Genomic DNA, 72,089 nt, shown 5'->3' on the forward strand with positions numbered 1-72,089 from the left:
TTACCAAAGGATCGTTGTCTTACCTTACAAGACCCTCTTGCAATGTACAACAATAATATAAGCTCTAAACAATAGTCTTATACAGTACAATACAATATTCAGCTATAGAAAGAAAAAGCGAAAGGTTGGTAGTATTCCACTGATTGTCCAGCTCCTTCCTTAAGAGCCTCTATTTTACTATTTTCAAATCAGTTTCCCAAAGACTAACTTTAATGTGCTTGCCAAAATCACGTGTGCTTCCCAAAAGCAAAGCAGTTTACAATTAACCTCCCTACAATTGTGCACATCCGTTTACTCTTCAGTGACCAGCATGGATGAAGAACCGTTCTTGCCAGACCAACCTATTAACATTCTATGAGGAGGTAAACTGTAATTTGTATAGAGGAAGGCCTGTGGAAGTAGTGTATCTATTTTACGCTAAAGCATTTAATGCAGTATCCCATAAACTTAATTTACAAATTTAAGTCTTTTGACATTGATGATATTGTATGTACCTGGACAGAAAATTGGTTGCAGGAGTATGTCCAGAAGGTGGTGGTAATGGCATATGGAATGGTCTGGAATTGTGAGTGGGGTACCCCAGGGCTCTATCCTGGAACTAATTCTGTTTAACTTGGTAATAAATGATATAGAGTTTGGAATAAATAGTTTAATCTCAGTGTTTGCTGATAATACAAAACTAAGCAGTGCAATAAATTCACAACAGGATACAGCAAGGTTACAAGAAGACCTCAGTAAAATAGAGATGTGGGCATCTATGTGGTAGATGGGGTTTAACCCCTTCCCGCCAATCGTACGCAGATGTGCGTACTCGGCTTCCGGGGGTTATACCGGGATGATGCCCGCACCTGCAGGCATCATCCCGGTACCGTTTTTTCCAGCGGGCGATTGGCTATCCAGCCATAACAACCGAAGCAGCTAAAAGGCACTCGGCTGTTATGCCGGAGGAGCGGGAGGGGACGTCCCCCCCTCCCGCCGCCTCCCGCCGCTGTTACCGGTGCTCCCGCTCGATCGGGAGCACCGATTCCACATCCGATGCCTCCGGCTGCTGGGGAGGAACTGGAAAGAAGCCGTAATCGGCTTCGTTCCAATATCCTAATAGTAAACACGGAAGCGATGTCATGACGTCACTTCCCGTTTACTCGGCTGTCAATGGCGCCGGTTTTAAAAAAAATATACGGTATTCAGAATCGCCGTTTTCGGCAATCTGAATACTTTGAAGTGTAAAGGAGGGATGGGGGGTCTTTTAGACCCCCGATTCCTCCATAAAGAGTACCTGTCACCACCTATTACTGTCACAAGGGATGTTTACATTCCTTGTGACAGCAATAAAAGTGATTTTAAAATAAATACAATTTATAAAAAAAAAATAATAATCTTAAAGCGCCTGCCGTTCCCGCGAGCTCTCCACGAGTGCGTGCAATTATAAAGTGTGACATGTTTGGTATCTATTTACTCAGCGTAACATTATCTTTCACATTATGCAAAAAAAATTGGGCTAATTTTACTGTTTCGTTTTTTTTTTAATTCATGAAAGTGTCCCTTTTCCCAAAAAGTTGCAGTCTCTGCTAAAAAAATATATATAATGTTTGGGGGTTCCAAGTAATTTTCTAGCAAAAAATATGTATTTTAACTTGTAAACACCAAATGCCAAAAATAGGCTTAGTCATGAAAGGGTTAATATAGAAAAATGTAAAGTAATGTTTAATAATGGGAGTTAAAAATCTGTTTAAAAGTTACACACTAGGTGGAGAACTTCTAGGGGACCTGAAGATGGAAAAGGATTTGGGGGTCCTTGTAGATTACAGACTCCAAGGTGGATCAATCTTCTGTTTTGCAGTTTCATGCGGCTGGAGCAAATCCTACATTCACAAATTCATCTACAACAGCTCAACACTGCAGGCGGGAGTGATTGACTGTACGGATGAACTGCATTTCTGCTACTGGCTCATAATTATTTGGAGTCCACAGAAGCAGAACATTGTCACAGACATGCTTCATTTCCTGTTACAGTCCCAAACATTTATGGAACATTTCATCCAGGCAAGTACATCCAAAATGGAAATCATTCATATTTCTTAGTGAACATTATATTTTACTAAAAGCTTTCATTTTCTTCAGAAAAATGCCAAAAAAAATCCATTCAGTATATCTATATTATTTTTTAAATGTATTTCTTTGATTTTATTACTCATGCTCAGTATTAAAAAATATATTAAGTGTATTTTAATCAGGTAAATCTTCAATCTGACATATAATAAGTAAATATTTCATATCTACCAGTTGCAATTAGCAGGTTTTGGGCTTCAAGCAAACAAGCTGCTACCTGCAAATTCACAACCCTGATATTGTTAGACCTAAATAGATTTCTCATTTATCTGGGAGAGACTGCCTCTTTCTCCTAACAAAGGTCACAATGGGGCTGATTTACAAAGCATTTGCGCCATGAGTTGCGGTGCACATCGTCCGGTTTCGGATTCACAAAGCATTTGCGCCTGTAACAGCGCAATTCCCCATTTACCATTATTATGCCAGCGCACGGGCGGCCACGATCTGTGCACCGCGATAGACCTGGCACACGGCATCTTCAGCTCAGAATTAAAAGAAGCTGAAAGTGCCAATATTATGGGGGGTGATGTGGGGTGATGTGAGGAAGTATAGATATGACTGTCCAAGTAACAAATATGCCCAAAATAGAATGGAAAAGTAACTCTGAGCCAGCTTGCTGCACCTGTAAATACGCTTGGTGCTGCGCTATGTCAATTTATGCACTGCACATGCGCAAGTGGCATTTGCGCCTGTTCAAGTGCTCTAGTTCACTACGCAAAATCTTAGTAAATATCAGGCCACAAAAGTACCCCTACCATTTCACCAAAAAAGTGATAAAAGTGTTAAAAATGACAGTTTTTGACAGTTCCTTTATTAAAGTCTTCTTTCATCTTCTTTCTTCTGGTCTTCTTCCTTCTTCCTTTCTTCATCCTTCGGTTTCTTCCTCCATCTTCTTCCTCCGATCCGCTTCTTTTTGCTCTGGTGTTCTTGTCCGGCATCTTTCTCCAGAATGAAGAAGAGACGCCGTGGAGGAAGATACCGGACGAGAACACCGGAGCAAGAAGAAGCGGATCGGAGGAAGAAGATGGAGGAAGAAACCGAAGGATGAAAAAAGGAAGAAGGAAGAAGACCAGAAGAAAGAAGATGAAAGAAGACTTTAATAAAGAAATAGTTAAAAATGGTCTCTTGTAATTTTTAACACTGTTGTCACTTTTTTGGTGAAATGGTAGGGGTACCCCCTTACCATTTCACATGGGGGGAGGCCGGGATCTGGGGGTCCCCTTGTTAAAGGGGGCTTCCAGATTCTGATAAGCCCCCCACCCGCAGACCCCCACAACCACCAGCCAGGGTTGTGGGGATGAGGCCCTTGTCCTAATCAACATGGGGACAAGGTGCTTTGGGGAGACCCCAAAGCATCCTCACAATGTTGAGGGCATGTGGCCTGGTACGGTTCAGGAGGGGGGGCTCTCTCGTCCCTCCCTTTTTTCCTGCGGCCTGCCAGGTTGCGTGCTCGGATAAGGGTCTGGTATGGATTTTGAGGGGGACCCCCATGCCGGCGTGGGGTTCCCCTTAAAATCCATGCCAGACCTGAAGGGCCTGGTATGCTCTTGGAGGGGAACTCATACTGTTTTTTTAAAATTAAAGTCGCCCCAAGTCGCGCTGTGATTCACACTCAAGTCGTGTCCAATTTGCCTCCCAAAGTCACACCCTGTGTGAATGGACTGTTAATGATACGGCTATTATCATTTGTGCCGGCATATTATGTGTTGCACTTATACGTGCGCCGGTTCATACGCTCACTTGATAATTTATCTGGCGCACAAATGGAGGTATGAACCGGCGCAGCGCATTCATCTTACAAAATCAGCCCCAATGTCTAACCAACCAATCTGCCCATAGACGGATCGCAATGGTCCCTGCTGAACCAGACGAATCTCGATCCATCTATGGCCGCCTTTAGACAATTAAACATTGGGCTGTCAAAAAGCATGCAGTTGGTGCCTGATTTGAAAACCCAGCTTGCTTTGCAATATGTGACAAATACACCCTATTTTATAAAATAATTAGAAACATAAAAGTTAAAAACATAAAAGCATTATAAAAAGATTAACCAGAACCCCCTATATTTTTCCATTAAATGTACTGATCATGTTGATATCACACTCTTCAGGGTAAAGCAACCATACAGCATGCAGGACATTGACAGAATAAAGGAATGGCTATTTTGAAGACACTTGTCATATTGAAATATATATAAATATTCAGTAGCTCACACGAGTGAGTACACCCCTCACATTTTTATAAATATTTTATTATATCTTTTCATGTGACAACACTGAAGAAATTACACTTTGCTACAATGTAAAGCAGTGAGTGTACAGCTTGTATAACAGTGTAAATTTGCTGCCCCCTCAAAATAACTCAACAAGCAGCCATTAATGTCTAAATCGCTGGCAACAAAAATGAGTACACCCCTAAGTGAAAATGTCCAAATTGGGCCCAATTAGCCATCGCTGCTGGAAGGAGACACCGCTGGAGAGGACAACACACAGCAAGGTAAGTAACGGGGGTGTGGGAGGGGGGTTTGATGTGACACAGGCTGCTTTATTTGGTGGGGACTAGGGATGAGCTTCGTGTTCGAGTCGAACATACGTTCGACTCGAACATCGGCTGTTCGTCCATTCGGGGATGTCCGAACATTTTGGTCCGTTCGCGCCAAATTCGTGTGGCGCTCACGCCCCACAATGCACTGCGATGGCGCAGTGCATTGCTGGCTCATGATTGGCCAAGCATGCACTGTGACCCCGCATGCTTGGCCAATCACAGTGCCGGCAGCGAGGAGAGCCATGATTGGCCAGAGGCAGGATGCCTGTGGCCAATCATAGATCAGGCTGTGTAGTGCACGCCCCACACTATATAAGGCCGCCAGCGCGACGGCCTTGTGTAGTGTGTTGGCGTCGGAAGCAGTGGGTGTTCTGTGTACCTTCAACACAGTACACACCGATCGTTCTCGGCCGATTTTCGATCTTGCTGTTGTGTAGTGGTTATTGTCTGCGTGCCCTGACCGCAGTATACACCGCTATATTCACCTCACCTATATAGCTAGTGATCTATCTTTTATAATAGAGCTTGCAGTCAGTAGTGTTAGGAGATAGTGCGTGCTGTCTGCGTGCTCTGTACCCAGTACATACCGCTATATCCACCTACATAGCTCTTCTCTATTTGAGCCCACTTGCCATCTGCAGGAGTTATTGGAAGTTGTGTGTGCCTCCAGCACAGCACAGTATACATCTGTATATACCCCTTTATCTCTGGTGTTCTATAATAAAAGCATCTGCAGGAGTTAGTGGGTGTTGTGTGCCTCTAGCACAATATACACTACCCAACTGCTTTTTTACCCAACTCCCTTCAGGCCATTACCATGTCTGGAAGGCCAGCAAGGAGAGGCAGACAGGCGCGAACCAATAAAAGAGGGCAAGCAGGCTCTGTGTCTAGAGACAACAGTGCTGGTCGTGGACGCGGTGCATTGTCATCAGCACGTGGCCATGGGACACGCTTGTCCTTCTTTTCGGCAGCTGGACATGTTGAGCCGCAACATGCCAACGACTTGGTAGAGTGGATGACCAAGCCCTCTTCATCCTCCTCATCCTCTCTCACCCAGGCTCACGGTACTAGCAAAGCAGCTGCCAACGCATCGTCTTCCCTCCTCTCAATGTCATCATCAGTGACTCCTTCCCTAGACCCACCACGTCCTCCTGAGGAGTCTCCTGAACTCTTTGAGCACAGTGTTGGGTACATGCTCCAGGAGGATGCCCAGTGTTTTGTGGGCTCTGATGATGACACTCAGCTAGAGGAAGGCAGTAGCGTGAGCGCAGAGAGAGGGGATGCTCAAGAAGGACAGCAATCTGGCAGTCATGTTCCACAAGCTGCAGCATACTGCCAGGTTTGCTACAGCGATGAAGAGGGAGGGGATGATGAGGGCACTGACTCCACGTGGGTGCCTGGAAGGAGAGAGGAGGAGGAGGAGGAGGAGGCGGCACATGTCCAATGAGGCAGGATGCCCTCCGGGGGCCAGCTTAGGGGCAGCACACCGACTGAATCACACCGCAGAGCTCCGCCTGTGCAGAGCGCGGCCTCTGCGCGTTATTCTAAAAGTTCTTTGGTGTTGGCCTTTTTTGAGACGAGTGCATCAGATCGCACCGCTGCTATTTGCAACATATGTCTCAAGCATATCTCACGTGGCCAAAACATCAGCCGCTTGGGCACCACATGCTTGACCAGACATATGTTGACCTGCCATGCAGCTCGTTGGCAAGCGTACCTCAAAGACCCACACCAAAGAACAAAGCAGACTTCTCCTTGCTCATCAGCTGGCATCTCCAACCCCACTAGACCTTCAGTCCTCTCTGAAACCTGCTCTGAGAGGAATGAAGGTGTAGAATTAGGTGTGTCACAGCCAAGTGCTTCCGGGAACTCTGCTAGCGGTACACCCACGTCCGATTATAGCAGGCAAATGTCCCTGCCCCAGCTGCTGGACCGGCAAAAGAAGTTCACTCCCAGCCGTCCACATGCCCAGCGGTTGAATGCTAGCTTGGCTAAATTGCTAGCACTTCAACTGCTGCCTTTTCAGTTGGTAGACTCGGCCCCCTTCCGTGAGTTTGTACAATGTGCGGTTCCTCAGTGGCAGGTCCCCAAACGCCACTTTTTCTCACGGAAGGCGATTCCGGCTCTCTACCGGCATGTGGAAGGCAATGTCCTTGCCTCGCTGGACAGGGCGGTCAGCGGTAAGGTGCATATTACCGCTGACTCATGGTCCAGCAGGCATGGACAGGGACGTTACCTGTCTTTCACGGCCCATTGGGTCACTCTTCTGGCAGCTGGGAAGGATGCAGGACAAGGTGCAGTAGTGTTGGAGGTTGTTCCGCCACCACGCCTCCAAAATGCTACTATTGGTTGTGACACATCTCTCTCCTCCACCCCCTCCTCTTCTTCTTCCTCCATGGCCTCTTCCAGTGCTCTGTCCTCAGAACCAGCGGTGATCCGTAGGCGTTCCAGGGGCTACGCAAGTACGCAGGCAAAACGATGCCATGCCGTGCTTGCGCTGGTTTGTTTGGGGGACAGGAGCCACACTGGGGCGGATGTTTTGTCAGCTCTGCAGGGGCAGGCTGAGAAGTGGTTGACGTCACGCCAGCTTAAGCCAGGAATGGTGGTTTGCGACAATGGCACAAACCTCCTCTCCGCCCTCCGACAGGGACAACTGACCCCGGCTTACAGAATGTCCTGAAGCAGGCCAGGAAAGTCTGTGTGCATTTCCGCCGATCATTTAATGCCTGTGCTCGGCTGGCTGAGCTCCAAAAGGAGTTGAACCTGCCCAAGAACCGCCTTATATGTGACATGCCCACCAGATGGAACTCAACATTGGCCATGCTGCAGCGGCTGCACACGCAGCAGAGGGCCATCAATGAGTACCTGTGCGACTACGGCACCAGGACAGGGTCAGGGGAGCTTGGTTTTTTCTCACCACGCCAGTGGGGCATGATCAGGGATGCATGCACTGTCCTGTCACCGTTTGAGGAGGCCACAAGGATGGTGAGCAGTGACAGTGCATGCATCAGTGACACTGTACCTCTTGTCCACCTCTTGGAGCATACGCTGCGTGGAATAATGGACAGGGCACTTGAGGCAGAACAGAGGCAGGAAGAGGAGGACTTCCTTGCCTCTCAAGGCCCCCTTTATCCAGACAGTGTCCCTGCTGTGCCACCCATCACACAGGAAGAGGATGAGGAGGAGGGAGAGGAGGAGGAGGATGATTGTGTCAGCATGAAGGTGGAGGCTGGCACTCAGCATCAGCAGCAGCAGTCTTGTAGGGATGATTTACAGTCCCAAGAAACACGTGGACTTGTACGTGGCTGGGAGGAGGTAGCTGCGGATCATGTTGTCCTTAGTGACCCAGAGGACTCCGGACCGAATGCCTCAGCTAACCTACGCTGCATGGCCTCCCTGATCCTGCAAAGCCTGCGGAAGGATCCTCGTATTCTTTGGATCAAGGAGAGGGACCATTACTGGCTGGCCACTCTCCTTGATCCACGGTACAAGGGTAAGGTTTCCGACCTTATCTTGCCATCGCAGAGGGAGCAGAGGATGAGACATCTCCGGGAGGCCTTGCAGAAAGGTCTGTGCAACGCGTTCCCAGAGACTGGGAGGTTACAAACTCCTGGTCCTGGACAACGTGTTGCTGAGGCATCGGTCAGAAGGAGCGGTGGAGAAGGTGGCCGTCTGACTGATGCTTTCAGACAATTTTTTAGTCCGCAGCCCCAAGGTATGATTGGTTCCAGCACTCATCGCCAGCGTCTGATTTACATGGTGCAGGAATACCTAGGGGCAAGGTCAGACTTGGACACCTTTCCCACCGAAAATCCTCTGGCTTACTGGGTCTTGAGGATGGATCACTGGCCAGAGCTTGCACAGTATGCAATTGAGCTACTGGCCTGTCCTGCATCCAGCGTTCTTTCGGAACGCACCTTCAGTGCTGCTGGTGGCTTTGTTACCGATCACAGGGTGCGCCTGTCCACCGAATCAGTTGATCGACTGACCTTCATCAAGATGAATCAGTCTTGGATCACCCACAGCTACCAAGCACCTGAAGCTGATGTAACAGAATAATTTTTTTTGAAATATCACATCCCTTCAAGACTGCCTATGCTGATGCTGAGTGACTGTCCTGTTATGTTGATTGTCTATCCTCTTCCTCCTCCGCTGATATGTTGGAAGAACATTTCTGGTTCTGGTTGATGCCATCAGCCCAATTTTTCTGCCCCTGTTTAACAGGGGCGTTTAAGTACAATTTTTGATGCAATGCTTTGCAGCAGGGCTAATTCCTGCAATCAAACAAGAGTATATGGGAGAGGTTGCAGTGTGGTGGCACCAGCACCAGTGCCTAAGGCCCAATTTTTCTGCCCCTGTTTAACAGGGGCGTTTAATTACAATTTTTGATGCAATGCTTTGCAGCAGGGCTAATTCCTGCAATAAAACTAGAGTATATGGCAGAGGTTGCAGTGTGGTGGCACCAGCACCAGTGCCTAAGGCCCAATTTTTCTGCCCCTGTTTAACAGGGGCGTTTAATTACAATTTTTGATGCAATGCTTTGCAGCAGGGCTAATTCCTGCAATAAAACTAGAGTATATGGCAGAGGTTGCAGTGTGGTGGCATCAGCACCAGTGCCTAAGGCCCAATTTTTCTGCCCCTGTTTAACAGGGACATGTAATTACAATTCTTGATATAATATTTCACAGGAGGGCCCCTTCCTGTGCCCACCCAGAGTAACGGTGAGGACTTATAGTGTTGTGGCACCAGCACCACAACCACCAAAGGTCAATTTTTCTACCACTGTTCAACAATGGCATGTAATTACAATTCTTGATATAATCGTTCACAGCAGGGCGCTCCAGCGCCCACCAAGAGTCACTTTGAGGGCTTACAATGTTGTGGCAAAACCAACACCTTGTTCCGCCATTTCTGCAGAGCATATAGGGCAGGCCCCTACTTTCAAACATCCAATTTACAAACATCTCCTACTTGCAAACGGAAGGAGACAACAGCAAGTGAGATGAAAAAAGATGGACGACAAAACAAATTATACAGGGGTGATAACCCTTCCCTATGTTTTCCAAAAAGCTTAAAAATTGTTTTTTTGACTGGAGCTACACTTTAAAAATGTACCAGTTGAAAATTACAAACAGATTCAACTTAACACAACAAACCTACACAGTCCCTGTCTTGTTTGCACCGCCTGTATACTGCTGTTCTTAGTATATAGTGCCTGGGGCCACACGCATTTCCTTTTTTTAATATGGGTACAGAATTCCCCTTAATATGCGTACAAGACCTAAAGGGGCTGGTAATGGGCAGGGAGGGCTACCCATGTCATTTTTCTCAATGATTTTCAACCATATTGCAGGAACCAGATATAACATTAAAACCGCAAGCAGTTTTAAATGGTGTTATTTCCGTTTAATGTCATTTTGTGCAGGGACTGTTCTAAACACGGGAAACACGTGGCACTTCACAGGCATACTATAGACACCCCCCAGGCACCATATTTAAAGGAATATTTCACTTTTTTTTTTTTAAATCATCTTTATTATTTTCTTGAGAAATGATTCTACAAACAATTACATTCAATCCTAAGACATTGAGGTTTTAAACACATCCCCCAATGTCTTCACATTTACTAGCATCCTTTCCATTACATATCTATGACATTGTTGGGTGGTGGCCCGAGAGAAGGGGGTACTTGGTGGAGAGTTAACCTGTGAGAAACAAAAACAAACAAAAAAAAAAAGGATGTGGGCAAATTTAAGTTTCTCCCCTGTGTTGTTGCCCTTCTTAATGTGTTTTTACTGTGCCCTTGTGTTTCCTTTTATTAAAAAAAAAAAAATAAATAAATAAAAAAAAAAGAAAAACCCCAATGCCCTTGCTCATTTTTTCATTATTGCGTGCTTTTATTCCATCTGTGACCCCTTGGTGTATTGTTTATGTTTTGTGCTTAGGGAAGTCCTCAGCCTTCCTATATATTTCCTAAAAATTGTGTTGTTAATTTTTATGTCTCCACCATTGGTTATCTCTCCTCCTGCCCCCCTCCCTCAAGCCCCTCCTCTAATTACATTTCCAACATTTATTCACTTCCCATATACCTTCAAACATACTACATACAACAAAATTTAAAGTTTGTGGTTCGGATTCATATTTCCACTTTACCCTTTCTACGGTGTACTTTTGGAGGACACGAGTCTGCGTAACAGTTTCTTTATTTTCCTTTTCCCTTTCCTTTCTTTTCCTCTTTGTTCCCTTTTCCTTCCCTTTTCTTTCCCTTTTTTTTTTTCTTCCCTTTTTTTTTTTTCTCTCCCTTCCTTCCTCCCTCTCCCTATCAGGGATCTCTGGGAGGCTCGGGAAGGAATCGGAATTTTTAATCCAGGTAAGACTTACTCTCTCTCTATTTCTCTGGAGTGGTGCTTCCAGCCTGTCCACATGTTTTTATGTTTTCCTTGTTGTTCTTTTATATTATATATCCATTTTTCAGCTTCCATTGTTTTATCCACCTCTCTCTTCCATTCCAGAAGGGTGGGGCATGCTTTCTGCTTCCAATATCTAGGTATTAATATTTTGGCCGCATTCAGCAGATGTGGTATAACTCCTTTTTTATAAGATTTAATGGATCCTTCTGTCCCATGAAACAGGTACTGTAGGGGTGTCATTTCTATTGATTTTGCTGTTGTCCTCCCTATCCATTTAGCCACTCCCTCCCAAAAAATCCTAATTTTTGAGCAGTCCCACCATAAATGAAGGTATGTCCCCTTTTCCCTACATCCTCTCCAGCAATGCCCATCCGCTGTTGGATATATCTCTGATATTCTGGCTGGGGTTCGGTACCATCTGGCTATAAACTTATATGACATTTCTTGTATTGCTGCGCTTTTTGATGTCGCGTGCGTCATTTCCATACGTTTTTTTATTTGTGTTGGTCTAAATGTGCATCTTAGTTCTTTCTCCCACTCTCTTATAAAATAAGGGGTTGTACTGTTTTGTTCGCTATGAACTAATTTATATATCTGGGATAGTAAATTACTTGGTTTTTCTATTTTCATACACATCTTCTCATATATCGTAAGGGAGCTCAGTGGTCTTACTTGGGGTTCTAATTTATTAAAGAAATCTCTCATTTGATTGTATCTCCATCCCGACATGTGTATATCTCCTTGTAATGCTATTAATTCTGTCAGCGGGAGTAAACTTCCCAATGGGGCATATCTTAAACACCTTGTATCCCCCCCTGCGCCCCAGGAGCCTAATACTCCCTTTTCTTCCCCCGGTGGAAACCATGGATATCCTCCTAGTGGGGCCAGTGGTGATGTACGTGGGGCATATTTTTCGTTTTTGGTTCAATCTGTCCCATACTTCTAACGTATTCCGTGTTAGTGGTGATGTCCACTTTGATAGAGCTCTATTTGTGGCCTGTATCCACGGGGCCCCCGCTAAATTTCTGCCCGCCATACTTTCTTCTACCGAAACCCATGCCTTATTTGAGGAGTCATGGCACCAGTTTAGTATTCGTACCATAGACATTGCTTTATAATACATAAAGACATCTGGGAGCCCTATTCCTCCTTCCTTCTTATTTCTACGCAGGATATCATATGCTATTCTAGGGTTTTTATCATTCCATATAAAAGATATAAACATTTTACGTATTCTTTTAAAAAAGACCTGAGGCACTGCTATAGGTACAGTATTTAAGATATATATTATTCTGGGTAATATATTCATTTTCAAGGTGTTTATCCTTCCAAACCATGTCAAAGAGTAACCCTTCCACCTATTTAGATCTTTAATTATTTCTGTTATTAGTGTCTCATAATTAAGTTCATATAGGGATTTAGCCTCCGCCGTAATATGTACTCCTAGATAGTATAATGATTTTTTTTTCCCATTTGAAGGGAAGGTTATTCTTCATTGCCATTGACATCAATGGGGGTACGTGACAGGGTAATATTATGGATTTTTCCATGTTTATTTTAAAGTTGGACACTTTCCCATATCTCTGAACCTCCTCCATTAGTGCCATTATTGATCCCTGTGGTTCTGACAAATAGAATAATAGGTCATCAGCATATGCTGATACCTTATGCTCTTCCGATCCTATTCTTATCCCTTTTATACCTTTATTTTCTCTCACCCTGCACAGAAATGGTTCCAGAGTCAAGGCAAACAGTATTGGAGACAGGGGACACCCCTGTCTTGTGCCATTTCGTATTTCAAAGCAGCCTGATAAAGTACCGTTTACCTTCACTCTAGCTCTAGGTTTTGCATATAGAGCTATTATCCAACCCATCATTCGATCTCCCATGCCTACTGCTTTCAGCACTTCCTTCATAAATTCCCAGTCCACTCTATCAAATGCCTTTTCGGCGTCCATTGATAGCAGTGTTCTGGGAGCTTCTTCTGGGCCATTTTGCATCCAATAGAGTATATTTAAGGCTCGTATGGTGTTATCTTTAGTTTCTCTACCTTTCATGAAGCCCGTTTGGTCACGATGGACCAATTGTGTTACCTCTACTTGTATTCTGGTAGCTATTATTTTTGCTATTAATTTGGTGTCCGTATTGAGCAATGATATGGGTCTGTAGTTAGCACATTCCTGTGGGTCCTTCCCTGATTTTGGTAAGACTGTTATATATGCTAACAGTGCTTCTGAGGACATTGGGTTAGAGGCAGTTATATTATTAAAATATCTACATAAGGGTGTTTCTAGTATTTGGGCAAACTTCTTATAGTATAAATTAGTTAACCCGTCGGGTCCTGGGCTTTTCCCCCTCGGTAGATTCTCTATTGCTTTTCTTATTTCCTCTTTAGTTATTGGTTCTTCTAATTTTTCTATTATCCTAGGTGGGAGCATTGGTATTGTAGAGCTGCTAATATAATCTCTCATCTCTTCTATCCTCCCCCTATCTTCCCCTTGCCTCAGAATGGGTTGGATATCATATAGATTCTTATAGAATTGTTGGAATTCCGTGGCTATTATTTTCGTATCCTTTATTTGTTTATTATTCACTCTTATCTCGTGTACATGGGATAGTTCTCTCTTTTTTTTTAGTTGTCTAGCCAATAATCGGCCGCATTTATTCCCATGTTCATAGAATCTATGTGCTAAGAATCTATATTTATCCCTAACCCTTCTATCCAGACATCTGGAAAGCTCCTCCCTCAATATCCCCAGCCGCCTAGCATCTCCTGGTTCACAAGTGCTCTTATGTTTTTTCTCCAATTCCTTTATTTTTTCCATCTGATCTTCTATCTCTTTTCTTTTCTCCCTTTTAACTCGTGTTCCATGTGCTATTAATTCGCCTCTAACTACCGCTTTGTGAGCTTCCCATACTATTTGCTCCGATATTTCCTCTGATGTATTTAAGTCAAAATATTCCACCAATTTACGTTGGAGATCCTCTAGTATTTTTTTATCATCCAATAATGATTCGTTTAGTCTCCACATTCGTTCCCTTTGGCCCGCGTGTGTAAGGAAGATCACCGCCACCACCGGGGCATGATCTGATATCGTTATTGGTTCAATGCTTACTGTTTTTACATTTTCTAAATAGTATTGGTCTACCATGATCCAATCCAGCCTGGAGTAGGCATTATGGCTCTTTGAATAATAACTATAGTTTTTCCTTTCTCCGTTTAATGCCCTCCAGCTATCTACCAAGTGTGAAGCTTGAAATAATTTTTTTACCTGTTTAAGTGCTCTAAATGATAATGGTGTTTTCCCTGTTGTTGTATCTAATTTAGTGTCCACAATAATATTAAAATCCCCTCCCAAAATCAAAAACCCTTCCCTAAATTTTTCTAGCTCTCTTAATGCTTTTCCCAAAAATTCAACCGTGTGTGTATTTGGGGCGTATATTGACGCAAATGTGTACCCTTGTCCCTGCAGTGTTCCTTTAATGAAAAGGAATCTCCCTTCTGGGTCTATATTCACCTCTATGGATGTCAGGGGGCACGTGTTCCCAAAGGCTATCAATACTCCTCTGGCTCTCGCAATGGGCGATACGGCATGATACCACTTGTTATATGGGAATAACGGTAGCCTTGGTACAGATCCTGACGTAAAATGTGTTTCTTGTAAAAAGGCTATATCCACAGCATGATGGTTTAGTTCCTGCCATAAGCGGCCTCTTTTTTGGGGTGAGCATAGTCCCCTTACATTATAAGTCATTATTTTTAATGTTTTAACCATTTCTTTATTCTAGGTATTTATATACCATTCTTGATCTGTTACCCCGTATCTCGTGTTCCCCACCTCCATGTACACCAAGAAAACCATAACCACAACCTAACACTTTACTTAGTAAAATGTACCAACTATCGGTAGGGTGAGCCCGCTTGGTTGCTCCTTGCTCCTCCCGAGCCCTCCCCCCCTTCTGCATATTGCAGTTTAAACAATCCCTTTCCACGGGACCCACCTAATTGAGAGCAAACACAACAAAAAAAAAGGAAAAAAAACAAGCAAAGAGACCAGCAAAAAAAAAAAAGGGAATAAAAAAAAAAACAAAAAAAAAAACCAACAAAAAAAAAAAAAAAGAAAAAAAAAAAAAAACAACCAAACAAAAAAAAAAAGGAATAAAAAAAAAAAATAACCAACAAAAAAAAACAAAAAAAAAACACTAAATTAAATAGCGAGTTTGAGAGCTGACCCCCTCCTCCCCCCCCCCTCCCTCCTGGCTTCACTTGTTTCTTTTTCTTCCTGAGTCTCTCTCTTTTTCCCTAATTCGAGCCTCTTATACAAAAGTGTACTAGGATCTTTCCTTAGCCTTTTCCTCCCACTTGGGGCCAGGGCTCCGGTCGATGGATTAGTGTCTTAATGTTAGCTATTCTCCAATCTTGGAAATCTATAAATGGAAGTTCTAATATTTCCAGGAACTCTTTTAGATCGTCTCTGGTACGGAGTACTGCTGTTTTTCCATTCCTTGATGCTATTAGGCGAAATGGGTACCCCCATCGGTACCTAATGTCTGCTGCCTGTAAGGCTTCCAACAGTGGTTTGACCATTCTACGCTGCATTAATGTTCGGCGAGCTATATCGGGGAACAGAAGGATGTGAGCACCTTCATATTCAATTGTGGGGATGTCCCGTGCAATCTTAATTATTGTTTCCTTTATTGTATACTTATGTAGTTTGCATATCACATCCCTTGGTTTGTCTTTGTTTTGAGTTCCAAAAGAAGTAACACGATGAACCCTGTCTATTTCGATAAATTCAGGCGCTGCTGTTCCCATAATCTGACAAAATAGCTTTTGCACCACCATTGGCAGATCGCTGCTATGATATTTTTCAGGTAAGCCTCTTATTCGTATGTTCTGTCGTCGATCCCTGTTCTCATATTCATCCATTTGATCTCTATAATTATTCATTGCTTCCTCATGATATTTAATAGTGTCCTGAACCTCCGCTACTGCTTGTGCCATCTCTTCTTGGGCATTTTCAATTCCTTCCATTCGATTACCTACTACCTCCACCTCCTCCCTTAATTCCTCCACTGCTTGCTTACATGATTTCTCTACTGTAGCTATTAGCTGTTGGATATCCGCCTTCGTAGGTAGGGCTTTTATATGCTCTCTAAGGTCCCATTCTATGTTTATACTTTCTGTCTCTACCCCCTCAAGACCTCCTTTATTTTGTTCTGTCCTTATGGGGTTTTCCAGTCTCTCTTTTGCCATTTCTTTCCTAAGTATATCAACGGGAGGTCCCATGGGGTCCTGGCCTTTCCCCCTTCTTTCCATTTGCTCTTCCTCAGGTGGATTACCCCCATTATCTACTATATCTCTAGTTTCCTCATCTTCGCTTGCTGCTGCTGTTTCCTTAGCCTGGGGTCCTTGTGGTTCCTTATCCTGTTCTGTTGGGGTGCCTTCCAGTATTGAGAGTCTCTTTTTGTCCCCTCTCACTCCACCATTCCTCCAATCCTCTTTCATGCCTCCTGGGGTTTGTATTCCTTCTCTCTGCCTCCCCTCCAGATGATTTCCACTTATTCTCCGCTCCTCCCTGCCTGATGTTTGTAGTCCACGGCCGTACCCCATGGGTTCACTATGATTCGATGCTGCAGCACCTCGTCCCACCTTCGTGTGCCCACCTGCCAATTCCAGGCTCCCCCGTCTCCCTTCTTGGTTCCGGGTTGCCCATCGATCTCCCTTTTGCGGCGTCAAGTAAGCACGCAGTGCATTTGCCGAATTCCTACTTCCTCCTGCTGCTGGTTGTAATGCTGCACGTCTGCGTGTTGTCATCCCTGCTACTTATTCTCCGCCGCTTTCTTTATTTTTTAGAGTAATTATCTCTTAATTTCTTTATGTTAAGGCTCTTTCTTTTTTTGCTACGCCAGGCTGTGTATCCGTGCTTCTATCGGGTCCTAGGGGGGGGGTGCCTGACCAGGCTATCTCTGTAGCAAAACAAACTCCAGCATGTGAGTGCGTCTGAGGGTATGTGCATAAGCTCTCCCGCTACCCAATCCCTGTTTGTCACTCCGCTAGTGTCCATGCGCCTGTATGTACATGTTTCTACTGTCCCATATGCGCATTCAGGGTGGATCCAGTTATTCCTCAAATTTACAGTCTTAGAAAGAATGTGTTAATAAAGATTGCTCTCACCCTCTTTTCTGATGATCTCCGGGTTGCTCTCTGGGGGGGGGTCGCCTCCACCCCTGTCACTCCAGGCAGGCAGGGGGCACACAGGCTCGTTCCACCTTCAGGGCTGGATTCCTCTCTGGGGTCCGGCTCCACTTCTGCCGCTTCTCAGCAGCGCCGTCTGCTCTCCCCTTCGTGTCTCCACACCAGGGAACACCCAGAAGCCTCCCGATGTCTCACGAGATCCTCACTTCCTCCCCTTCGGCTTCACCGCTCCGGTGCTTCGTCCCCTGCCCTGCCGCACCTGCCAATCCACTCCGGTCCCGGCATCCGGCGCACCGCGCCAACGGCTAAGCAGACGGGAGAGAGTCAGCGGGGGTAGCCGGCGTCGAAGAGGAAGAGGAGGTAGGGTAATCTCAGCTTTTACGGCGGACGTCCATTAGCTCGAGGAAGGGATAGCGGGTTAAGGCATACTTCTCAGAGAGACTGCTTCACAGCATACGCGAGAGCGGAGGGGGAGACGGCGTCAATCGCTCACTCACTCACTCGCTCCTCTCCACCGGAAGTCCATCCTCCCCGACACCCTTCACTTTTTTTTTTTTCACTTTAATCGTCATTAAAATCAGTGCTCCCGCCAAAACGGCCATTTAAAAAAAAAACATTTTAGGCAGGGGGGGCAGGAGCCAGGTCCCCAAACCCTTTTTAGGACAGTATCTTGCATATTAGCCGTTAAAATTAGCACTTTTCATTTCGAACGTTCGAGTCCCATAGATTTCAATGGGGTTCTAAAGTTCGTTCGAATTTGGGGTCCGTTCGAAAGTTCTGGTGCGAACCGAACCGGGGGGTGTTCGGCTCATCCCTAGTGGGGACACAGGCTGCTTTATTTGGTGGGGACACAGGCTGCTGCATATGGTGGTGACACAGGCTGCTTTATTTGGCGGTGACACAGGCTGCTTTATTTGGCGGTGACACAGGCTGCTTTATTTGGCGGTGACACAGGCTGCTGCATTTGGCGGTGACACAGGCTGCTGCATTTGGCGGTGACACAGGCTGCTGCATTTGGCGGTGACACAGGCTGCTGCATTTGGCGGTGACACAGGCTGCTGCATTTGGCGGGACACAGGCTGCTGCATTTGGCAGGACACAGGCTGCTGCATTTGGCGGGACACAGGCTGCTGCATCTGGTGGGACACAGGCTGCTGCATTTGGTGGTGACATAGGCTGCTGCATTTGGTGGTAACACAGGCTGCTGCATTTGGTGGGACACAGGCTGCTGCATTTGGTGGGACACAGGCTGCTGCATTTGGTGGGACACAGGCAGGCTGTATTTTGTGTGACACAGGCAGACTGTATTTTGTGTGACACAGGCTGCATGTAAGGAGGGACTCGGCTGGGGGCACCTGAAGTAAGGGGGACACCTGATGACATCTGGTGGCATCTGGTCTGGTGGCAGGAGACGTGGCTAGTGACAAGCTCAGGGCCCCCACTGATTCTGCATTATGGTGAGTTGAATGATTTCATTTTATATTACAATAATAGAAATAATGCGCTTCAGTCATCCTGACACCATAACAACCATGGTTCCGGGATGATTGAAGTGCTAACACCAGGTGTTTGGAAAAACTTTATCTGCTGTTTGTTAAACTTCATAGAATACACATATTTCTATTGTTGTGTAGGATCTGGGCCTGCTGTCCCTCCATCCCTTGTTCATCTCAGATGCTAACCACACCACCTTAGAGCCGCGCCCGCTATTTTGCTGTAGCCACGCCCATTTTCACCAAGTGGGAGGGGTCAAAGAGGAAGGGCAGGGTCTGGCGCCCCCCCCAAACGAAAACTTCACCAGCCGCCACTGCGCCACACACTGCATCAAATTGGTCTGCATGGCTGTCATCCCAGAAAGAAGCCTCTTCTACAGATGATGCACAAGAAAAGCCAGAAACAGTTTGCTGAAGACAAACAGACTAAGGACATGGATTACAGTTTTCACTAACTCGCAGACCTACCTACACTCGCAGACCACTTGCAGACCTATGTGCACCTGCAGAACACTCGCAGACCTATGTGCACCCGCAGACCTAGGTGCACCCGCAGACCACTTGCAGACCTACGTGCACTCGCAGACCACTCACAGGCCTATGTGCACTCGCAGACCAACGTGCACTAGCAGACCACTCCCAGACCTACGTGCACTCGCAGACCTATGTACACTCGCAGACCACTCACAGACCAACGTGCACCTGCAGACCACTCACAGACCTACGTGCACTCGCAGACCAACGTGCACTCGCAGACTACTCGTAGACCTACGTGCACTCGCAGACCTACGTGCACTCGCAGACCACTCGCAGACCTACGTGCACTCACAATACACAAATACACAATACATAAATACTAACAATCCACACACACTACTCAGACAACACTCAGGTACTCACACTACACATGTACTATGGCCCATGTTATAACCTCCTGTTTTAAACTCTGTTTTTTAACTCACCACTTTGACCAGTTCCACTAACTCTGGTTTTTACTCACCACTTTGACCAGTTACCCTTGGACAGAGTTCCAGCAGACTCAAAGATGAGCAGGCTCACAATGAGTTCTGCACAAGGTTATATAGGCCTCAAGCACCTGTGACCAATTAACCACTCCCCTAATTAGTGGGCTGAAGGCCAAAGAAAAAGAAACCTGTTTAAAAAGTGTCAGAAAGGGTGTTAAAAAGCTACAAGGAAAAGCCCCAAAAAGAACCTAAAAATGCAACCCAGCAGTCAGCACCAGTCAAAAAGCAAGACTTGTTCACTGTCCACTCAAGGTTCCCACATGAAGAGGGGCAAATCTTCCGGAGGTCAAGTGATTATTGTGGATTTTCCCTTCATAGTTCTCCCACACACAGAACCTTTGAAGATTGCCAGCAATATTGTTTAGCATCCACCCCATGTTAGAGGTGTGATGTCATGCATGTGGCTGGCTACAGGGGGCGCTACATTTTAACATAAATATGGTGCTAAGGACATGCACGGGAAGGCTCTCTTATTTGCTTTTTCCTGACGCCAACATGGCAGCATGCATATATATATAGCTCCGCCCCTAGATCCACCCACAGGACTTGTTTAGCTCTATAAAAGTTTGACTGAGAGCTACCTCCCCCATTCTCCTTTTTATTCCTCAATGATCAACATTTACAAACCGTTACACTCAGGATAAGCTCTTACCTGCTGACTATGTTGGAGTCTGTCTGGGTTCAAGCCTCTCCCAGCACGCAGTTTCACATCCTAGGCTGCTAAACACACCAAGGTGGGGAACCCTTTCTGGTGGTCTTTTGGGGTTGAGGTGTTCTCTAATCAGAGACAACAATCCTGCTTTGGAGTCCGGATCCAGTAGCTGGGACTGCATGATGTCTTCTCTCCTATGGAACTCTTTCCAGGTCTGTCAATGTCTATAAAAGTTTTTTTTTTCTTGCTCTCATGGCTCTATAAAGATCCCATAAACACTGTGTAGCTTTTTTTGTATGATTTACTTAGATTTGCTGGTACCATGTAGTGCGGGAGCCTGCCTGATTGCATACAAATTGAGACTCTTAAGGTTTGACATTGTATTGTGTGGTTTTGATAAATCCGAGGAAAAATCTGCAGAGGATTGTATGAAGTGTAGCCAAGGTGTCCTTTTGTGTGGATGGGCATTGGTTTACCTCATAATTGTACTAGCCCTTTGTTGATTGTATTATTGTATTATTAGTATTAAGCCCCATACACACTATGAGATTATCTGCTGAGTTTTTCCTTCAGATTTACCAAAACTATATAATATGAGGACAAACCTTAGGAGTTTCAATGTGTATGCAATCAGGCAGGCCCTTCTACTACATTGTTTTGGTAAATCTGAAGGAAAATCTCAGCAGATAATCTGTGTATGGGGCTTTATAGTATTGTTACTATTATAGTATTGTATTATTCTTCCCTTATTTCTCTCTGTTGCCATGCAGTCCCCCTTGCACCTTTCGGTTCTTCCTCCAGCATGAACCTAACACCACCGCAATACTAGGCAAGGGCCAACTTTGGGTAAGTAAGAAGATGCAGGAAAAAATAGTGCATTGTGCCTGGACGAGCATGCCTTCTTGTCTATTTCAGCTGCTCACACCCCTGCTCTAGGAGGCCCAGAGGCCCTCTGGATCATCAGGATTTTTCCAGGGCAGAAAGTGACTCCTCCAGTCCTGACAGACCCCAGTACAAAGGGCACAAATGTACACTTAAGAGAAAGCACACAGGTTCTCCTCTGAGGGCTTAGCGCCCGAAAAGCAAATGTTAGTAATGTTGTAGTAAATGTTGTAAATGTTGGTCATGTGCAGATGACCCTATGCCAGGAAAGCAACTTTGCAGCAACTGTTTCAGGAAGCTTGCCACAGAGCAGGGGTACTAGAGCCAGCAGGTGTCAACCTTGCTCAAGAAAGTAGTCAATGACTTCCTGGCAGAATTTTCCGGTCGTCTCAGAAAACCAGGGACAGAAGCGGATGAACAGAGCTTGGGCCCTGCACCAGGTCTAAGCCAAGCCATTCAACCCTCTCTAACTAGAGGGGTACCAGGCACTTCAGGGGTGACTCCAGCCCAGCAGATTAAGCAGCCAGTATTACAGTCAACCTTCCAGGCAGAGAGAGAAGATACGGCCTCCTCCTTGACAGAGGATCCTGAAGGTTCAGACTGATTTTGTGATGATACCACCATTTTTAATGCAGTAAAATCTGCAATGGAATGGGAGGATCCGGAACCTGCTCCAAAGAAGGAAAAAACGTATTATCAAACTCCATACAATCTGATTTTATATTGTGTGGCAGTCGCTGCACAACATGCATTAGGTGCCTTTATCCTTTCAGGGCACCCCAAATGTGATGCGATTCTGCTGTGATTGTCACGTGGGAGAATGTGCCTTTAAAAACATTGTGCAGCGCTTGTCACCCCTAAATAAGAGCAGACAAAAAAAAAAGGTCTGGTGTCACCCGCAAACCACCTCCATCCCAATATATGCAACAATAAAACAGGAAATCGCCACGGGACTTTAAATGGGGTGAATGTGGTTAGCCAAAAATTGACAGAGCAAATGTAGTCTTAAAATGTATTAAAATTGTCTTGCAAACATAAACAGCATGAATCATAGTCAAGCCACTGAAATGATACATACAGTAAAAAAATTTCATTAAACATATCATGGTATAAAATGTAAATTGCATTACACAGGCATGAAAAGTATCCCAATGTGTTTCGTAAGACCATGCTTGCTTCATCGGGGGTAGATGCGTGTGTAGTACATCTGTAGGAGGTATAATGAACCAAATAAGTATCAACACAGAGATGGTATCATGACAATTAGTCAAGAGGGTCCAAAACGCATGGCCCTATACTCACCAGAGGCTGGATCAGACTACCAAATGCTGAATACCCATGGGCAGCAGTAATGATTATCCGGCTTGGGAGCTGAGGAGGCAGATGAAAAACCAACCCAAGGTCCGGGTTATACAAAAAGGTTCAGTTTGTGATAAATATGGCTGTGATAAACCGGTTTCTGCTTTCTTTTTTTTTTTTTTTTTTTTTCTAACGATCTGCCGTTGTTTAAACTTGGAAGAGATTTGTCTGTACTTATGTTTATTCTCTTGTATTTGATTAAACTTCAATTAAATTTTCTTTGAAAAAAAAAAAAACCAACCCAAGAGAGCACAAACAAGGGGCAGAGGTGGCCGGGGTGGGGGTGTTTGTCACCAAAGATCTCCCAGTATCCATTAATAATGTCAACTGAAACATAAATGCATATGTATCAATAGATGCTGTCATAACAGCATAGAAGTAAAGTTGTATATGATATAAGTATGTACCGCATATGCATGAACCAGTCTGATTCAATAATGGTATGGGTTTCGAATCTAGGGGACAACAGAGAAAAAAAAAAAAATAATAATAATAAATAAAATGTGTAAATTAAAAAAATTACAAACACAGTGTGAGAGTGTGCGTCCCTCATAGCATGTCCATTGTATATGTATATCCATTGGTACTATACCAACAGAGTAACCATGAACTATACAATGCAATGAAAAAAATATATATACATATGAACCAATGTTGTTCAAAGACTTGAAGACAGTGAAATGAGATGAACGTGTAATAGTGTGTGAATGAATGAACCATGAGAGTGAAAACAATAGAGTGTGAGACGATATATATTGCAGACCATGCTGAAGTTAAGTGCTCAAATGTGAAGGGAGTGAATGGATGATTAGCATCCATCAAAGTGTGGGCTCACCTTGAATGAAGTGAAACTGCTGCGTGTGAGTGAAACAGGAAATAGGAAGTGACAAACAGATCCCAGCCGCGAACGTGAAAGACCCTCGCCGCCAAATGGGGGAGCGCCCACGCAGACGCCCCCAGTCACATGTGCTGACAAGCCACGCAATAGCGAGCTGATGCCGCATCCACGGACGTGACCCGATAGGCTTGGTTGCATGACACTGATGTGTAGGTGGCCCCGTCCGTCCTTACAGGGCAGGGGGGGGACAGCAGGAGGTACACACAGCTTCTCCTCTGAGGGCTCAGCGCCAAAAGGCAAATGTTGGTAATGTGGAAATGACCCAGGAAAGCTACTTTGCAGAAACTGCTTCAGGCAGCTTGCCAGTGACCAGGAGTATGAGAGTCAGCAGGTGTCAACTTTGCTGAAGACAGTAGTCCATGACTCCATGGCAGAATTTTCCAGTCGTCTTGAACAACCAGGGACAAAAGGGGACGAACAGAGTGTGGGCCCTGCACCAGGTCTAAAAGAATCCATCAAGCCCTCTCTAACTAGAGGGGTACCAGGCACTTCAGGGGTGACTCCAACCCATAGGCGGGTCGATTCCCCAGACCCAGTATTACAGCCAACCCTCCAGGCAGAGGGAGAAGATACTGCTTCCTCCTCGGCAGAGGATCCTGAAGGTTCAGGCTGGTCGGAGGCTGGTCAAACGACCGCCTCCAGAATGACCTGAAGAGGCTGAATCAATTTATCCAGATAGAGAGACTCAAGATGGAGCCTCTCCATACCATAATCCAGGTTATTCAACCAGGAGACTGGAGGATTTCAGTGGACTTGCAGGATGCCTACAAGCAGATCCTCAAGTCACATCAGCAGTTCCTCAGATATGCATTGGGGGACAGGCATTATCAGAGCCAGCTAGAGCCTACACAGAATATGGTCTACCTAGGGGCCCAATTCAATACCCAGACGGCCACAATTTTTTTGCCACCTCAGAAACTCCCCAAGATCAGGAAGAAGTTCCAACAGGCATTGCCTGCACCAGTGATGCCAGCATCCCACTGAATGAGTCTTCTTGGGACAATGGCACCACCTGCGAATAACTCAAGATCCAGGGCAGAGGGGAATTTCCCACTCAGGGCCTAATTTCTAATATTCCGGAACTTCGAACAGCATTCATGGCATTTGGTAACCTCGCTGCCTCACATACAGGGTCACCCAGTCCTGCTTTATCTGGACAACATGGCAGCAGTGTCCTATATACAGCAACAAGGCGGGACACACAGCCAATCCCTCTTGAGAGAGGTGGAACCGACCATGACATGGCACAACAATATCTCCCAGATTTGAGGGCCATATCTCTTCCAGGCTGTCAGAACTTGGAAGCGGATCGCCTATCCAGACAATTCAAGGATCTCAACGAATGGTCCCTTCACCCTAAAGTGTTCAAACAGATCATCCACGAGTGGGGGTGTCCGCAACTGGATCTTTTTGCCTCATCAACCAACTGCAGGGGAAGCCGGTTTCTCTCACGCCACCCTCATCCATTAGCGGAGGGGATGGATGCCTTGACCCATCCTTGGGTTGCGCAACTGGCCTATGCCTTCCCTCCAATTTCTTTAAGCCTGAAATTCCTGAGGAGATTGTTGACAGGGAATTTGACAGTTACACAGTATTAACTCACTGGCTTCGCAGCCCATGGTTGTCTCTGGCAATGGATCTCAGTGTGTGCCCACCGATCACTCTGCTGGTGACTCCTCATCTCCAAGGATCACAACTGGCCTTAGCAGTAGGGATGAGCTTTATGTTCGGGTCGAACATGAGTTCGACTTGAACATTGGCTGTTCAAGCGTTCGTCAAAATACGAACATTATGGGGCGTTCACACCAAATTTGCGGCGTCACACCCCATAATGCACTGCGACATCGCAGTGCATTGCTGTCTTATGATTGGCCAAGCATGCACTATGACCCGCATGCTTTGCCAATCACAGTGCTGTCAGCAAAGAGAGCTGCCTGAACCTGTACCTGATCCTGTATCTGATTCCCATCCCGAGCCTGTCCTGATCCTTTCCCTCCTGTGTTCCAGTCCTCTTCCATCCTTGCCTTGTGCCCTGATTCCCATTTACCTTTCCCCAGCTGCTGGGGGCTCTCGGGCCGTTATTTGACTCCCAAGATGGTATGGTACCCGGGCCTCGTCAGCCGAAGAAACGAGGTTTGGCCTGTAAGTCCTCTCCTGTTGGAAGACTGGGCTCTGGGAAAACCAGACTTGGTGTACTGTTTACACAGAGCACACGAAAGTTTCTGGCAGAGTCTTTTACATGGTCCAGGTAGGAGGCTCTTCTGAGAAAGAGCCCCAGATAAACCTGAAGGTTGGCTAACACTGCCCGCTGTGATGGGTGAAGGCTGGAATTTGTCTTGTTTCAGCAATTCCTGCGGCGAGGACAGGTAAGGGAAGTTAATCCTATATATAATTATATGATGGATTTCTTCATTTTGAGTAGTTGTATGTCTTACCTGGTTTCCACCACTAGAGGGAGTAAGAGCAGCCGGATGCATACTTACATGCCTTTCAGTACACACGCTCAGTGAAGCCTGGTTCTCCAGAGGTCTCATGTCTCCACTGCAGTCCCTGCCACAACAAGGTAATACAGGGGTCCCTCGTAGTCTGGGGGGTCCACGCAGCTCTAATGAGACTCCTTTTCCCCCCTGGATTCCGGCGGTCCTCGCGCGCGCTCTCCGGGCTAATGGAGGAGGGGGAAGTGTGGTTGTGAGCCGTGCACGTTGGTGTGCACGGCGCTGTACTGCGCAGGTGCCAGGCGGCAGGTTTAAAAGCCCAGAGCATCACGGTACTGTAAGTGAGAGACACAGGAGCTGTGGGCAGTAAGCATCCCAAGGGATTGGATCCAGGCAAACCTTAGACACCTACTCAGCATCAGGTTGTGCAGTATTAAGCATATATATGTTATTGTGAGACTTTTAGCACAACAGTGATTGCACTTTGTACTAGTACCTCTGCTTTGTAGCTTAGGACTATGTCTCCTCGTAAGAGGGTCTCAGGGGGAGGTATAAAAGGCACTGGTAAATCACCGCCTAGGTCCAGGGGTTCTAAAAATGCCTGTAAGTTACCATCCCCCCCCTGCAAGACTGGAGCCAGCCTCACAGGACGAGTCAGTGCCCCTGTCAGGTTTTGCATCCTCTCCTAATTTCCCAGCCCCAGTATATGTCACTGAGGACTCCCTTAGGCCTACATTGGAGGGTTTTGAAGGGAGAATCATGGATTTTAGTTCTGCTTCCTTGAAAGATAGCAGGAAAAGGGGTAGATCCCCTCCCTCTGCTGAGATTCCTCTTAGGTGATTCTTCTGACAATGAGGAGAGATCCCTATCTTGGGACAGGGATCTTGAGCAGTCGGAGGAATCAGAGGAAGAGGAGAGAGTCCCCTCCTCCCAGGCGCTCAGAAAACAGGTGCAGTATTATACTGAATTGGTGCGTACCACATTCAGAATGCCTGCTGCTGAAGTCGCTACGTCCTCTGTTTCTTCCCTAGGAGTCAGGAAAACCCCACAGACTGCTTTTTCCTTCCCAATTCATCCCTTAATGGTTAAATTGATGTATGAGGATTGGGGACATCCCGATAAACTGTTTATTCCTCCTAAAAGGTTTTCTATGCTTTATCCTCTGGAGGAAAGTTTCACCAAGAAATGGGGGGTCCCATCTGTCGATGCGGCTGTTTCTTGTGTGAATAAAAACCTGACCTGTCCGTTGGATAATGCTCAGGTATTTAAAGATCCAACTGATAAGAGGTTGGAAACATTATTAAAAGCCTCCTTTTCCATGACTGGCGCTGTAGTGCAACCTACAGTCACAGCCGTGGGGTTGTGTTAGTTCCTCAAGGAAAAGGTTAAGCGGATGCTTGGCCTCCTTCCCAGTGAGGAAGTGGAGAATTATGCAGAAATACCTCAAATTCTGTGTTTCATGATTGATGCGATTTTGGATTCTGTCCAACAAGCATCTCGTTTATCTCTCCTGTTGGTACACATGCGAAGGGCCCTATGGCTAAAAAATTGGGCAGCTGAGCTATCGTGTAAGAAGCATTTGATTGGGTTCCCGTTTAAAGGGGAACGTCTATTTTGGGAAGAATTAGACAAATTCGTCCAAAAAATTTCAGGGGGTAAATCTAGTCAAAAAGAGCAAACGTCCATCATTTAGGCGTTCTCTCTCTCCCGGGACATCAAGCTCTAAGCAGTGGCGACGGCCTTCTCAACCCTCCTCTACAGGAAAGGCTCAGGGCCGGGCCCAAGGGCAGAAAAAGACTTGGGGGCGGAAGCCCGCCAAGCAAAGCCCGAAAGCTTCCTTGTGAAGGGGCGCCCCCGCTCGGTCGAGTGGGGGGAAGGCTTCGGCAGTTTGCGGAAGCCTGGCGGGAAGAGATCCGGGACAAGTGGGTGATCTCTTCGGTGTCTCTGGGCTACAAGCTAGAGTTTCAGGAGATTCCACCTTCTCGCTTTCTAAGGTCAAGGATCCTCAGGGATCCAGTAAAGCAAAAACCACTATTTCTGGTCTTGGATCACTTACTATCCCAAGGGGTGATAGTAGAAGTGGACCCAAAAGAACAGGGTTCAGGGTTTTACTCGAATCTCTTTAACGTTCCGAAGCCAAATGGAAGTGTCAGACCTATCCTGGATCTGAAGGATCTGAAGCAGTTTTTTACGTATCCGGTCCTTCCGAATGCAGTCAATTCGCACTGTGGTCTCCTCCCTGCAAGGGGGAGAGTTTATGGCATCAATAGACATCAAGGATGCATATCTCCATGTGCCAATTTTTCCCGCACACCAAAGGTATCTAAGGTTCGCGGTAGAGCGGCACCATTTTCAATTTGTGGCTTTGCCGTTCGGGCTCGCTACGGCCCCTCAAGTCTTCACAGAGATTCTAGACCCTCTCTTGGCAAACCTAAGAGCTCAGGGTATAGCCGTCATGGCTTATCTAGACGACTTGCTTCTCATGGAGAAAACAGTAGCGTCCCTGAACCACAGTGTTTCCAGAACACTAGAACACCTGGAACGTCTAGGTTGGATTATAAACCTAGAAAAGTCGTTCCTACAGCCTGCTACCAGGTTGGAATTCCTGGGTATGTTTATCGACACCGCTCAGGGCAAGGTGTTTCTTCCAAGGCCAAAAGCCTTGGCCATCGGGGATCTGGTGCACCTCATTCTGGGCAAGAGATCTTCCCCCATTCGATTATGCATGAGACTGTTAGGGAAAATGGTCGCCTCCTTCGAGGCCGTTCCATTTGCCCAGTTCCACTCAAGGCTTCTGCAAAGATGCATCCTTGCGGCCTGGAACAGGAAGCCCCAATCCTTGGATCTTCCTATGCGTCTATCTCCAGGGACACACAGGAGTCTCGTCTGGTGGTTACAAACCGAGAATTTGCTGAAAGGCAAAACCTTTCTTCCTCTTCCATGGAAGGTTATTACGACAGATGCCAGCCTGACAGGCTGGGGAGCAGTGTTGGAGGAGACATGCTCGCAGGGGAAATGGTCTGCGATCGAGAGGCTATTGCCCATAAATGTCTTGGAGATCCGGGCAGTTTGAATGACTCTGATAAGGTGGTCTTCCAGACTACGCGTCTCCCTGTTCGGGTTCAGTCCGACAATGCCACAGCAGTGGCCTATATCAATCACCAGGGTAGCGCAAAAAGAGGTGAATCGCATACTTGTCTGGGCAGAAAAGCATGTTCCATGCCTTTCTGCAGTCTTCATTCCAGGAGTGGAAAATTGGCAGGCGGACCGGTGGTGGCGCACCGGGGAGGAGTGTTTTTTCCTCTATATTGCCTTCCTTGCACTAGTCACTTTATTCTACCACCATCCCTTGAAATACTGCAATATGCGATTTTTCAGCAACTTCTGAAAGCGATTTGAAAAAATCTTTTCTTACATTGAAGGACGCTTTTTGGGACTAATTTTTTGCACAATTTTTTGCACAAATTTCTTGCATTTTTGCACAGGTTGTTGCACGATTTTTCATAGGACTGTTGATTTGCACTTTTATATAGCAATTTTGCATAATTGCAATTTTTTGTTCATTTGGAATTTTTTATGTACGTGATATCTATAATATTAATATATATGCAGCACTGTACAGTACGGCAGCACCAGCACTTTATATAGATATAGATAAGTAATATTTTGTTAACACAGTTATATCCAAAGCACATATTTGTATGCACAGAGTTGCACAAACACAGGGTTTTAGCGCCACAGCTTATTTTTAATTCTCTATCTTTCACCTCCTCCTTTATTTAAGGGTGGAGGATCTAGGCATAGGCAGCTTCAACCCTTCAAGAATTTTCTTAATAATTTGTCCCCTCTTTAAGCATTCATTTTACTTTTAAGAAACTAGTCCGTAGCGCAACTTTATTTATCAATTTGGATTTTCTGAGCCGCCAGCAGTTGTCGCCTAGGAGACTGGGCTCTGCACCCCGACGTGTTTTTGGACATATGTCGCAGGTGGGGTACTCCAGACGTAGATCTGTTTGCGTCCAGGTTCAACAGAAAACTGGACAAATTTGTGTCAAGAACAAGAGATACACTTGCTCAGGGGTCAGATGCTCTGACAGTCCCCTGGGATCAGTACAATCTGATTTATGCTTTCCCCCCCATGCCCGCTTCTGTTGCGGTTCCTGGGAAGAGTCAAGAGGGAAACGAAGTCGGTCCTTTTGGTAGCCCCGGCTTGGCCCAGGCGACCGTGGTACGCAGAGATCATGAAGTTGGCCGAAGGCAGGCCATGGATCCTCCCTCTCCGGCCAGATCTGCTCTCACAGGGTCCAATCTACCATCCTGCTTTACACAGTCTGAATTTGACGGTTTGGCTGCTGAGACCCACATTCTGAGAGACCGTGGGCTTTCGGGCCAGTCCTTTCTACTCTGGTTAATGCCAGAAAGCCGGCCTCCAGGCTTATTTACTACAAAATCTGGAGGGCATATGTTTCCTGGTGTGAACTCAGGGGATGGCATCCTAGAAAGTGTGTCATTAGCAGGATCTTGGCCTTTCTCCAGTCAGGCCTAGAAATGAATTTGGCCGTAAGCACTATCAAGGTGCAGATTTCGGCCTTGTCAGTATTTTTTCAGAAGCCACTTGCATTGCATTCCCTGGTGCGTGCTTTCATCCGCGGGGCTATGCGGATAAGGCCGCCAGTCACACCTCCGGTATGCCCATGCGATCTAAATTTGGTTCTCTCGGCTTTGCAGGGGCAACCTTTTGAACCTTTGCATCTGGCTTCATTAGTTCTTTTGACCAAAAAATTGGTTTTCTTGGTAGCCATTTCCACGGCTAGAAGAGTGTCAGAACTAGCAGCTCTCTCCAGCAAAGAGCCGTATCTAATTGTTCATAAGGACTGGGTGGTCATGCGCCCCAACAGGTCCTTTCTACCTAAGGTGGTTTCGGGATTCCATTTGAATCAAGATGTAATGCTACCATCCTTTTTTTCGGACCCACAGTCCGCAGAAGAAGAATCCTTGCACATTTTGGATGTGGTTAGGGCAATCAGTATCTATCTTCAAGCAACGGCTCAGATAAGGAAAACTGATTGCTTATTTATTTTTGCCGGAAGGCCCTAGGAAGGGCCAGGCGGCATCAAAATCCACTCTCTCAAGGTGGATCAGACAGATTATTTCTCAGGCCTATAGTGTTAGAGGGAAAATCCCTCCTTTTCAATTGAAAGCGCACTCTACTAGGGCTGTAAGTGCTTCTTGGGCAGTGCATCACCAGGCCTCCCTGGCTCAGATCTGTAAGGCTGCAACTTGGTCATCAGTCCACACATTCACCAGATTCTATCAGGTGGATGTCAGAGGGCAAGAGGATATCGCCTTTGGGCGCAGTGTACTGCAGGCTGCAGTTTAGGTCCTCCGGCCCATGGCGGTCTATAATTATGATCTGTGTCTCCCTCCCCTCAATCTGAGCATTGCTTTGGGACATCTCACTATGTAATGAGCTCCTGTGTCCCGTGATGTATGATCAAGAAAATAGGATTTTTATATACAGCTTACCTGTAAAATCCTTTTCTTGAGAGTACATCACGGGACACAGGGCTCCCGCCCCTCTTGGGTTTTACGTGGTTTCCTATTGCTTTGCTACAAAACTGAGGTGCCTCCCATATGGAAGGGGTTATATAGGGGAGGAATTCTCCTTAATTGGGGTTAACCAGTGTCCAAAAACCAGAGGTGACTATATAACCCACTATGTAATGAGCTCCTGTGTCCCGTGATGTACTCTCAAGAAAATGATTTTACAGGTAAGCTGTATATAAAAATCCTATTTTATTTATATATATATATATATATATATATATATATATATATATATATATATATATATATATATATTATCCACTGCATTCTAGTCTAGCCAAGCCTATATCTGACTGCAGGCCATTCCTGGTGTACTTTTTCAAATACACTTTCAGGCAGCGGGCAGGCAGGTGGTTCAGTCATCTGCAGTGCATTAAATATATATACATATATATATATATATATATATATGAGACTGTAGAGCAAAGTTGGTTTGCTTAGGGGACAGGAGCCACACTGGGGCAGAGATTCTATCAGCTCTGCAGGGGCAGACTCAGAGGTGGTTGACGCCATGCCAGCTTCAGCCAGGAATTGGTGGTTTGCAACAATGGCACCAACCTCCTGTCTGCCCTCCAACAGGGACACTTGACCCATGTTCCCTGTCTGGCTTACGTCCTTAATTTGGTGGTGCAGCGGTTCTTGTGGAGGTACCCGGGCTTACAGCATCTCCTGAAGCAGGCCAGGAAAGTCTGTGGGCATTTCTGCTGATCATATAATGCCAGTGCTCAGCTGGCTGACCTTCAAAAGGAATGCAACCTGCCCAAGAACTGCCTCATTCGTGACATGCCTACCAGATGGAACTCAATGTTGGCAATGGCAATGCTACAGCGGCTGAACACATAGCAGAGGGCCATCAATGAGTACCTGTGTGAGTATGGCACCAGGACAGGGTCAGGGGAGCTTGGCTCTTTTTCGCCACGCCAGTGGTTACTGATCAAGGATGTATGCACTGTCCTGTCACCATTTGAGGAGGCCAGGAGGATGGTGATCAGTGACTGTGCATGCATCAGTAATACTGTTCCTCTTATATTCCTGTTGGGAGCACACACTTTGTGAAATAATGGACAGGGCACTGATGCAGAACAGAGGGAGGAAAAGGCGGACTTCCTTACCGCTCAAAGCCCCCTTTATCCAGACAGTATTCCTGCAAGCCCGCCAATCACAAAGGAAGAGGAGGAGGAGGATTGTGTCAGCATGGAGGTGGAGCCTAGCACTCAGCATCAGCAGCAGTCTTCAAGGGATCGTTTTCAGTCCCCAGAAACCCATGGACTTGTACGTGGCTGGGAGGAGGTGGCTGTGGATCATGTCATCCTTAGTGACCCAGAGGACTCTGCATCGAATGCCCCCAAAAATCCACTGGGTTACTGGGTCTTGAGGATGGATCACTGGCCAGAGTTTGCACAATATGCAATTGAGCTACTGGCCTGTCCTGCATCCAGCGTTTTCTTTCTGAGCGCACATCCAGTGCTGCTGCAGGCTTTGTAACCAATCAGAGTGCACCTGTCCATAGACTCCGTTGATCGGCTCACCTTCATGAAATTGAATCAGTCTTGGATCACCAGCTACCAAGCACCTGATGCTAATGTAACTGATTAATTTTTTTATGAATGTGAGATCCCTTGAAGACTGCCTATGCTGAGTGACTATCCTATTCCTTCTCAATGTTCATGTTGATAGCTTCCAAGAACATTTTTGTTTCAGGGCACTGGTGGTGGTGCAGTGCCTAAGGCCCAATTTTTCTGCCCCTGTTTAACAGGGGCGTATAATTATAATTTCTGCTGTAATATTTTGCAGCAGGGCTCATTCTTGCGCTCAACTAGAGTATCTGTGAGGGGTTGCAGTGTTGTGGCACCACCACCAGTGCTTAAAGCCCAATTTTTCTGCCCCTGTTTAACAGGGGCATGTAGTTACAATATTTGCTCTAATCTTTCACAGCAGGGCTCATTCCTGCGCTGAACAACAGAATCTGTGAGGGGTTACAGTGTTGAGGCAGCACCACCTCTGCCTAAGACCTAATTTTTCTGTGTAACAGAAGCATGTAATTATAGTTCTTGATATCCCCTACTTTAAAACATCTGACTTACAAATGACTCCTACTTACAAACAGAGGGAGACAACAGGAAGTGAGAGGAAATCTACCCTTAGGAAGAGAAATTCTCTCCTGTAAGAGTTAAGATGGGAAAAAGGTGTCTCCACTGATGCTTTATCACCATTGCTTGTTTCCCTAATAACCCCAAATTTTCAAAATCCAATTGTCATTGGGACAGAAAGTGAGGTGAAATCTTCTGAACAGGGGCACAGACAGCAAAACAAATGTTACAGGGGTGATAACCCTTCCCTGTGTTATCCAAAAAGCTTAAAAATAGTTTTTTTGGCTGGAGCTACACTTACAAAATGTACCTATTCCAAATTACAAACAGATTCAACTTAAGAACAAACCTAAAGTCCCTGTCTTGTTTGGAACGCCGGTATACTGCTGTTCAGAGTATATAGGGCCTGGGGGCCCCATGCCTTTTCTTTTTTTAATTTGAGTGTGGGGTTCCCCTTAATAGCCATAAAAGACCCAAAGGGCCTTGTAATGAGCTGGGGGGGGGGGGGGGGGCTACCCATGCCGTTTTTATCAATAATTTTCATCCATATTGTTGTGATCCGACATTACATTACAGCCGCAAGCAGTTTTAAATTACTTTTATTCCTTTAGAATTTTCATTTTGTGCAAGGACTGTTCTAAACACGGGAAACACGCGCCACTTTGCAGGCATAATATATTCACCCCCCAGGTATGATATTTAAAGGAATATTTCACTTTTATTTTTTTAGTTTTAAGTGTTATTAAAATCACTGTTCACGAAAAAACTGCCATTTTTAAAACTTTTTTTTGCATTGATACATGTGCCCTGGGGCAGGACCCCAGTCCCCAGTTTCATGTTCGGGTCCCTTAGACTTTAACAGTGTGAATGTTCGCATGTTCTGCCATGAACCAAATCAGGGGGTGTTTGGCTCATCCCTACTTAGCAGCCTGGAGATTGAAAGGCAGGGGTTAGTCTGCTCTCCAGAGGTTATTGGAACTTTAGAGTGTCAGGAAAGGGAAATTACGGTAAGTATTTGATACAATTTTCAATTTTTCTAACGTGCTGAGTATTATTAGTCTAGGACAGCAAGTGTATTATATGTGTGTATCACAGGTGAAAAAAAAAGCCTGAAATAAAGAAAACGAATGCATTCAAAACATCTAAGGCTTGGTAAGCTGCAGTATGTTATCCTTTTGTTCTTCGGTGTAGCTAGACTTTAATGTTTGATATCTCTTGTTACTTCTGTGTCACATGTTTTTTAATGTAACAGTAAACTGTGTGTTGGATTACATGTCCTCCATGTGTATAGCTAATCATGTGGTAGAGGAGCACATAGTCCCTTTAACCTATTCCTGCCCAGACATGGGCTAAGGGTCTCCAAACTTTCTAAACACAGGGCCAGTTTACTGTCATTCAGACTTTAGAGGCTGGATTGTGGCCACGGGGGCTAGAAAATGTCCCAGATTCAGTGGAAATAAACAATGCCTCTGGCTTGGTGAACAGTGGGAGTAAATAAATTACATAGCCCATGCGGTCAGTAGAAGGAGGAATAGTGCCCTATCATTAGTGTCAATGAAAGGAATATAACCTCACCGTTGGTGTCAGTGGGAGGACTAGTGCCTCATCATTGGTGTCGGTGGAAGGAATAGTGCCCCATCATTGGTGTCAGTAGAAGGAATAATGCCCCATTGTTGGTATCGGTAGTGTCCCATCATTGGTTTCAGTGGGAGGAATAGTGCCCCATCATTGGTGTCAGTGGGAGGAATAGTGCCCCATCATTGGTTTCAGTGGGAGGAATAGTGCCCCATCATTGGTGTCAGTGGGAGGAATAGTGCCCCATCATTGGTTTCAGTAGGAGGAATAGTGCCCCATCGTTGGTGTCAGTGGGAGGAATAGTGCCCCGTCATTGGTGTCACTTTGAGGAATAGTGCCCCATCATTGTCCTCAGTGGTAGGGATAGTGTCCCATTGTTGGTGTCAGTGGGAGGAATATTGCCCCATCGGTGGTGTCAGTGGGAGGAATAGTGTCCCAAGGGCCAGACAAGGGCTAGCAAAGGGCCAAATATGTGGGCCACAGTTTGGAGAGCATTGCTCTAAACTCAATAGGGTGTTATGGGCACAGGAAGTCCAATTATACCCACTTAATCCTGCCATTCTATGAGCATGCCCTGAGACTCAGGCCTAAACAGACATGGTCTAACAAGTCTCCTTAAAGTGGATGGAAACCCAATTTTTTTTTTTTTTTTGTTATGTCACAATGTAAAGAATAAGATTTCCTATCATCTGTGCCCAGTATTGCCACACAGAGTTAATCCAGCTCTGAGCAATCCTCTTTTATTGTTCAGTGAGATAAATGTTGACAAACAGAGAACTTTTGTCAAATCCTCCCCCTTGTTTTGAGTGACAGGTTATTTACATATCTCATGCACTAGCCTGAGACAGGCACATCCTGTGTAAAAAGCTCACAATTCACATCCCCCTCCTCTCCCCTCCAGGTCTCCCAGGATTGGCTGCCTTTATTTTTAATTTTTTTATCAGCCCTGTTGGGGGCTTTGGTGACATGTTAGGGGTCTAAACAGAGACCCTGGACATCTCCAATTTGAGACAGAGAAAGGGACAGAGGACACAGATTCCCCAGTTACTTTCTCTGCATTGAAAATGAATGGAGGGGAGACAGTGCTCTGTGTCCCATTCAGAAAAGAAAGGGGCTGGTAATTGACATACCAGACCCCCTTTCTCCTCTCTCCATCCTGACAGATCCCCCCCCGCAGCCCGCGGGGGACAAGGGGGGGCTGAGGAGGAAGACAAAGTGGGGGGGGGATGTGGACACATGGAGAGGGACAAGGGGGGCAAAGGAGGACACGGCACTGGAGGAAGACACTGAGGACAGTCGGAGCTGATCGGTGCGACGTAGACAGCTGGGAGCATCGATTCCCCCCCCCCCCCCGCGCATGGCTTTTCAGGTGAAAGCCGCGGGAGGGAGAGAAGCAGATAATGTAAAGCCAGGCAAGGGGGAGATCGGTGCTCACAGCTGTCCCATCGCAACCGATCATCCCCCACTGTCACTGCACATTGATGTGTGTATGAACTTGTGACAGGGGGCCGTGAGTGCACTCCGATTTTATCCAGAATGCACTCTGCCTCTCCTGCATGCTCTGGCCACAGGGAGTGTAGAGGTGTGTGGGGAGTCTGCTGACATTATGACTCCGCCCACCAAGCACCGATAACAGACCCGCCCGCTGAATCTGCTGTTTTTGGGGGCTTCAAACTGCTAAACGGGACACATTTGACAGGTAAGGATACATGCAGGAGGCATGTATATCCTTATAGTTCAGCACTATGGCAGTACTTTATAATTGATGAGAGTGGGTTTACATCCACTAGTCTGTCCCATGCCTACTTCAGGTCTTCCAGTAATGGACCCAAATAGCGGCCTCACCCAGCACCATCCAGTTCCAGAGGACATCTGCATCTTGAGGTTAGGAGGAGAAAGGGTCCAAACAATGAACAAGGCCATTGACTACACTGCCTACTCATTCCAAGTACCCAAACCTCTCATAGTTAGCTATGGTGAAAACTTGTTGCCAAACTAGGGAACTACACCAGGCAGTTTCTTACCCTACACTGGGGAACACAGCTGGTTCAAGGAAATACATCTTGGGCCGGGCACAAATTGGTTAAAGAGCAGTTGCACTCCCCTTCTACACAACACTTACCATAATAAATAGGAGTCCAGGAGCCCATCGTATAGCAGTGGCACAAACGAGGAAAGCCCAGTCTGAAGGCAGAAACTTAAAATAGAGAGTCGAAGCCCTGTTACATATGCAGCAAAATAGCGGCAGAGCAGGAAATAGTCTTGCATTTTTACGCACCTAGAGGACTAGCATAATGACTTTGAAAAACAGAAGAAGTGTTGTGGCTGGGGTTCCCCACGTGCATACATCCCTCTCCTCATGAGCCTATTGCCCCAACTGTTGTTTACTAATGTTCCAGCAGACTACTGAACAGAAGGACCCGTGGAACTTAAACCTTACAAACACAGATGGATATCTCCAAATGGTGATGAGTGCAGACCCTTTGGCCCCTTTCACACCGAGGCGGTTTTCAGGCGCTACAGTGCTAAAAATAGCGCCTGAAAAAACCCGGCCCCATTCACTCCAGTGTGAAAGCCAGAGGGCTTTTACACTGGAGCGGTGCGCTGGCAGGACCGAGAAAAAAGTCCTGCTAGCCGCATATTTGGAGCGGTGAAGGAACGGTGTATTCATCGCTCCTATCCATTGAAATCAATGGGGCAGCGCGGCTATACCGTCGGCAAAGTGCCACTGCAGCAGCGCTTTGCGGGCAGTTTTAAGATTTTTTTGACATATCGCCGCTAAAACAACGGTAAAGCGGCTCTAAAAATATCGCCGCTTTACCACCAACGCCCGCACCGCCCCAGTGTGAAAGAGGCCTTTGAGATAGTACACCAACTTCTCTTGCCATGTCCAGTTTTTATTACTGCGAGATTTAATAATCGATTCTCAGCTCCTGACAAAAACAAAGTTGGTTGTTGCCCTCAAATTCACTTAGGCCGCGTACACACGCGGGGACTGTTCGCTCAACTTTGTCCGCTGAACAGTGTTTCGGCGGACAGTCCGCTCGTGTGTGGGCTTCAGCGGACAGTTTCAGCGGACAGTCTGACGAACAAAGTTTTTCGGAAATTCCGAAAAACTGTCCGCTGAAACTTGGTTTGAGCAGACAGTCCGCCCGTGTGTAGGCTTGTTCGTCAAACTAAGTCTCGCGCATGCTCAGAAAGAATTTACACGCCGAAGGTTGCATTGCAGTGTATAGGACGTCGTTTTCTAGTCCCGTCGTACGTGCCGTTCACGTCATCGCGCACGGTTTCAGCGGACTGTTCGTTCGTCGTGTGTGGGCAAGTCCGTCCATGCTAATTTTGAGCGGACTGTCCGCTGAAACTGTTTGACGAACAAAGTTGAGCGAACAGTCCCCGCGTGTGTACGCGGCCTTAGGGTTGCAGTCTGCTGATGTGAGACAGGTATCTTTTACACCATATTCAACTATATGTAGATGTAAAACCTGTCTGTGTGACATTTAATTTGCTAAAAAACTGTGTATCAGAAACAACTGCCATTTTTAAATACATTACTTGCTTTTCATCCTTTGTTGCTTCTCAGTGCTTCAGATCTTCCTGTCTACAAAGAGTGACAAAGGACCTTCTGGGTAGGTGCCGCGAAGAAAACACTCAGAGTCCAGGTGCAGAGAAACAGAAATATATTATTTTTACTTTAGTCTATTGATTGTGTGTGTCTCACATGAAGTTGCAGCAGTTTATCATTTTACTAATATCACTTTTGTAATCATCACTGAGTGGTTTACAGATAGTGCAGTAATACATTTTTGACAGATGGCTGGGTCTGTCGGATACTGGGCCATGAAGTCAAGTCCCTCCATCAAGACTGTCATGCAAAATGGGGGTGGTACATAATAAGCCAGTAGCAAAAACTGTTCACCATATACCTTAACATGTAGGAAAACATAGTGACCCTTTGGGTCTGAGCTCAGATCACACAACTAAAAATGCAGAGACTTTGCTATGATCAAGGACACGCCTTTTGCGTGTGTTGTATAAATTGAGTGATATGCCCACCCAATCCATGGGCATTTAAGAGCGAGCTGTAAGCGCCCATCTATGTGTGTCTCTACGAGGACTATAATGTCTGCCTTCTGCTTTTTAATACACGATAGAACAGCTGAACATTTGATTTTGTCTCGTAAACCTCTAACATTCCATGTTAGGAGCTTAGGAGAAGTCATGGTAAAGTATGGTGTAGATAATATAGGAGTTTGATCATGTAGTGCCCTGGTATCACACAAGAGAGGGTCCTTACCCTACACATGTCAGTAATCTCTCTCGCTAGTAGGTCATGCAGAACTATACTGAATATTGTATTCTGTAACTGGTAACATTCGTATTTGTTGCATTGTACTCCTATTATAACAATCCCCCCTCCCCCCCACCCGGCCCAACACCGACCCCAACTGGTGTAGGCATATACCCATAACAAAACCCGAACTAGTGTGTGAGGTGGATCAAGCACCTCACTCAAGTTAAACAGTGACATAAACAAAACTTGAATCAGGGTCCTGAGTGACAAAGGCTGGTATGGGAATATTTCCCTGGAATCAAACTTCCCAGGACATGTTGTAAGGCTTGTGTGGCATAATGGAATGAATTTCAGGCTGAATCTATGCCCATAAGCCAGGTCACTCTGGCAGTGCAAGGGGGGGTGAAACTTCACTGAGTTAGTCTCGCATATGGTAGGACTTGTGTCTCTGAGTAGTAGTTCTCTGTATGGGAATGTTAATGTTGTATGCGGCTGTAGCCTGGGCAGTTTGTGCATCTCGGCCATAACATTCAAGGTACAAGCACGTGTACACGGGTTAGGTAGCACCGGTCTAGATAGACTGTGGTGATTGGGTGGGCTGGGTGCCATATTGGGTGTGCTAGGCGCAATTGATGTGCACAAGAAAGATAGAGAATTGCCATTTCAGGGGAGATATGTAGATGCAGGTTCAATAAGGGATGTAGAGTACCTGAGATACGTTGGCCAATGTCTCTCATGTTGTAAGGAAAGAGGCCTATGGTCCCTTGGTGCAGTACACGGCCTTGTGCTGTATATTGTGGGTTAATCATTCTCTTTCCTGTTGTTATCTTGAGGTAATGGTGTCCATAGGGGTTTCAAAAAAACGGCACGGCCATCATCATCCATGCGAAGGCGTGCGTGAAATAACATTGAGTATTTAAGATTTTTGATATGCAGGCATCTCTTGGCTTCTGTGAAGTTTTGTCTGCGCTTCTGTACTTCAGTTGAAGTCACGGAAGATGGCTACCATGGCGTTGCCAATGGGTATATTACCTTTCAACCGTGCCATGCGCAGCGTTTTGTCACGCTCTTTATAATTCAACAATTTAGCGATAAATGTGCATGGGGGGGTACCTTGTGCTGGCGGCCTAGCGGGCATGCAGTGCACTCTTTCGACCACAAATGTGGTTATTTGAGATTTTTAGTGATTTTGTGCTGAATGCTGAAGTTGGCTTTTAGAGAACAAATAATTGATGTAAAAGAGCCAATAGAAACACTGTTTGTGTGAAAGACCTTACATTTCACAGCAAATGAGGTGACTTTGTATAAGCCTTCTCAACTGGCATCTATCTTTGGGGGTGTATTGGCTAATCTGTTTAATACAGCCTCTCAGTTACTGTATATAATATTTTTAAAGCCTGTGTAAAATAAAAGTAATGGTAAAACAGTACATATGGGTTTAACTAATCAATATTGCCTATTAATTATTTCTGGTCTATTTAACTGTGGGCAGAGCAAAGATTCCTGTACCTGCACAATCTGTGTTACACCCTGTCCCAATTTATTTTCTCAAAAAGTTGGAAGGTATGCAAATACACTTGGTTTAGTTACTCAACATGGGTCCATTTTTAATAAATCTCTTCATAAGCCTGAATAATGTAAAGAAATGGTATCAAGTATAAAACTTGTGAATTTTCAAGAACACAGGATTGCATTAAAACATATGCAGCCATGTAAGCTCTTGTTACACTCATGCTTGAAATTTATAGATATTTTAGTATTATGCATTGAACTAAGTCAACACTTTTTTCTGATGTGTTAAAAGAAAGAAGTGATGAGCAGTTAAAGCTATGTTAAATGAAATTGGTACTCCTTAAGATGAAAGCCTTACTGGATTAGGTTTAGCTTTGGTCTTCTAACCCTAAGGTCAAAGGGATTAGACAGATCGAAGGATTCTAAGAAATTTGAGTACAGAGGCGCTGTGTAACTGGGAAAAGATCCACAATGTCTCCATGGGTGAGGGCAATGGGAGAGACTGTTTTAATATCATCAGCACATGACAGTAGATGACATACTCACATCTGCTCCATTTACATTATTAACAAAGACTTCATGCGTAGGTGCAAGTGTCAAGAGGCAGACGTCAAAGGGCTCCAGGCACAGAGGTCACAAGCTTGTAACCTTATAGTCAACCCTACACACAACTGGAAGCATAAGCTTAAAAGAAGAGGAACCTGTAGACAGAAATAGGTTATTGATTTCATGACTGAACAAAGTGGACACAACAACCAACGTGACAGCCTCACTTCTACAGACACTTGAATAAGCGAGTCTGACGTATTAGGTATAATTACCCACTAAAGGGCATTTCCACTTTAAACAGTTTTGTTGTCAAGCTTTATAAATGTGCCATGGCCACTTTGTAATTTATGTGTTGTTCAATTAAAGGAGAAGTATAGTTAAAGCTATTTTGGCTGTACTTCTTCTATAGATCACTCATTCTAGACTCCTGTGACCCATTTTCAGGCTACGGCGGACTGAAGCCCACTGTTAGCTGACATCAACCATATGGTAGGTATCTGCCAAGAAGCCTGCTCAGTGCTCCAATGAGCACCGGGGGTTAAAGCAGAGAGTAAGACCACCAATCTCTGCTCCCAGAATGCTGGGAACTGAGTGATCAGTGGTGTTTGATCACTCAGTTCTCAGTCTTAGAGCTGGCAAGGAACAGATACAGCATCGGATCGATGCTACATCCACATAGCTATGTATATATTTTTTTCAAAATCCAAAACTTCTGTTTTGAACCATAAGAAGATGTAATCTGGGCAGAAGGAATTTGTTTTTGATAGTCTAAAGATGCCCATAAATGGACATTAGATAAGAGTCTTCTGATCTGGTTGGCTGATCATAGTTACATAGTCAGGTTTAGGGATGATCAGAACACCCCCTGGTTCGGTTCACAGCAGAACATGCAAACAGGCAAAAAATTTGTTCGAGAGGGCGAACAACGTTAAAGTCTATGGGACACGAACATGAAAAATCAAAAGTGATAATTTTAAAGGCTTATGTGCAAGTTATTGTCATAAAAAGTGTTTGGGGACCTGGATCCTGCCTCAGGGGACATGTAGCAATGCAAAAAAAGTTTTAAAAATGGCCATTTTTTCAGGAGCAGTGATTTTAATAATGCTTAAAGTGAAACAATAAAAGTGAAATATTCCTTTAAATTTCGTACCTGGGGGGTGTATATAGGGAAACCCTCTGCCAAAATTAAAAAAAAAAGGCATGGGGGTCCCCCTCATAATCCATATCAGACCCTTATCCAAGCATGCAACCTGGCAGGCCGCAGGAAAAGAGCAGGAGTCGAGAGAGTGGCCCCCCTCCTGAACCATACCAGGCCACATGCCCTTAACATGGGGAGGGTGCTTTGGGGGTAGCGGCCCCCCCAAAGCAGCTTGTCCTCATGTTGATAGGGACAAGGGCCTCATCAACAACCAATGGGCAAGGGTTGTGGGGGTCTGCATAACTGAGTGACCGCCCCCTCTGACACTGTGGGAAAGCCATAGGGATGTCCCTGTGCATCAGAGGTGGGTCACCCGGCAACATCATTGTGTGGCCCCGCCCTCAGTTATAAAAGAGCCGTCACCTGAGAGACGGTCATTACGGCGGGTGCCTCCCATGGAGGCAGATCGGTGGCAGCGGTGAAGGCTCCCCATGTTGAGGACATGTGGCCTGTGATGGTCCAGGAGGGGGGAGCGCTCTCTTGTCCCCCCTCTTTTCCTGCGGCCTGCCAGGTTGCGTGCTCGGATAAGGGTCTAGTATGGATTTTTGGGGGGAACCCACGCCAATTTTATTTTTACTTTTGGCGTGGGGATCCACTTAAAATCCATACCAGACCTGAAGAGTCTGGTATGGATTTTGAGGGGGACGCCCTCGCCATTTTTGTTTTAATTTTGGCACAGGGTTCCCCTTAATATCCATACCAGACCTGAAGGGCCTGGTATGGAATTTGGGGGACCCCCATGCATTTCTTTTAATTAGAATTTTGGTTTGGGGTTCCCCTATGTGGGAATCCCATGCTGTTTTTTCCAGTGACTTTTATGAGTATTGTTGGGACCGACAATTCATTATAGCCACGAGTACTTTTAAATTACTTTTTTTCCTTCAGAAATGTAATTTTGCTCTCGGAATGTTCTAAACATGAGAAACATGCGCCACTTTACAGGCATACTATATACACCCCCCAGGTACAAAATTTAAAGGAATATTTCACTTTTATTGTTTAACTTTAAGCATTATTAAAATCACTGCTCCCGAAAAAAATGTTTTTTTTTGCATTGATACACGTCCCCTGGGGCAGGACCCAGGTCCCCAAACACTTTTTATGACAATACCATGCATATAAGCCTTTACAATTGGCACTTTTGATTTCTCCCATAGACTTTTAAAGGGTCTTCCGTGGCTCTCGAATTTGCTGCGAACACCCCAAATTGTAAGAAATTCGGCGAACAGGGGAACACCCGATGTTCGAGTCGAACTTACGTTCGACTCAAATATCGGCTCATCCCTAGTCAGGTTGAAAAAAGAAACAAGTCCATCTAGTTCAACCAGTAGAAAAAATAAATGAATATTAAACAGTCATATACACACTCCCATACCTACAGTTGATCCAGAGGAAAGCAAAAAACCCCTATGAAGCATTGTCCAATTTGCTTCAGGAGGGGGATTTTTTTTTCCTCTGATGCATAGTGCCGCTACTCATTCACAAAAAAAAAAAAGGAAATACTAGCTAAAGACACCCAGTTTTTGAGAAATCTTATATTTAAAAAGATAGATAGTAAGTAGATTACCTTTGGAGGAATTTTACACAAGTGGTGTGGTGAAGGGGATCGTTTGGAACAATAATCTGCAAGGATTTTTTTCTTTCCGTTCTTCAAGTGGACAATCTTTAATTCACATTTGGCTTTTTTTCACTGTTATAGTGGACTGTGTATCAACCTTAAGAATATTTTGATTATTTAGCGCTATTTATGTTTAAGTAATTTTTATTTCAAAACATATTTCTGATACTATATGATAGCTTTCTTTCTTGATCATACATCACGGGACACAGGAGCTTCATTACATAGTGGGTTATATAGGCACCTCTGGTGATTGGACACTGGTTAACTCCCAATTAAGGAGAATTCCTCCCCTATATAACCCATCCCATATGGGAGGCACCTCAGTTTTTTCGCCAGTGTCTATGGTGGTTGGTCACGTAAAACATGTGCTCTGAAGAAAGCTCTGTGCAGGTCCCTGCGGGGGCCTAAGGGCTACAACAAACCGGATCCATATCTCAAGCCGATATTTTGACTCCCAAGATGGTATGGTACCCGGGCCTCATCATCCGAAGAAACTAGGTTTTGCCTGTAAGTCCTCTCCTATTGGAAGACTGGGCTCTGGGAAAACCAGACTTGGTGTACTATTTACATAGTGGCACGAAAGTTTCTGGCAGAGTCTTTTACAAGGTCCAGGTAGGAGGTTCTTCTGAGAAGGAACCCCAAAAAAACCTGAAGGTTGGCACAACTCTACCCGCCGTGATGGGTGAAGGCTGGAATCTGTCTGTTTTCAGAAATTCCTGCGGCGAGGACAGGTAAGGGAAGTTAATTCTATATAAATGTATATTATGGATTTCTTCATTGAGTAGTTGTATGTCTTACCTGGTTTCCACCACTAGAGGGAGTAAGAGCAGCCTGATGCATACTTACATGCCTTTCAGATACACACGCTCAGTGAAGCCTGGTTCTCCCAGATGACTTGCGTCTCCACTGCAATCCCTGCCACAATAAAGGTAATACAGGGGTCCCACGTAGTCTGGGGGTCCCGTGCAGCTCCGATGGTGGTCCCCTTACCCCCTGGACGTCCGGTGGTCCTCGTGCACACACGCTAAGTGCGCTCCTGTGCTAATGGAGGGGGGGTGTGGTTGCGAGCCGTGCACGTTGGTGTGCACGGCGCTGTACTGCGCAGGTGCCAGGCTTTTTTTTTTTTTTTAAAGCCCAGAGCGTCAGGGGGCTGTAAGTGGAGACACAGGAGCTGTGGGCAGTAAGCATCCCAGGGGATTGGATCCAGGCAAAACTTAGACACCTACTCAGCATCAGGTTGTGCAGTTTAAGCATATATATTTATTGTGAGACTTTGAGCACAACAGTGATTGCACTTTGTACTAGTACCTCTGCTTTGTAGCTTAGGACTATGTCTCCTCGTAAGAGGGTCTCAGGGGGAGGTAACAAGGGCACTGGTAAATCACTGCCTAGGTCTAGGGGTTTTAAAAAACGCCTGTAGGTTACCATCCCCCCCTGCAAGACTGGAGCCAGCCTCACAGGATGAGTCAGTGCCCCTGTCAGGTTTTGCAGCCTCTCCTAATGTCTTAGCCCCGGTATACGTCACTGAGGACTCCCTTAGGGCTACATTGGAGAGTTTTGACGGGAGAATCATGAATTTTTATTTCAGCTTCCCTGAAAGATAGCAGGAAAAGGGGTAGATCCCCCTCCCTCTGCTGAGATTCCTCTCTCAGATGACACTTCTGACAATGAGGAGAGATCCCTATCTTTAGACGGGGATCATGAGCAGTCGGATGAATCAGAGGAAGAGGAGAGAGTCCCCTCCTCCCAGGCACTCAGAAAGCAGGTGCAGTATTATACTGAATTGGTGCGTACCACATTCAGAATGCCTGCTGTTGAGGTCGCTACATCCTCTGTTTCTTCCCTGGGAATCAGGAAAATCCCACAGACTGCCTTTTCCTTTCCAATTCATCCCTTAATGGATAAATTGTTGTATGAGGATTGGGGACATTCCGATAAACTGTTTGCTCCTCCTAAAAGGTTTTCTATGCTTTATCCTCTGGAGGAAAGTTTTGCCAAGAAATGGGGGGTCCCATCTGTCGATGCGGCTGGTTCTTGCGTGAATAGAAACCTGACCTGTCCTTTGGATAATGCTCAGGTATTTAAGGATCCAACTGATAACAAGCTGGAAACCTTATTGAAAGCCTCCTTTTCCATGACTGGCGCAGTAGTGCAACCTACAGTCGCAGCCATGGGGTTGTGTCAGTTCCTCAAGGAACAAGTTAAGCAGATGCTTGGCCTCCTTCCCAGTGAAGAAGTGGAGAACTATGCAGAAATACCTCAAATTCTGTGTTTTATGATTGATGCGATTTTGGATTCTGTCCAACAAGCAGCTCGTTAGTCTCTCCTTTGTCTCTCCGTTTGGTACACATGCGAAGGGCCCTATGGCTAAAAAATTGGGCAGCTGAGCTATCATGCAAGAAGCATTTGATTGGGTTCCCGTTTAAGGGGGAACGTTTATTTGGAGAAGAATTAGACAAGTTCGTCCAAAGAATTTCAGGGGTTAAATCTACTCTCCTTACAATCAAAAGGAGCAAACGTCCATCATTTAGGCATTTGCTCTCTCCCGGAGCATCAAGCTCTAAGCAATGGCGACGGCCTTCTCAACCTCCCGCTACAGGAAAGGCTCAAGGCCGGGCCCAGGAGCAGCAAAAGACTTGGGGGCGAAAGCCTGCCAAGCAGAGCCCAAAAGCTTCCTTGTAAAGGGGCGCCCCCGCTCGGCCGAGTGGGGGGAAGGCTCCTGCAGTTTGCAGAAGCCTGGCGGGAAGAGATCCGGGACAAGTGGGTAGTCTCCTCGGTATCTCTGGGCTACAAGCTAGAGTTTCAGGAGATTCCACCTTCTCGCTTTCTGAGGTCAAGGATCCCCAGGGATCCAGTAAAGCAAAGACCGCTATTCCTGACCTTAGATCACTTACTATCCCAGGGGGTGATAGTGGAAGTGAACCCAAAAGAACAGGGTTCAGGCTTTTACTCAAATCTCTTCACCGTTCCAAAGCCAAATGGAGGTGTCAGACCTATCCTGGATCTGAAGGATCTGAACCGTTTTTTACGCATCCGGTCCTTCTGAATGCAGTCAATACGCACTGTGGTCTCCTCCCTGCAAGGGGGGGAGTTTATGGCATCAATATCTTCATGTGCCTATATTTTCCACACACCAAAAGTATCTAAGGTTCGCGGTAGAGCGGCGACATTTTCAATTTGTGGCTTTGCCGTTCTGGCTCGCTACGGCTCCTCGCGTCTTCACAAAGATTCTAGACCCTCTCTTGGCAAACCTAAGAGCTCAGGGTATAGCCGTCATGGCGTATCTAGACGATTTGCTTCTCATAGACAAAACAGTAGCGCTCCTGAACCACAGTGTTACCAGAACACTAGACCTCTTGGAACGCCTAGGTTGGATTATAAACCTAGAAAAATCGTCCCTACAGCCTGCTACCAGGTTAGAGTACCTGGGTATGGTCATCAACACCGCTCAAGGCGGGTTGTTTCTACCAAGGCCAAAGGCCTTGGCCATTGGGGATCTGGTGCGCCTAATTCTGGGCAGAAGATCTTCCCCATTCGGTTGTGCATGAGACTGTTAGGAAAAATGGACACCTCCTTCGAGGCCGTTCCATTCGCCCAGTTCCACTCAAGGCCTCTGCAAAGATGCATCCTTGCGGCGTGGAACAGGAAGCCCCAGGCCTTGGATCTTCCTATGTGTCTTTCCCCAGGGACACGTAAGAGTCTCGTTTGGTGGTTACAAACCGAGAATTTGCTGAAAGTCAAAACTTTTCTTCCTCTTCCATGGAAGATTATTACAACAGATGCCAGCCTGACGGGCTGGGGAGCAGTGTTGGAGGAGATGTGCTCGCAGGGGAAATGATTTGGGATCGAGAAGCTATTGCCCATAAATGTCTTGGAAATCCGGGCAGTTTATATGGCTCTCATGAAGTGGTCTTACAGACTACGGGGTCTCCCTGTTCGGGTTCAGTCCGACAATGCAACAGCAGTGGCCTATATCAATCACCAGGGTAGTACCAGGAGGCTGGTTGCACAAAAAGAGGTGAATGGCATACTTGCCTGGGCAGAAAGGCATGTTCCATCCCTTTCTGCAGTCCTCATTCCAGGAGTGGAAAATTGGCAGGCGGATTTTCTGAGCCGCCAGCAGTTGTGCCCAGGAGAATGGGCTCTGCACCCTGACGTGTTTTCAGAACATATGTCGCAGGTGGGGTACTCCAGACATAGATCTGTTTGCGTCCAGATTCAACAGAAAGTTGGACAAATTCGTGTCAAGGACAAGAGATGTTCTTGCTCAAGGGTCGGATGCTCTGACAGTTCCCTGGGATCAGTACAATCTAATTTATGCCTTCCCCCTCGTGCCCGCTTCTGTCCGGTTCCTGGGAAGAATCAAGAGGGAAACAAAGTCTGTGTTTTTGGTAGCCTCGGCTTGGCCCAGGCGACCTTGGTACGCAGAGATCATTAAGTTGGCAGTAGGCAGGCCATGGATCCTTCCTCTCCGGCCAGATCTGCTCTCACAGGGTCCAATTTACCATCCTGCTTTACGCAGTCTGAATTTGACGGTTTGGCTGCTGAGACCCACATTCTGAGGGATCGTGGGCTTTCTGGGTCAGTCCTTTCTACTCTGGTCAATGCCAGAAAGCCGGCCTCCAGGCTTATTTACTACAAGATCTGGAAGGCATATGTTTCCTGGTGTGAACTCAGGGAATGGCATCCTAGAAAGTATGTCATTAGCAGGATCTTGGCCTTTATCCAGTCAGGCCTAGAAATGAATTTGACCGTAAGCACTATCAAGGTGCAGATTTCGGCCTTGTCAGTGTTTTTTCAGAAGCCACTTGCATCACATTTCCTGGTGCGGCTTTCATCCAGGGGGCCATAAGGATTAGTCCTTTTTGACTAAAAAATTGGTTTTCTTGGTAGCCATTTCCTCGGCTAGGAGAGTGTCAGAGCTAGCAGCTCTCTCCAGCAAGGAACCGTATCTAATTATTCATAAGGACCGGGTGGTAATGCGTCCCAACAGGTCCTTTCTGCCTAAGGTGGTTTCGGGATTCCATTTGAATCAAGATGTAACCCTACCATCCTTTTTTCCAGACCCACAGTCCGCAGAAGAAGAGTCTTTGCACACTTTGGATGTGGTAAGGGCAATCTGTATCTATCTTCAGGCAACTGCTCAGATAAGGAAAACTGATTGCTTATTTATTTTGCCGGAAGGCCCTAGGAAGGGCCAGGTGGCATCAAAATCTACTCTCTCAAGGTGGATTAGACAGATTTCTCAGGCCTATAGTGTTAAAGGGAAGATCCCTCCTTTTCAAGTGAAAGCGCACTCAACTAGGGCTGTAAGTGCTTCTTGGGCAGTGCATCACCAGGCCTCCCTGGCTCAGATCTGTAAGGCTGCAACTTGGTCATCAGTCCACACATTCACCAGATTCTATCAGGTGGATGTCAGAGGGCAAGAGGATATCGCCTTTGAGCGCAGTGTACTGCAGGCTGCAGTTTAGGTCCTCCGGTCCAAGGCGGTCTATTATTATGATCTGTGTCTCCCTCCCCTCAATCTGAGCATTGCCATGGGACATCCCACTATGTAATGAAGCTCCTATGTCCCGTGATGTATGATCAAGAAAATAGGATTTTTATATACAGCTTACCTGTAAAATCCTTTTCTTAAGAGTACATCACGGGACACAGGGCTCCCGTCCCTCTTGGGTTTTTACGTGGTTTACTATTTCTTGCTACAAAACTGAAGTGCCTCCCATATGGGAGGGGTTATATAGGGGAGGAATTCTCCTTAATTGGGGGTTAACCAGTGTCCAATCACCAGAGGTGCCTATATAACCCACTATGTAATGAAGCTCCTGTGTCCCGTGATGTACTCTCAAGAAAAGGATTTTACAGGTAAGCTGTATATAAAAATCCTATTATTTGTCAGCACCAACATAAAAGTGCAGTATCTGAGTGCCCCCTTTTTGTTAAAGGGGACTTCTAATTTCCAATAAACCCCCTGCCCACAGACCCCCACAATCACCAGGGTTAGGTCAAGTTGTGAGGAGGGGGCCTGGCCTTCATCAACGTGTGGACAAAGTACACTCCCCTCCCCATGTTAAGGGCATGTGGACAGGTATGATTCAGGTGGGGGGGCACGAGTCTGGAATGGAATTTTTGGGGACCCAAAAAATGTTTTTGTTGTTTTGAATGGGGTCCCTGTTGACATCCACCTCATCAAGGATAAGGATCTGGTATGGAATTTTACATTTCACATGTACTGCGGGGTCCCCAGAGATTTTTCACTGACTGTGCTTGAAATGCAATATTTGCTTGGAGTTCTTTAAAGAGGAGTTCCCGTTAAAAATAAAAATAAAATTAAAAGTCAGCAGCTACAAATACTGCAGCTGCTGACTTTTAATAATCGGACACCTGTCCCAAGGTCCAGCGATGCGAGGAAACGAAGCCCCGCTCGTCTTCCCCTCCGCTCAGCGGCGCCAGCATTGCAACTGTGAGTGGCCCGCTCAGTCATCTGGGACCTGTCGCGTGTCCCAGATGACTGACAGGAGGGAGGGGGCAGAGCTGAGCCCTTCCTGCTCCGAGGAGAAGTGATGTCACCAGCACAGGCACTGAAGGAGGCAGACTACGAGTGACCCCCTAGCAACAGGCATTTAGAGGTGAGTTAAAAAAATAGTTTTTTACAAATGTTTCTTTTTTTAATTTGCTTAGGAATTTTAACCACTTGCCGACCGCCGGCCGTCAAATGACGGCCAGGCGGCGGACCTAATGTGGCGGGAGGGCGTCATATGATGTCCTCCCATTTAAATAGGGAATGCGTGCGATTGTGCGCGCGCATCCCTGTTCCTTCGGTGGCGGTGTGTCACGGAGACAGCTGTTTACCACGTGATCGGCCATGATGAAGTCACGGCCGATCACAGATGGCTACACCCCCACTGTGCACGGCGTGTGTGCGCGATCGCAAGCACGCTGCGTGTGCATGTCGGTGGCGGCATGTTCTCGGGAACACTGCTCGCCATTGGCCGGCTGTTTACCCACGTGATCGACTGTGATCGTTTCACAGCCGATCACTAAATGTAAACAAACCACGGTAACGAGATGTTACCGGGTTCTCCTCCTCACACACCAATCATGTGTGAGGAGGAGATTGCGGTTACATCTCGTTACCGCTTACAGTGTACACCAATTACACTGATTGCCCCCCCCCCAATAAAGAGGACCTGTCACCACCCCTCATAGTACCTGTCATTCACAGTCCATCAGAGTACCTGTCACAGCCCATCAGAGTACCCCAGGACCTGAAACAGCCCATCAGAGTACCCGAGTACCTGTCACAGCCCATCAGAGTATCCGAGTACCTGTCACAGTCCATCTGAGTACCCGAGTACCTGTCAAGGCCCATCCGAGTACCCAAGTACCTGTCAAGGCCCATCCGAGTACCCGAGTACCTGTCAAGGCCCATCCGAGTACCTGTCACAGCGCATCAAAGAACCAGAGTACCTGTCACAGCCCATCAGAGTACCCGAGTACCTGTCACAGCCCATCTGAGTACCATAGTACCTGTCACAGCCCATCTGAGTACCAGAGTACCTGTCACAGCCCATCTGAGTACCAGAGTACCTGTCCCAGTTCACCTGAGTACCCGAGTACCTGTCACAGTTCACCTGAGTACCCGAGTACCTGTCACAGTCCATATGAGTACCTGAGTGACTATCACCGCCCTTCAGAGTACCCAAATACTAGTCACCAGGCCATCAGAGAACCTGTCACCAGGCCATCAGAGTACCCGAGTACCTGGAGTACCTGTCACCAGGCCATCAGAGTACCCGAGTACCTGTCACCAGGTCATTTTCAAAATGGGGTGATTTTGTGGGTAATTCCATTGTCCTAGTACTCCAGGACCTTCAAAAGTGTGATAGGTAGGAATGAAATTAGATGCGTCATTTATGCTCCTAGAACGCCTGAAGGTACTACTTCAATGTTCAGCCTCTCTATGTGACCAAGCTGTGTAAAAGTCCTACATATGTGGTATTGCCATACTCGGGAGGAGTAGCAGAATGTGTTTTGGGCTGTAATTTTTGCTATATACATGCTATGTGTTAGACATATCTTATAAATTGACAACTTTGTGTAAAAAAAAAAAACTGTTTTCATTTTTTTCCACATTTTCCAAAAACTTCTGGAAAAAATAAAACGTTCAAAAGACTCACAGATTATACGTTCGGGTGTTTGCTTTCCAGAATGGGGTCATTTTATGGGCAATTCCATTGTCCTTGTACTCCAGGCCCTTCAAAAGTGTAATAGGTAGCTTTAAAATGAGATGTGTAATTTTTTGCTTGTGGAACGCCTGAAGGTACTACTTCAATGTTGGTGCTCTGTATGTGGCCAGGCTGTGTAAAAGTCTCACACATGTGGTATCGCCATACTGGGGAAGAGTAGCAGAATGTATTTTGGGGTGTAATTTGTTGTATGCATATGCTGTGTGTGAGAAATAACCTGATAATATGACAATTTTGTAGAAAAAAAAAAAAAAGGAAGATAAAAAAAATCTTCATTTTGCAAAGAATTGTGGGAAAAAATGACAACTTAAAAAAACTCACCATGCTACTTGCTTAATACCTTGGAATGTCTACTTTCTAAAAAGGGGTCATTTGGGGGGTATTTGTACTTTCCTGACTTGTTAGTGTCTCAAGAAATGAGATACACCCAACATACTGAAGGCCTGATCAGATGTGACCAATTTTCAGTGATTGGCACCATAGTTTGTAGACTCTATAACTTTCACAAAGACCAAATAATATACACTAATGCGGCTTATTTTTACCAAAGATATGTAGCAGTATAAATTTTGCCCAAACATTATGAAGAAAAATTACTAATCAGCAATTTTATAGCACAAAAAAAATAAAAAACCCACTAGTGATTAATACCACCAAAATAAAGCTCTATTTGTGTGGAAAAAGTTTCATATGGGTACAGTGTTGCATGACTGAGTAATTGTCATTCAAACTGTGAGAGCGAAGAAAGCCGAAAATTGGTCTGGTCAGGAGGGGGGTGTAAGTGCACTGTATTGAGGTGGTTAATAATTTTTTTATTTTTTGTGTGGAACACCACTTTAACCACTTGCCGACCGCCGCACGACGATATACGTCGACAGAATGGCACGGGCAGGCATATGGGCGTATATATACGTCCCTGCCTTCCCGCGGGTGGGGGGCCCGATCGGGCCCCCCCCCCGGTGCCTGCGGCGGTCGGTATTCGTTCGGGAGCGATCCGGGGTGAGGGGGCGGCCATTCATTCATGGCCACCCCCTCGCGATCGCTCCCGACGAATAGAAATGCTCCGTGACATCACTTCCTCTCCTGTAATGTAAACACAGGAGAGGAAGTGATGTAATCTCTCCTCCGTGTCGGTATTTTTCGTTCCGGCACCGAGGAGAGAGGATCGGTGAGTTGCACCAACACGACACTACACAGTAGAACATGCCAGGCACACTCACACCCCCCCTTTACCCCCCGATCACCCCCCCCCAATTACCCCTGCCCCCTCAGTCACAGTGACACCAATTGCATTTTTTTTTTTTTTTGCAATGGTGTCATTTGTGACTGTAATAACTGTTAGGGCAGTTAGGGTTAGCCCCCTTTAGTTCTAAGGTACCCCCCTAACCCCCCCAATAAAGGTTTAACCCTGTGATCACCCCCCGTCGCCAGTGTCACTAAGGCTGGGTTCACATTGCAGCGGTTTATGAGAACGGATGTGATTCGCACCGCACTGCAGTGCAAATCACATCCGATCTCTGTGCGATTCGAGTTCAGCCATACAGATAGAATGGCTGAATTCGTGTCGCACCCGCCGCACCCGCCGCAAACTCGCACGGGACCCTTTTTTTGGTCCGCAGCAGAATCGGATCGCATGGGTGTTCACACCATGCGATCCGAGTTTGCAGATCGCACTGCAATATGCGAACTGATCTGGGGGGTGTCATTAACATTTCACTGACACTCCCAGCAGTTCGCATAGGGCAGTGTGAACTGCCGCCGGGAGGCATGCGATGCGGGAACCCGCCGCGGATTCGTGGCGTTCCTGCATCGCTCCAGTGTGAACCCAGCCTAATAAGCGATCGTTTTTCTGATCGCTGTATTAGTGTCACAGGTGACGCTAGTTAGGCAGGTAGGTATTTAGGTTCGCCGCAGCTTTTTATAGCGCCAGGGACCCCCATATACTACCGCATAAAGCCCCCTGATTGCCCCCTAGTTAACCCTTTCACCAGTGATCACAATATAACTGTTACAGGTGACGCTGGTTGGTTAGTTATTTTTTTATAGTTTCAGGGCACCCGCCATTTATTACCTAGTCTCACTAGTGTACCCCTAAATTTAGGGGTGCCTACTTTCCAAAATGGGGTCATTTGGGGGGGTTTGTGCCATCTTGGCATTTTATGGCCTTCAAAACTGTAACGCCCTTAGAAAGCCTGAAGGCGGTGCTTGGTTTTCGGGGCCCCGTACGCGGCTAGGCTCCCAAAAAGTCCCACATATGTGGTATCCCCGTACTCAGGAGAAGCAGCAGAATTTATTTTGGGGTGTCATTTCACATATGCCCATGGCATGCATGAGCAATATATCATTTAGTGACAACTTTGTGAAAAAAATAAATAAAAAAATAAAGTTTGTAATTTTCCCGCAACTTGTGGCAAAATATAAAATATTCCATGGACTCAACATGCCTCTCAGCAAATAGCTTGGGGTGTCTACTTTCTAAAATGGGGTCATTTGTGGGGGTTTTGTGCCATCTTGGCATTTTATGGCCTTCAAAACTGTAATAGGTAGTGAGGAGTGAAGTCAAATATTTACGCCCTTAGAAAACCTGAAGGCGGTTCTTGGCTTTCGGGGCCCCGTACGCGGCTAGGCTCCCAAAAAATCCCACACATGTGGTATCCCCGTACTCAGGAGAAGCAGCAGAATTTATTTTGGGGTGTCATTTCACATATGCCCATAGCATGTGTGAGCAATATATCATTTAGTGACAACTTTGTGAAAAAAATAAAAATAAATTAAAGTTTGTAATTTTCCCGCAACTTGTGGCAAAATATAAAATATTCCATGGACTCAACATGCCTCTCAGCAAATAGCTTGGGGTGTCTACTTTCTAAAATGGGGTCATTTGTGGGGGTTTTATGCCATCTTGGCATTTCATGGCCTTCAAAACTGTAATAGGTAGTGAGGAGTGAAGTCAAATATTTACGCCCTTAGAAAACCTGAAGGCGGTTCTTGGCTTTCGGGGCCCCGTACGCGGCTAGGCTCCCAAAAAATCCCACACATGTGGTATCCCCGTACTCAGGAGAAGCAGCAGAATTTATTTTGGGGTGTCATTTCACATATGCCCATAGCATGTGTGAGCAATATATCATTTAGTGACAACTTTGTGTAAAAAAAAAAAAAAATTTTTTTTTTGTCATTATTCAATCGCTTGAGGCAAAAAAATAAAATATTCAATGGGCTCAACATGCCACTTATCAATTTCCTTAGGGGGTCTACTTTCCAAAATGGGGTCATTTGGGGGGGTTTTGTACTGCCCTGCCATTTTAGCACCTCAAGAAATGAGATAGGCAGTCGTAAACCAAAAGCTGCGTAAATTCCAGAAAACGTACCTTAGTTTGTAGATGTGACAACTTTTGCGCAAACCAATAAATATACAGTTATTGACTTTTTTTTTACCAAAGACATGTGGCTGAATACATTTTGGCCTAAATGTATGACTAAAATTGAGTTTATTGGATTTTTCTAATAACAAAAAGTAGAAAATATCATTTTTTTTCAAAATTTGCGGTCTTTTTCCATTTATATCGCAAAAAATAAAAATCGCAGAGGCAATCAAATACCATCAAAAGAAAGCTCTATTTGTGGGAAGAAAAGGACGCAAATTTTGTTTGGGTACAACATTGCATGACCGCGCAATTACCAGTTAAAGCAGCGCAGTGCCAAATTGTAAAAAGACCTCTGGTCATTTACCAGCAAAATGGTCCGGTCTGAAAGTGGTTAATGTATAATTTTAATGCCTGTTTAATGCCTTCAGTTGTAACACTAAGGGTCGAATTTCAAAAGAATTTTCTTTCGATTTTTGCACCATTAGTGGGCTGCAGCAACAGCCAATTTTTCGCATGGCCATGAATTAGAGTAATCGGGCATGTTGGAAATTTTTTGAAAAACAAAGATTTTCTAATCAATGATGGGAGAATCATGCGAGAAATGTAATAGAAAAAGAAATTTGCATGTGCTAGAAAAGAAAATTCCCAAAAAGAAAAGATTCTATCGAAAGTTGACCATGTATGGCAAGCCTAAGTCAATAAATTATTGTAAATCTCCTCTTTAGTTTCTTGACAGCTAAATTTGTGTCCCTGCAGACAGTGCTATGAAACACAGTATGAACAGTTTACATACACAGGGTGGACAGCATGTAAATTACCAACAGGAAAGTTCAAGTTGACAGACGTAAAACATTTCCTTATAGCAGACAGTGAAAGGATGGGACTGACCTCACAGTAAACCCAGTGACCTGACGATGGGCTTATTTGTGTTGACTTCCCAGAAGCTCTCTTATTAGGTCTGAGTGAGTAAATCACTTGGTCAGGTTTAGGACTGGACTCTATTCAGAGGCCTCATCCTCGCAGTCTATAATACTTGAATTAGAAGCTCTTGTGCAGACAATGCCTTCTGTTCTTGTATGTGTTTTGATTTGTGGGCCTGCCACCTGGACAGAAAGATCTCAACCAAAGGAATGTTCTTCACGATTACACAAATGCCTTTCTTAGTTCTTTGTCCTTCTGTTGTTTCTGAAATACTACCCAGCGGGAAGCAGATCCATAACAGCCATGCTTTGATTCCATAATTATGAAGCCTCCCTGTACACATGACTCTCCAAGACAACCATCCATTGTTGGTCCTGACTCGATGAACCCTGAACAGCTTGTGTTTTTATTATTGTTCCTCTGTTATTTATTTCTAAAGCAAGATTCCATCTCCAAATATAAATAACCAATATAATGTGAAGAATTTTCACCTCTCATTCCAAATGTTGTCATAGGGAAGGGAGACTTCTGGCACCACTCAACGGGGGTTCTTGGTTTAATGACCCTGTAGATTGTAATAAGGCTAGTCTGCTGCAAAATAACTATTGTTTTTAAAAATAGATTCTGGTGACATCTTCATATCTTGTACAGATCTGTACAGCAGAAAACATTTGTTTTGTTTCAGATTAATCATTTTGTTTCCACATATTCGTTATGTTTACAACAATTCATTTTCTAAATTTGTTTCGTATATTCAGATTTTCTTCATATATTCATTGTTCCATATCAATTCATATTTTAGAAGTTATTTTGGAAGATTAACTATATTCATTTTAAAGCGGAGGTCCACCCTAAAGTGGACCTTCCGCTCATCGGAACCCTCCCCCCCTCCGGTGCCACAATCGGCACCTTTCAGGGGGGAGGGGGGTGCAGTTACCTGGATAATCCAGGTAACTGCACCCACTTCCGGGATAGCTCTCTGCGGAAAGGGGCGTAACTTACGCCCCTTTCCGCAAGTGCCCGCCCCTTCCCGCAAGTGCCCCGCTGCCTGCTGGGAAACACACAGATCCCAGAGGCAGCGGGGAGCGTCCTTATTGCGCATGCGCAGTAGGGAACCGGGAAATGAAGCCGAAAGGCTCCATTTCCTGATTCCCATACCCAAGATGGCGGCGGCAGGACCCGACAGGCGACCTAGAGATCGGCTTCGGGTGCCGACATCGCGGGCGCGCTGGACAGGTAAGTGTCACTATTTTAAAAGTCAGCAGCTGCAGTATTTGTAGCTGCTGGCTTTAAAAAAAAAAAAAAAACGCGGAGTCCCGGTGGACTCCCGCTTTAACATGCTAATTAGTTATCTTGGGAGATTACTTATGCACTCTGTTTGGGTTAGATGGAGGTTGATCCATCAGAATCTCTGAATCATAAACTAACAAATGAAACTATATCAATTTTGGATTCATTCGTTATGTTATGATTCTGAGATTCTGATGGAACCACCTCCATCCAACCCAAACACCATAAGTAGGAATCATCTTACTTCACTTCTATACTTTACTGTATTTATTGCAATATGTTTCCATTTCAAATGTATTGCAAGGGATCTGAGTCAATTTGGATAATTAGCTATGTTACGTTATATGTAAGGAAACAAATTAATACAATTTAATTTGTTGTTTTGTTATAATTTATTTCAGATTCAATGAAATTCATTACTGTTGTGATTGAGAGATTCGGATACATCGAATAATGAAAATGTCATCCATATTTTGATTTGTAAGGAAACAAATCACACATGTCTAATATCTTCATCAAGTTTCAAACTGTCCATCTTTTGGACTCAACTCTATGCCCCTATTTCTCGATTTAAGCTTTGATGTGTAGACCCTAAATAAGTATACTCAACAACACTCACAGTCTAAATCAGGGGTAGTGAATTAAAATTCAAGGAGGTCTGATAACTAAAAAAAATGTAGGCCGCGGTAGGAATCGCAAGTCTGTGCAATGAAAGATTGCATATGTCTACTTTCCTTATTTTTGGCGCAAGCCGCGCTCTCTCGGGCTCTCTCGGGCACTTTTCTTACTGTTTCCTCCACACACTCTGCTAATACTCCCCAATTGTGTTCCCCCTTACATCAGGTGCCATTACCAGAGTAATTTAATTACATTGGGTGCCCCCATCAGACTATCCCCATAAATCAGTTGCCACGCCAGAGTATCCTCTTATATCAGGTGTCCCCATCAGTGTGCCCCCTTACATCAGGTGCCATCATCACAGTGCAACTTTACATCAGGTGTCTCCATCACATCAGGTGTGCCCATCAGAGTGCTCCTTTACATTAGGTGTGCTCATCATAGTGTCTCTTTACATCAGGTGTCCCCATTACAATGCCACCTTACATTAGGTGTTCCCATCAGAGTGCCCCTATACTTCAGGTGTCCCCATCAGCATGCCCCCTTAACATAATGTGCCCATCAGTGTGCCTCCACTAACATATGTGCCCATCAGTGTGCCCCTTTAACATAAAATGTGCCCATCAGCATAGCCCTTATTTTATGTTAAGGGGCACTCTGATGGGTACATTTTCATTATGGGGCATGCTAATGGGCACATTTTGTTGTGCCCATCAGAATGCCCCTTAACATAAAATGCGCCCATCAACATACCCCTTAACATAAAATATATCCTTAACATAAAATGGGCCCATCAGAGTGAATCTTAACATAACTAAAATGTGCCCATCAGCATGCCACTTATTTTATGTTAAGATTCACTCTGATGGGCACATTTTATGTTAAGGGGCAATCTGAGGGGCATATTTAATGTAAGGTTCACACTGATGGGCACATTTTATGTTAAGGGACACTCTGATGGGCATATTTTGTTGTGCCCTTCAGCATGCCCCTTAACATAAAATGTGCCCTTCAGAGTGCTGCTAAACATGATATATGCCCATCAGAGTGCCCCTTAACATAAAATGTGCCCATCAGCATGCCTCTTATTTTAAGGGGCACTCTGATGGGCATATATAATGTTAATGAGCACTCTGAAGGGCACATTTTATGTTAAGGTCATGCTGATGGGCACAACAAAATATGCCCATCAGAGTGTCCCTTAACATAAAATGTGCCCATCAGTGTGCTCCTTAATGTAAAATAAGGGGCATTCTGATGGGCATATTTTATGTTATTTTACGTTAAGGGGCACACTGATGGGCACATTTTATGTTAAGGGGCATGCTGATGGGCACAACAAAATATGTCCATCAGAGTGTCCCTTAACATAAAATTGCCCATCAGTGTGAACCTTACATTAAATATGCCCATCAGAGTGCCCTTTAAGATAAAATATGCCCATCAGTGTGCTCCTTAATGTAAAATAAGGGGTATTCTGATGGGCATATTTTATGTTATTTTACATTAAGGGGCACACTGATGGGCACATTTTATGTTAAGGGACACTGATGGGCATATTTATTGTAAGGTTCACACTTATGGGCACATTTTATGTTAAGGGGCACTCTGATGGGCACATTTTGTTGGGCCCATCAGATTGAACCTTACATTAAATGTGCCTTTCAGAGTTCCCCTTAAAAGAAAATGTGCACATCATCGTGCCCTGTAAACACCCCACATACCTTTCTGGCAGGCAAAGAGCTACAGGGGGCGAGAGCTGTGCGGGGAGTCTTGCTGAAGGGGGTGAGGCACACATATCACATCATACCTGGCAGCTCCAGTCTCTCAGTGATAACAAACAGCAGGGGACGGGGCATGCACATGATGTCACAGCTTATCTCGCAGCCTGGCTGGGAGCCGCTGGATAGTAAGCAGCAGCCGCGCCATCATTGGTTGCAGCGCACCTGCAGTCCCAGCAACCAATGACTGCTGAGCGGAGGAGTGGGGGTGTGGCGCTGTACACTGACGGTCCAGATAGGAGCACCCCTCGGTCCATGTTCGGACCGTGGGCCCGCCATTTAGTGACGGCTGATCTAAATTAATACTTTTTACAGTTTCTAATGGAAAAGATTTCTATATCTTTATTTTTGATCTGTTTATAGTTTTGTCTCAGTTTCTGAGATGACGGATTGTATATAAAAAAAAGACTGGCATCAATATAATTTGTGTCTGTCCTGCTTTAAGATGATGGGGAATTAGTGGGGTTATTTTTGTGCCTCCCCAAGCACTGATAGATATGACATGAAAAAAAGAAGTGCTACTAATTTTTTATAATGTATTCAACCATTTATGATTGCTAAAGGTATGGGGGGGGACTTTAAACAATTACTAAATAACAATGGGATACCCCACTTGGCGATACAGGGATTAATGTACTCACTGACTCGCCAAGAATACGGTGGGGTAATGATGCCTAAACGGACACAGAAAAAAAAATGTACAGCTGTATAGTACAGACTGTGAGATAGTGGGCAACACCAGTTGACCAAGCAATATAGTATGCAAAAAGTTTATGAAATTGATTTAAAAAGTGAATGTGGAATAACCACAGTATATTGAAATCCACCACCTTCCAAGCATAAACAACACAAAGACATGCAACGTAAATTAAAAACAATCCAGAGTTTTACCCTATACGAGAAAGGGAATATTGAATTAATCTAATAGGGTCCTACCACCTGAAGTGCATGTCTATTGGGCTAGTAAGCTACACGAGCCTCTGATCATAGCATACATCAGACACTACAGTCAGTGGGTCACTCTATATGTATAAGTCTGCTTTGGCTAATGACATATGCCTAATATTGGAACTGGCTAGGTGACTATAAACAAGACTTTTTTTTCCTTCAGAAAGTACTGTTGCTTGTATTTAGATTATGTGGTCTTTAAAGCAAGGTTTCAGGCAAGATTTAAAAAAATGCCTCGCAGTTTATGGTTGTGTGCATTAAACATTTGCTGGAGATATTTTTAAACAATCCAAGCAGGATTTTATGAAATATAACTTTTAACAATTTCTTTGTACACCAAAAACTAAGGAGGATGCCAGTATGCCAGTCTCTTAATCCTAACATATTTTAGAAACTAGGAATGGAGGGAGAGGTGTTCTGCCAGTTTACAGAAGAAGAGGAGACTAAAAAAGACCTAGTCATTGTGATGATGCTTATTTATAGTCCATTCACACTATGCTTTGTGATAAGGCAGCCTAATAAGTTTGAATCAGCTGGCAGTTCATCTTAACACATAAAAAAGTAACATGCCCCCCTATTTTTTAATAAATGAACCACAATGCGTGGCGTGGCCATTTTGGTGCTGTGCACTGTAGGTGTACAGCCTACTACTGTGCATTGTAGTGATATTCAACATGAATAGGGTTACATAGTTACATAGTAGGTGAGGTTGAAAAAAGACACAGGTCCATCAAATTCAACCTATGTGTGTGATTATATGTCAGTATTACATTGTATGTAATATTGTATGTTGTGGCCGTTCAGGTGCTTATTTAATAGTTTCTTGAAACTATCAATGCCCCCCGCTGAGACCACCGCCTGTGGAAGGGAATTCCACATCTTTGCCACTCTTACAGTAAAGAACCCTCTACATAGTTTAAGGTTAAACCTCTTTTCTTCTAATTTTAATGAGTGGCCACGAGTCTTATAAAACTCCCTTTTGCGAAAAAGTTTTATCCCTATTGTGGGGTCACCAGTATGGTATTTGTATATTGAAATTATATCCCCTCTCAAGTGTCTCTTCTCCAGAGAGAATAAGTTCAGTGCTCGCAACCTTTCCTCATAACTAATATCCTCCAGACCCTTTATTAGCTTTGTTTCCCTTCTTTGTACTCGCTCCATTTCCAGTACATCCTTCCTGAGGACTGGTGCCCAGAACTGGACAGCATACTCCAGGTGCGGCTGGACCAGAGTCTTGTAGAGCGGGAGAATTATTGTTTTTTTTCTCTGGAGTTGATCCCCTTTTTAATGCATGCCAATATTCTGTTTGCTTTGTTCGCAGCAGATTGGCATTGCATGCCATTACTGAGCCTATCATCTACAAGAACCCCAAGGTCCTTTTCCATCCTAGTTTCCCCCAGAGGTTCTCCCCCCCAGTGTATAGATTGCATTCATATTTTTGCCATCCAAATGCATTATTTTACATTTTTCTACATTGAACCTCATTTGTCATGTAGTTGCCCACCCCATTAATTTGTTTAGATCTTTTTGCAAGGTTTCCACATCCTGTGGAGAAGTTATTGCCTTGCTTAGCTTAGTATCGTCCGCAAATACAGAGATTGAACTGTTTACCCCATCCTACAGGTTGTTTATGAACAAATTAAATAGGATTGGTTCCAGCACAGAACCCACCCCTGACCATTCCGAGTACTCCCCATTTATCACCACCCTCTGAACTCCTCCTTGTAGCCAGTTTTCAATCCATGTACTTTCAAAATCCAGATACACCACGTCTACGGGCCTTCCTTTATCTAGCTGGCAACTCATCTCCTCATAGAAAGTTAGTAGATTGGTTTGGCAACAACGATTCTTCATGAATCCATGTTGATTACTGCTGATGATACCGTTCTCATTACTAAAATCTTGTATATAATCGCTTATCATCCCCTCCAAGAGTTTACATACTATTGATGTTAGGGTAACTGGTTTATAATTCCAAGGGAGGTATTTTGGGCCCTTTTTAAATATTGGTGCTACATTGCCTTTTCTCCCATCAGCTGGTACCATTCCAGTCAGACTCTCAGTAGAAATGAGGAACAATAGTCTGGCAATTACATGACCGAGTTCCCGAAACCCCCAGATCTATTGATTCCTCCAAATGTACTCCCCCTAGTATGTATGATGCATTCATATTCTTAGCCCTCAAGTGCATAACTTTTACATTTATTAACATTAAACCTCATTTGCCACTTAGTTGCCCAATTAGGTCAGCTTGTAAATTGGAGACATCCTGTAAGGACATTATTCCACTGCATAGCTTGGTGTCATCTGCAAAGACAGAAATTGTACTTTTAATTCCAGACCTATATAATTTATAAAGATATTAGAGAGTAAGGGTCCCAGCACTGCTTGGGGTACACCACTGATAACCTTAGACCATTCAGAGTAAGAGTCATTAACAACTCCTCTGAATTTCATATACTCACCAAAGTGAGTATGTTTAAACCCATGCACTAAACTCATAGAAATCTCCTCATTCTGCTTCCTTTAACACTGACAATGAAATTGATAAAAAACTGGCTAGATGAATCTTTTAGACAGTTTTCTATCCATTTCATTGTCAGTGTTAAAGGAAGCTAAATGAGGAGATTTCTATGAGTTTAGTGCATGGATTAGACATACTCACTTGGTATGAGTGAGGTGAGTATATTACATTTTTTATCTTATTTAACTCATAATATAGCTCAGCCTTTGCAAACCCCCTTTTTAGCATCTATATATAATATAGTAATGTAGCACCTTTGGAGCTCATATCAACCATTTGCCATGGTGGTTTAACTCCAAAATATCTCTAGTATGAAAAGACCCATGTATTGTGTTTCCCCTAGGTCAAAAATTCCTAGTACTCCCATGGTGCTTTTCAAATTCTACCACACTGGTTCCGACCATGACAAACCCACAGTACCTGTTTTTTGTCCTTTTCTACTTGCATTTCCAATGATACAGCTTAGTTTGTCTCTCATATACAATGACTTTCTGCAAGTTTATTGCCTGCACTGTTATTTGCCAATTGGATATTTTGATAAATTTTCTTGTCAGTTCATTGGCTATTACCAATGGGGCAAACCAGGGAACCACAACCTGGAGAAATCACTCAACTAAGCCTCCTTGTGTAGGTCCCCGGTCAAAACTGCCTTGAGGGATTCTGCAGCTACCAGTGTTGGCACAAAGGGGCTAAACCAATCTGTCATCCATGAAGAATGGCCATGAGAAAGTTTTCAGTATATCACGACGAATTTTCAGCTGTCTGTAATTTGAAAAGTTCCATGCCCTGTTTTATTTTTCAAAACTGGTTGGCATTTATCTTTGCCTGACTGGACATCTTGTTGCCAGTGGGCTAAATTTCACTGTTCATTGGCAGAGGCGTGACTTTGTTTTGAAATAACCGATACATTCTTTCTCTGACACATTTCCTTTTCTTGATAAATGAATAGCTGAAAGTTATGTGTAGGCACTTCTTTGGCAATATGTATGCACAGACTGTCTTTTGAGAAGTGTCAAAAATGTGCCCAATTTCCACTGCGCCATGCTGGGCTGCTACTAAGTAATCTCAGTTATAAGTATATTTTAAGATTTGTAGATTATTTCTGCAGTTGTATAGGAGAAAGACTTGGTTAAAGTACTATGATTGCAGGGGCAACAGCTTCTCCTGGGCCCAGGAGGCCCATTGTATAGTATTAAGGCCTTTACACACTATATTTCCATGGATAGACTTAACAAAATAAGTTCTCTTCTTCAACCCTAATAAGCAATTCCAAACAGCAGATATATATGTAATCCATAGCAACTTGATATAGCTAAGTTTTCACCGTGCTTGTAAGCATTCACATGATTCTATGCCTTTCAGTTATACAAACTCCAATTGTGGTTAACGTGACTTATCCTTCCTTGAGACTACTAAACCTGGCCTAAATGGAGCAGAGATAAATACTGCAGCAATCTCTGGTAGACACATGAGAGTAACTACTGTAGGCCCAGGCAACATGAGTCTCATCTTTGGTCCCCCTGTGTCAGCAATGCAGGTGAGATGTGGGTTAGATGCAGAATATTGCAGTGTACAGGGTAGTTCTTCTAGGCTTCTGCTTGAGCTGACCCTAATGTATCACAGAATAAAGCTGAGGGAGGAACTGCCCTCTCTCCTCACAAGGTGCTACTTTGCATCTTTGGTCAGATGGGGAGTGTTTTGCATGGAGGCAGGGGGTGATTTGTTATTCTAGAGTGGAAGATTTGCTCTAGGGGTTGATATTAGTGCTAAGCAGTGGCAGCCTGTCCAACCCCCTTAATCCATGCGCCCAGCTCCTAATCTACATCCAGGGCGCTGGACGCATAGATTCCAATGGGTTTTTGTTTTTTTGAAGCAGGTGATTAGAGCCTGAGGTTCTAATTGGCTTAAAAAAAGGGTGGCCTCAAGTCGCAGAGCACTGCACCCTGAGCCCACCTACTTGTGTGACATTAATACATTAATATTTGCTAATGTCTTCCTACTTCTCCTTCTGGCCAATCAGGAACCGGGCTTGGAGGAGAAGCAGCGCCTGTTTAAGTGGCTCCTCCCAATCAGAAGCCCGGGCAAGGAGAGGAGCTTGCATTGACCGCAGTGTGAGTACTGAGCCCAAACTCAGCCAACCGCACTGGAGCAGCCTGACAGGTCGGGGATGCCGCTGCAGGGTATTTGGCGTTCCTGCTTTGGGTCCGACAACAGCCCAGGTCAGCCTCCACCTCAACATGGAGCACCAAAGCAGGCACACTGCTGGAGAGCCTGCTAGTCATCTTCTAAGGTAATGCCACCACCTTCCCGCCCATCCCCTGGTGGGGTGGTGGCGGTGCAAGCGAGCAAGGAGGGGGCCACTGGCGATGGCAGGTGGGTGAGTGAGGGGGGGGCAGGTTTCTTGCTACCCCCCCAAAATAATAATGAACACCAGCTGCCACTGCTGCTAAGGAGAGGTTTTTGCTTGGGGGAAAGGAATCTTCGGAAAAGGGGGATATTTTTTTTTCTTGGGAGGGGAGGGAGGTGAAAGATTTTTCCTTGGGCAGGGGGAGATTTTTGCTTGGGAAGAAAGAGAGGACATTTTGTGGGGTGGCTCATTTGGTGCCAGTGGAGCAAAGTTGAATTCTGCCCACTGGAAGCAGGGCCATATGTTATATATGCTTAAACACTGTACCCTGTGATAGTTAAATAGTTACAGTGACATGTGTTAAATCCTGACCACTGCATTCTGTACACTTGGAATACATTAGTCAGAAGAATATAATGGACAGCCTCTCATTCAGAGTGCGATGGTCCAGAGTATGTAATGCACAGCCCCCCCCCCCCTCCCAAATCACCCACTCCTAACACAACCCTCCCCTGCTCCCAAAACCCCCTCCTAGCTCAACCCCCCAATTCCCCTCCTAGCACAATCACCCCTCCCCCCAAATCCTCCCTCCTAACACAACCCTCCAACACTCCCAAACCCCTTATCTAGCTCAACCCCCTTCCCCACAATTCCCCTCCTAGCACAATTCTCTACCTCTTACATAGGTTGAAAAAAGACCATCTAGTTGAACCAAAAAAAATCGGATTTTCCCTGGATCAACTTTACCTGTTAGCACCCAGTTAAATTATGTACATTTAGGAAAGAATCCAGTCCTTTTTTAAAGCAATCTACTGAGCTTGCTAGAACCACCTCTGGATTTTCCCTGGATCAACTTTACCTGTTAGCACCCAGTTAAATTATGTACATTTAGGAAAGAATCCAGTCCTTTTTTAAAGCAATCTACTGAGCTTGCCAGAACCACTTCTGGGGGAGTCTACTCCATATTTTCACAGCTCTTACAGTGAAGAAACCTTTCCATATTTGGAGTTGAAATCTTTTTTCCTCTAGATGTAAAGAGTGCCCCCTTGTCCTCTGTGATGACCTTAAAGTAAATAACTCAACACCAAGTTCACTATATGGACCACTTATGTATTTGTACATGCTGATCATATCCCCCATCATCTCAAGAGGGAATCGATACAGTTCCTCTCATCTTTCCTCGTAGCGGAGCTCCTCCATGCCTCTTATCAGTTTGGTTGTGTCAGGGCTGGCTTAGCCCTTCCTTCACTGGGCTGGCTGCTCAGCTGTCAGCTAATAGCCAGCTCTCATCTCTCTCCACATTTACCAGCTGTTCCTGATCATGCTTGTCTGACCTGCCTACTTAAAGCTGTCCAGCTCACTTCACCTCTGCCTTCCCCTTGGTCACATCACAAGAAACCATCTTACATAGTTACATAGTTAGTCAGGTTGAAAAAAGACACAAGTCCATCTAGTTCAACCACATATCATACAATCCCATATACCCAATTCTATACCCACAGTTGATCCAGAGGAAGGCAAAAAACCCCAGCAGAGCATGATCCAATTTGCTAAAGCAGGGGAAAAAATTCCTTCCTGATCCCCTGAGAGGCAATCGGATTTTCCCCAGATCAACTTTATCTATAAATGTTAGTACCCAGTTATATTATGTACACTTAGGAAATAATCCAGGCCCTTCTTAAAGCAATCCACTGAGCAGGGCAGAACCACCTCTGCAGGGAGTCTATTCCACATTTTCACAGCTCTTACTGTGAAGAAACCTTTCCGTATTTGGAGATGAAATCTCTTTTCCTCTAGACATAAAGAGTGCCCCCTTGTCCTCTTTGTTGACTGTAAAGTGAATAACTCGACACCAAGTTCACTATATGGTCCCCTTATATATTTGCACATGTTGATCATATCCCCCCTTAATCTCCTCTTATCAAGAGTGAATAAATTCAGTTCCTCTAATCTTTCCTCATAGCTGAGTTCCTCCATGTCTCTTATCAGTTTGGTTGCCCTTCTCTGCACTTTCTCCAGTTCCTCGATATCCTTTTTGAGAACTGGTGCCCAAAACTGAACTGTATATTCCAGATGAGGTCTTGCTAATGATTTGAACAGGGGCAAAATGATATCTCTCTCTCTGGAGTCCATACCTCTCTTAATACAGGAAAGGACTTTGCTCGCTTTGGAAACCGCAGCTTGGCATTGCATGCTATTATTGAGCTTATGATCTACCAACACCCCCAGATCCTTCTCCACTATGGATTCCCCCAGTTGTACTCCCCCTAAAATGAATGATGCATGCATATTCTTAGCCCCCAAGTGCATAACTTTACATTTCTCAACATTAAACCTCATCTGCCACATAGTCGCCAATTAGACAGAGCATTGAGGTCGGCTTGTAAATTGGAGACATCCTGTAAGGACGTTATTCCACTGCATAGCTTGGTGTCATCTGCAAAGACGGAAATGTTACTTTTGATCCCAGACCCAATATTATTTATAAAGATATTAAAAAGTAAGGGTCCCAGCACTGAACCTTGGGGTACACCACTGATAACCTTAGACCATTCAGAGTAAGAATCATTAACCGCTACTCTTTGAATTCTGTCTTTTAGCCAGTTTTCTATCCATTTACAAACTGATATTTCCAAACCTGTAGACGTTACCTTACACATGAGCTGTGTGTGCGGAACTGTATCAAATGCTTTTGGAAAATCCAAGTATACCACGTCCACTGCCACCCCTCTGTCCAAGGTTTTACTTACCACCTCATAAAAAGAAATCAGGTTTGTCTGACAACTTCTGTCTTTCATGAATCCATGCTGTCTGTTGCTTAAAATATTTTTTTCCTGCAAGAACTCGTCTATGTGGTCTTTTATTAATCTCCCCTGTATCTTCCCAACTATAGAAGTTAAACTAACAGGTCTATAGTTACTTGGTAAAGACTTTGTTCCCTTTTGAAATATAGGCACCACATTGGCCCTGCGCCAATCCAGTGATACCATTCCTGTCATTAATGAGTCCCTAAAAATTAGATACAATGGCTTTGAAATTACAGAGCTCAATTCTTTTAGGATCTGTAGGTGTATGCCATCAGGTGCAGGTGCTTTATCCACCTGTATTCTGTCCAAATATTTCTGGACCATATCACTTTTGAGCCATTGTGGATTTGTGTCACTACCACGCCCATTATGGACATGAGCTCCCCCATGCTCCTTTGTATACACAGAGCTGAAGAATGTATTTAATAATTTAGCCTTCTTTTTGTCCCCAGTCACCCACTCCAGATTATTTTGTAAAGGGCCTACATGCTCAGACTTGACCTTTTTACTATTAATATATTTGAAGAATTTTTGGGGGTTTGTCCTACTATCTTTTGCAATCTGTCTTTCATTTTGAATTTTTGCATCCTTGATTTCCTTTATACATATTCTGTTATATTCTTTGTAACATTTAAATTACACTAATGTTCCTTCAGTTTTATATTTTTTTAAAGCTCTTTTCTTATAGTTTATAGCTTTTTTAACTTTGGCCGTGAGCCACATAGATTTTATTTTTAGTCCTTTAAACGTCTTGCCCATGGGAATATACTTTGCAGTGAGATCACAACCAGTCTTTTTGAAGAATTCCCATTTATGTTCTGTGCCCATTGATGCCAATATTCTCTCCCAGTCTAGGTCTTGGAGAGCAGCCCTCATCCTTGGAAAATTTTCTCTCTTGAAATTAAGTGTTTTTATCTTTCCCGTATGTGATTTTTGCTTACAGCTAACATCAAATGAAATCATGTTATGGTCAATGCTACCCAGGTGTTCCTTTATCTGAACATTAGTAATACGTTCTGCATGGTTTGAGATTACCAGGTCCAACAGAGCATCATTCCTAGTTGGGGCCTCAATAAGCTGGACCATAAAATTGTCCTGTAATAGGTTTATACATTTTTGCCCTTTAACTGTGCCAGCAGTGCCATTACTCCAGTCAATTTCTGGGTAGTTAAAATACCCCATTATTATCACTGTCCCAGCCCTTGCAGCCCTTTCTATCTGTGCAAGGAGCTGAATCTCCACCTCCTCATTAACATTGGGTGGTCTATAACAAACTCCAATGATTAACTTTGAACTACGCACATCTGTATGCAGTTCCACCCATAATGCTTCAGACTCATCACACTCTCCGTCCACCAGGTCCTCTTTCTCACTCGCTTTGAGATCACTTCTCACATACAGACAGACCCCTCCACCTTTCCTTTTTACTCTGTCTTTCCGAAAGAGTGCATAGCCAGGAATATTAATAGCCCAGTCATGTGAGGAATGAGGCCAAGTTTCAGCAATACCGATTACATCATAGCTCTCCTGATGCACCAGAGCTTCCAACTCACCTATTTTGCTTGGCAGACTTCTGGCATTGGTGAACAAACATTTTAATGCATTAATATATTTTGACCAGTCACATACTATCCTCTTGGGTGTTCCGAGATTACAACTAGGACTTGCTACTATACTTACCTTGGGTTTATGTGTTTTGGTTACCCTACCACTAATGTCCCTAACATTACCCCCTGGAATTTGCTTCACGCTGACTATCTCTATCTCTGGACCCCACCCACCATCGCCTAGTTTAAAAACCTCTCTTTTTGGCCATCCTTAATCCCAGCTGATCTGCACCCTCCTCATTTAGGTGCAGTCCGTCCCTTCTATACTACCGGTTATCGACTGAGAAGTCGCCCCAGTCCTCCAGGAACCCAAAGCCCTCCTTACTACACTACTTTTCTGCGGTTCTGTTTAAAGACTGGCTTGCTGACATCCCTTCTGGCTCCTTATCCTGCTTGCTGTTGCTCTACTTGGATCCCTGACTTCTGGCCTGGCTGATTACCCAATCTGGTTATTGAACTCTGGCCTGGCTGGCTACTCTATCCGGTTACTGGACTCTGGCTATGCTTTGACTACTCTTTTTCTATTTACCTTTTTATTTTTATTTAATAAACAAGTGTGATTTAATTGTACTTCGGTTTCCGTCTGATTCATGGTTTCTGACAGTAGGTGAAGGCCATGAATTCAGAAGATACAGTCAATCCACTTATTGGTAATATTTTTTTCCAGACTGGATGAGCAAGATCACCGCATGGATCAGTTTGCCATGGCGTTACAAACGGCTCACCTTCCCCAGCGATTTGGGGGTGATCCAGTTCAATGCAGAGGGTTTCTCAATCAGATTGAGATATACTTCAAGATGCTGCCCCAGGCGTTTCCCACGGACAGAAGCAAAGTGATATTTTTGCTTTCTGAGAGAGCCTTGGCCTGGGCTAACCCTCTATGGGAGATGCATAAACCTGTTGTCTTGAGTTACCCTCAGTTTGTGGCCTCCTTTAAAAGGGTATTTGATGTTCCCGCATGCTCCACTTCTGCTGCCAAGTGCCTCCATCCATGTCCATCAAACAGAGTAGGAGAACAGTTGCCTACCTCTAAGGAACTGGCTTCCATTTTTGCTTGGGAGATCTTTCACTTACATGGGCTCCTCAAGGTGATTGTCTCAGGCAAGGGTAGTCAGTTTGTCTCCCGGTTCTGGAAGGCCTTTTGTGCACAGTTAGGAATCCAGCTTGCGTTCTCTTCTGCGTA

This window comes from Lithobates pipiens, unplaced genomic scaffold (assembly GCF_037356315.1).
Source record: "Lithobates pipiens isolate NorthernLeopardFrog02 unplaced genomic scaffold, aLitPip1_a1.2 Scaffold_25, whole genome shotgun sequence".
Lineage (NCBI taxonomy): Eukaryota > Metazoa > Chordata > Amphibia > Anura > Ranidae > Lithobates > Lithobates pipiens.